Raw genomic sequence first — 72089 nt, forward strand, 5'->3', positions numbered from 1 at the left:
CCAATTGTTTTGTGTTAATTGAAAATAAATACCGGTAGGTGCCACTTTTTTCACAAATTACTGTAAATATAACTTTTACCTACCTAATACATCGTTTCCCATACTTCTGAATTCTTAGAAGCACCATTAGACTACTTGCATAAATCACTCCCCAGTGTTTTCAAGAAAATTTTTCGAGAAGGAAAGGGGGGAATTACACGATAAAATAGGTAATTATAGACACTACAAACATTCATTATACGAATAAAAACATCATCCCTTTTATGTGCAATATGTACAGAAAATAAGATATATATAACTTTGGAGGTCTGAGTCTGTTCCAGTAATGTCTATCAGTCGCAAGTCACTTGCAGTAGTCTGGAATATTGTCTGACGATTAGTAGCGTCGTGCGCTGTTCGTACAGTGTGTTAACTGTAAGACGGCAGAGTTGCGCGGGGAGTGCGGGGAGAGGAGGAAGCAAGCATTGGCTGGCGATGGGAGAGGAGCCGTGGCGGGGGGGGGGGGGGGGGGGGGGGGGGGGGGGGAATAGTTGCAGTGCTGGCACTACAAATCGCGCGTCATGCTTACACGAAAGCAGACGAAAGGCTTGGAAGTAAAACTCGCTTTAAATGTTGTTCGTAAACGAAACTGAAATCGTCATGTACATTAAAATATATATATATGTAAATGAATGTATGTATGTTTGTCTACTATGCGCTCACAAACCATTCATCCGATTACAATGAAACTTTGGTGAGTTGTTCTCCGAACCCCCGAAAAGCGTAATGGACAATATTTCAACATTTACAGCACTGTAACATGCGTAGCGCAATTGAATGCTTCTCCTAAACTCAAATATATTATGTAAAACACAACAAGCGCTCATGTGCAAAATACAGCCATTAAAAAAAAAAATTACGTAAAGGCTTGTCAAGCAGCGGACCCAGGTTCGAATCCCATTGTTCGCAATTTTTTTTAAATTTTATTTCATTCCCCGCAATGTTAAACTATTAATTATAAAATTTAGATATACTTAAACAGGTCATACAGTATAACGTAACCGTCAATCTCTATATATAAAAATGAATGTATGTACGTCTGCCCTCTGTGCGTTCCCAAACCATTCATCTGATTGCGATGAAATTTTGGTGATTTCTTCTCCGTACGCCCACGAAGGTTCCTAGCCGAAAAAAAAGAAATAAGACACATTCTTATGGAGATATGACGTCATAAACAGTGAGATGTCACCGCGGGAAAATGCCCAGATTTATGCATCCACTATTTGAGAATGAAAGCACTTAGCGACTAGCAACAAACGTTACATACAATTTCAAACCTTTACGAAAATTTTTCTCGCTGACACCCCCCTCAAAATAATGAAATGAAAAAAGGTTGTCGCTTACTACATTTTCTCAGTACATACCGTAAATCTGCCGCAGTAGGCATGACGTTTTAATGTATTATTTCGTTATAATTAACTCTAATGGCAACATATTACGCATACAGTATCCACATATATCAGTAAATGCGCCGGCAAATTTATGTCTCTTTACGACATATAATTCAGGAGGTATGACGTGGTAAACATCGAGATGCGTGAAAAAGTGCCGCGTCAGGCATGACGTTTTGTTCTATTATTTCTTCACTACTCGCAACACGTTTCGCAAACGTGTTAAAACAAAGTATATAAAACCACGGGTGTATTCCTAAAAAAATCCCGAGATGTGCCAGCAACTGCCTCTTCACTCATTTTGATAATGTTTAGCACAACTGCACAATAAAAACACGCAGAACAGTACAGCGCAAAACAATAACGAAGCAGACGACAATGGCTACCTTGTACAACACAGTCAGCTACGTAATGTTGGCAGCAGTCGAAACTGCGTGCCTACCGAAGCCTCCCGACGATTACCGACTTCTACCGATTCAGGACTAGGGAGAGGTCTTCCACCTAAAAGTTTACACACTGTAGTTGTCTCACTGCGAGTCTTCCGAGATCTGAGAGCGAACTCAGTAAGCGGCTTCTTAAGAAGACGCACGGGTGTAGATATTGAGTGCAGCGAATGGCACCAAAGGCAGGAACCTCTGGTGGCGTCCGTAGCACCATCCGTGCGAATATGGTGAACCCTGTAGGGTAGCGTGATTCGTGGTGGCGCCAGATGGGGTTCCATCTATGTGTCGCGTCTTCTGCCCAGATGTGGGGGTCGCGCCGTGTACAGACGGCATAGATACCACCGATATCGTAGGTGGCATTTGAAATCCGTTGTCTGTCGAATGCACAAGATATAGAGAGTCTCTGTGTCCATATTGTAAAAGGCTACAAAACCATGTGCACCAGGAAAAGTAATTCAAGACACACATGATACAGCGCCAAGTGGGGCGGTGAGAAACAGTCTGAAAAATCTTGTAATGGTGTTGGAGGGTAAGTTGTAATCAGGACTGAAGCTAACCAATGAGGCCCTTGTGTGCCCAAATTTAAGCGGCCCGCCAGATAAATTAGTGTCAGCTGTTCTCACAGCGTAGGCTGCTGATTCTTTGCGTCGAGTTCGATCCTTACTACGGTCCCACGTCCAATGTTTGTATCGCTCTCTTGTTCGGTTTTAAGAACCCAAATGATGAACACCTTTGGCAACACCGTCTCTGGTTGGTCGCTTGAATTTGCTCGTGCAGTGGCCTGACTGGCTATCTTCAGTACCAATGAAATTCGAAACGGCGCAACGTATCGAATTTTTTTCTTAACAATTATTTCGAAGAACAGACTACTCTGCAACACCCTTACAAGATTTTCAGACTGTTTCTAACCACCCAGTACGTATTAATGATAATGGAGGACATTTTGGATATTCCATGTAAAGAACAATGAGTTTAATGTTGTATGCCGGTACGTTTAGTTCTTTTGTGTTTCCCATGATTAGCATACTATGGCCAGATGTATAAAATGACCTCTAACAGGTAAACAAAGCGTTACTGGATGATAACTTCAATGTCTTTGTGTGTGTTGTAAGTAGTCTGAGCTTATCTTCGCTGTTCATACAGCGGCGATATGTAGGGAATTGTAATATTTTCCTAGATTCCTCAATACTGGTTCTTCAGACTTTGTAAGAAAGTTTTGCAGGATACCACTCTCCCGCATCGTCCCCTACGCTCCTCGGAGTATGGAACCTCATCATCAACATCATCATCACTACTATCGTATAAAGCAAGACCCCTGTGGTTACTTGTCTAAGACATGTTCGTTTTTCAGGTTAGATTCAGGATTAGGGCAAACTGTCGTGAAAGAAGTTTCAATGACAGAGAAATGCCACAATGTGATTAAGAATGCTCAGAAAAATAGTATTAGTTTATTTCATCAGAATATTAGAGGATTGAATAATGAGGTACACGATTTTCTCGTCTGTTTGGGAAGATGGACATCCTGTGCTCATCTGAATATCGCATAACCACAGGTTTACAGAAGGTTAACATTAATTATTGCTATGGCTACGAAGTCTTTCGCGACGTATTTCCTGAGTAAAAATTTCTCGGTGTACATGCCGCGTCAAATCAGGATAAATCTCCAAGCTTTCGACCACTACCTCCATGGTCGTCGTCAGGGCTAAAACTGACTGTCGTGAACTAGTGAGTATTGTGCAAGTATTGTGCAGTATTGTCCAAGAAAGTAATACACGATGCCGGCCACATACAAGAAGAGGACCAACACATAGCGCGGCTTCCTTTTTGCGGTGCTACAACGAGCAAGATAGCCAGAGTCCTGAAGCGGCAAGGAATAAAACCAGTTTTCCGACCTCCTAGGAAAATTAAGGAAATGTTGAGAGCAGTCAAAGATAGTCTCGGCTTAAGAGTGCCGGGAATTTATACTATTCCTTGCGAATGCGGCAAGAATTACGTGGGCCAGTCTGTAAGAACCGTTGCCGACCGCTGCATCGAGCACCAACGCTACCTGAAATACAGGTATTTGGAAAAATCAGCGGTGGCTGAACATAGCCTGCTTAACAAGCATAAGATTTTATTTGAAGAAACCAGAGTAATAGCCCACACGTCGAATTACTGGGACTCTGTGATCCGGGAAGCAGTCGAAATTAGACTTAGCGATAATAACTTTAATAGAGACAACGGCTATGCACTTAGCAACACTTGGAAGAGTGCACTGGATAAAGAAAAATCGCAGAGAAAAACTTCTCGCACTTTACCTCCTGATTTAAGGGATGGCGCTGCAAGCAACGCGGGATAGCAACTACATCTATGGAAGTAGAGGGCACCACTTCGCTACGCGCCATATCGCTGACGTATTCCAGCCAATAAGAAGCCGTCCTTTGCTTATAAAAGTGGGAACCTCGCTAGTTCACGACAGTCAGTTTTAGCCCTGACGACGACTATGGAGGTAGTGGTCGAAAGCTTGGAGATTTATCCTGATTTGACGCGGCATGTACACCGAGAAATTTTTACTCATTAATTATTGCTGTTTAGAATCTTATTTACGTGGAACTAACATAGCGAAAGGATGAGTTGTTACATATGTAAGGTTGTCCCAGAAATGTTGCGACAAACTTCGAGGGGTTGCAGAGGGTGTCTTGAGGAACAGATGGAGGGTAGGAACCTCTGCCCGGAAACGTCATCCTGCGGAGCTACAAAGCGTCGACGTTATAAGCACCACCAAATGCCGCTAGGCCAGTCCTTCAGCAGCAGAACTTACATTGTACGCTGACGTAGTTTTTCTTCTATCTACGGAAAAACATTGGAGACTGGAGAGCGTTTCAGGAGAAAAAACTGCAGATGGAAACCCATGTCCGAAACAGTCATCCACCGTGGCCACAGAGCACCACATTCATAGGAGACAAGGCCGGTCTACGTCGCAACTAGATCCGTCTTCTCCACTGGCAATAGTGACAATCAGTCGCGATCACTGAATTACAAACAACATTGTGAGACCTTTCCACATACGGTTCGCCAGCGTATCAAAAACGGTTCAAATGGCTCTAAACGCTATGGGACTAAACATCTGAGGTCATCAGTCCCCTAGAACTTAGAACTAATTAAACCTAACTAACCTAAGGACATCACACACATCCATGCCCGAGGCAGGATTCGAACCTGCGACCGTAGCAGCCGCGTGGTTCCGGACTGAAGCTCCTAGAACCGCTCGACCACAGCGGCCGGCTCGTCAGCGTATCATGTCACATTTTCTGCCGAGGGGGTGGACCAGCAGCAGGCGCCGGCGCCTAAAACTTCCATGTTCTGTAGCATCGTTAGATGACGGTTCTACATGCGGGTGCCTATCCTCGATTTGTTCCTCAAGACACCCTCTACATCCCCTCTAAGTTAATAGCAACATTTCTGGGCCACATCGTTTATATACAGAACACAATTTTAAAAAATGAACCAAGTAAACAAGTAGGTTTTATGGAGATCAGCTCCTAGAAGTAGGCGCTTGTGAAGTAATACTCAAAAATCTATGGGGATGTCAATGTAGATCCTGTAGTGTGTTCTCAGTAATAATTACGTCTTCAACACTGGTGGATAAAGACAGATCTCTGAGTAGTAAAGTTTTCATTGATGGCGCTCAAAGCAAGGCAATAACTGTGCCACCTAATAACAAATGCCCTCTCTGAAGCTGATGTGCTTGGATCCTTGACCGTAAATAATTGTTGAACTAAATTATGAGTTTCAGCTGCAGCGTTAGAAAGTCTGGAAACTCTTTGCTTTACTGCAGCTGTCGTTCTGTGCGCCATGAAATTCCGCTCCATCCGCAAGATGTAGTTCGTCCATTTTTCCTTCTTCTGATCACACTGACTGAATTCCGGCGGCGTTCTCGTAACTCGCTCTCGCCCCTGTTCTTTTTCACCGAGCTTGACTAGCAACCTTTCGTGCATGTCACTGAGAGATGGCAGCAGTTGCAGTATTTGCATCGTAATGTCAATTTGTTGCGCCATCTGAAAATGTACTCAATGCAGATTACTGTTCTTTAACTTTTCCTTTCTGAAAAAATGGTTCTACAGTGCAATTCCCTAACACACTAGAACTAACAATTTGGGAATTCAGTACAACAATTGGAGCAGTACTGCACAAATGCTGAATAGGTCACTTAGTAAAACGTCGCCAACTGGTGAATGAATGTCTTTAATATTACACGTTTCGGGATAACCCATCATCAGATGTCTGTGAAACAGAGGATACGTAGTCATATAATAACAACAACAGCAGTGAGATGGAGCATCACAAAAACATACAAGGAAAAGGCACATACCAGATACATCAAGTTGTACGAAAATCAAATGGCTCTGAGCACTATGGAACTTAACATTTGAGGTCATCAGTCCCCTAGACTTAGAACTACTTAAACCTAACTAACCTAAGGACATTACCACACATCCATGCCCGAGGCAGGATTCGAACATGCGACCGTAGCAGCAAAGCGGTTCCGAACTGAAGCGCCTAGAACCGCTCGGCCACAGCAGTGGTCTGAGTCGTACAGATGAACTGAAGTTACATGTTACGTACACAACTATCACAGGCGGGCTGACGGTTCTACAGTAATAACAGCAACAGGACACAAAATTCTACTGATGGGCGGCGATAGTATACCCTTAGTGACCCTACACAGCGTCAAGTGTCAACGCATCTTATGTGACACAATTTTTAAAAAATACATAAAGTGATATAACCAGAAAGGTCCAAACGACAATATGATACATATAGATAATTAATTGGTGAGTTATAAGTGCCAGAATGGCTACCCACGTCCACCAGGACCTTGCCTAGTACGGCGGCGCGGGTCTCCCGCATCGTTCCCCAAAGCTCTGTCAAAGAGTATGGGACTTCATCATCATCATAGCAGACTTAAAGATCTTGAGACAATTTTACATAATTAAAATAAGACTTTCTTTAAAGAAAATTTAAAACCATTTATAATGTCCTCGTTCCACAATGACAGACATTATGTCTGCTAATATCTGCACTAAACGTGTATGAAGGCACAAAAGAACTATAATCATTAAATTGTACTTTTAGTTCTTCTTGATCCCCCATTTTATAATGTCATATGTAAATGATTACTTTGTATATGTCTGTGCACTTATAACAAAAAATAATCCTTAGTGGCAACTTTAGTCATTGTGGAATGACAATGCAAATGCCTTATAAATTATGCGTCCTTTGGAAGTCAGATCTGAAAGCTGGAGAGATCTGGAGAGTTTGAATAAGGTTCTCTAGCCGTTTTTTCCACCAACCTGTAGTCTTTTAAAGTTGTGTCCCCAGCGCAGAAGGCAGCTCGTCGGTCGTGGGATCTTCTTCGGCGGAGGTTGCTACGCTGTTAACTTGACCTTTGAGTGCTTTTTTTTGTGGGATGCCACCTGCCCAGGTCAGTCTCTGTGTCTACGGAGGGCAAGATCCGTAGTACTGACAAAGATGGTAGGCGACACCTGTCATTAATGTATCCTGTTCGGTTATTACTTAAAATCCACACATTTTACACTCTCTTTTACAACACTCGACATAGCTTTCTTAATTGTACCGTAACGTCTGCATTCAACTTCCGATATGGAGTACGACATGTCCATCCCTCCAGAAGGACGAAACGGAGTTCGTGTCCGGCCCTTCTGAATGCCCCAACAGAGTGATTATCTCAGCCGAAGTACTTCGTCTCCCAGGCGCGCTAAAGCGACCCGAAGGTGTCTGAAGTACTTTGATTGCAGTATCGTTACTCTTATGTTTCTCAAAACTAATGAAATTTAACAAAACAAAAACGAAAGACTCGTACGGTAACCAGAAGGGATCGTCATACTAAATACCGGATTAAATATAATGAAAAGTATATAAATAATTAATAAAAGAAGTCAGGCGCTTTGGCGCCTAGCACTCGAATGTACTGACCAATCAGAAGCAAGTTCAGTACAATTGGCGGACTCTCCCACGGGACTGGTACATACTGTACAATCTGTCGCTTGCACCTCACTCCACTTTTGTACCTTATGCTACTTAAGTTCCATCAAGGCGAGCTTCTAGAAAAATAAAGTACTGGCGGTCACAGCCAGGAACATCACAGCCTGTATACTTTCTTTAAAAAAGTTTCTTATTTTAGTTTTTTATGTCTTTTATATTGGCACTTATAAGCCACCAATTAATTGCGTATATATTCCAATTGTCGGTTGGACCTTTCTGGTTATGTCACTACATATATTTTTTAATATTGTAGCAAGTTAACTATTAACTTGTCACATGACGCTATGTAGCGCCACTAAGGGTGCACTATTGTCTCATCCTGGTAGAATTTTGTTTCTGCTGCTGTTATGTACAGCTCGATGAATCTGGTATGTGTCTTTTACTTGTAATTTATGGATGTTTTTGTGATGCGGCGTGTCGATGCTGCTGCTGTTCTTACATCACTCTATATCCTCTGTTTCACAGATATCTGATGATGGTTTGTCACGAAACGCGTTGTGTTAAAGATAATCATTCACAAGTTGATGACGTGTCACTAAGTGACCTATTCAGCATTTATGCAGTACTTATAAAATAAATAAAATAAAATAAAATAAAATAAAATATTAATTATTTTTATCTGTATGATTGGCTCTCCTATGAGTCGTCAGGTTTTGATTATTCGGTATCAGACGCTTGACAATGGCTTTTTCGTAAAGGCAATGTTACTCGTAGTTGACCGTGAAATAAAACTGAAATAATCGGACTTCGTAATTAAATCGTTTCCAAAGACTGCTGCGGTAGGTGCGGACTCATAAACTAAATCTCAATATTACAATAATTTGCCAGCCATGCCAAAACGTCGTACAGAGGTGATTGTCTACTAAACAAAAAATTACACAGTTAGTTAAATCAGACATATTCAATGAATAAGCCTACAGTTCATAATCCTACTTACTTTTATAAATATAAATTCTTTACAGAATCGAGTGCCTAGTATGGTTGCAACTCGCAGTAATTTTCTATATCATGAAATATGGCAGTGTGCCAGACAATAAACTAAAATACGTGCTTCTCGCACCACTTCAACCAGGGCTCTCCTTTCTTTTTAATCAAACATACGAGTAACGTAAATGTACTTTTGTTTTATCAGCGACACAGCGCTGCAGTTGTGTGCCATAGGCTTTATTTATTTGTCACTGATTATTTATTTAATTAATATCTCGCGTTTCCGAGGAAACTCACGCTCGGCATGCAAATGTGCCTTTATATTGCCCCCTGAATTGCGAGGCGAAAGGACACACCTGCAGGCGAGCAATTCACCTAAAGGCACAAGAAAATCTAAGTTATCTACAACTATTTACGTGACTTACATTATACTGTATATTATATACAAAATTTGAATGACGCGCGTGCGCCGAAAAAGTTCTTATGTTGGCAAAACAGAGTGCGCGCATGCGCAGAAGCGTCTGTGTAACTACGGCACTGCCGTTATTTCGTAAATTTAGATCACGCGGCACAGTATTGCAGTTCATATTGTTCGGGTGCGCGCGCATTTCTTAGTCGTTGCACAAAGAAAATATTCCACCAAGATTACATATGAAGACTACATTCTATGACAGGTAACTTAGTTTTAAAATTACAATATTTGTTATAATACAGTACAACTTTAGATTGTTGAATGTTCTTAGTTACATAGCATTGCAATGAAATGCTTCAACGAAAAATGTTCTGTTGTTTCAGGTGCGTTGACCTATACACATGGTGTCGTTATCACAGTTCATATTCATCTGCTGCACAATAATTTTTTACAGGTTAGTATCGTCGTGGTAAAGTTTTTTGATCACAGTAACATCGTTGTATAACAACGTGATTAATACATAAGCGTGTCCATTTCCTATTTCCATTATAGTCGTTGTGATGCAGTTCGTTGTGACAAAAAGCATTGTTTATTACATATCAGACGTGACCCGTCGAGTAATTGGTCCACGTGCAGTTCGTTTTTTTTTTTTTTACATTCCGTGGAAGCTTGGTTGCAGAACCTCGGACGGCACATAGCTGGCGTCGATCCTTGGACAGTCCAGGTAAGAGTGTCCGTCACATTTCGAGAACATTTCATTCCCTGAAGTTCCAACCAAAACTCTTCCACCCGTCGTGTTGTTTTCTGGACAGGCACTTTGTGTCCATTTAATCCAGTTAACATCTTGAAGTTGGGTACTGTAGTAATGTCACTAGACGATGCACGAATTATTCACTTCACATTTTCAGTTTTTTGCTGAATATAGCTCACCTAAATGTTCGTTAATGTCCGTGAACAGAGGTTCACTATGCAATGTCTTTTTGGCACTCGTTATCGTTCAAATTTTCACACAGTAACAGTTACATTATACATCAGTTTAAAAAAAAATAAGTAATAATACATACACACGTCACATATTTTCTTAGCATAAACATAATACAGTTGCACATAAACATGTTTACATCATCATTACATAGCTATAGGTTATTACATTGTGTCACATTTGATTACATGAATTGCATCCTCTTTAGCGGTTTTGCTGGGATATTATCGATGTTTTTTGTGATGTCATCTGAAATTAAGATAGGTTAGACACAACATTCATTACATCAGTAGGCAAGACCAGGCGTTTTCGCTACTCAATAAATATTCAAAATAGTAAGAGAGAGAAAATGTTCGATTCCTCGCGTTTTGTGCGTGTGTGTAGAGTGTCTGTGTGGCCTTGACTACTGATAGATGCTTTTCGTGTTGAGAGATGTGCGTCTAATCTATTTCTCAAAGTAAAAGATCGCTTCACAGATGACGTCTGTCAGTTCGTCAGGTGTCATACCAGGTCAGTGGTACCTACAGTCACAAATGTTCCGTGAAAAATTTATATATCATTCACTGCTACGTAATCATAAATTTTACTTTAATATTCAGTCTTCTCGGTGGAGCCGCGGCGTTGAAAGAAAAGTTCTTCTGTCTTCAACTGCGTCACTGGAACGCTGAAATGAAAATTCCTATACTACTTACAATCTATGTTGTAATTTGTTTTAGTTCTTGCCACACAGCAGGTCGTTGAGATAACGGTACGTTATATGTCTTATGGTAGAAGATCTTGTGAGGCTTAACTTCAATCTTGTACACATACGTGTTGATAACACCTAATCGTTTGGTAAAAACTTGTAAATATTTGGATAACACTTCCTGTAGTTTTATACGTTCATGTACACTGAGAGCTGTAGCTTCACTTATCTTATGATCAAGCAATGTTTTCAAGTCCATTAGCTCTGTGTCAGATGAGTGTGTTTGCATGTCTTGAATGTCATTGTCAAGTACTAACTGAACCTTGTACCCTGTACAGTGTTTGTCATGCTTTAGAGTTCTCCTGTCCAAATCAATAATAATTACCCTGCTTTTATCATTTAAAATACATTTACCTTTGGAGAAGTCTATAATGCAGTCCTTCTCTCTCATAATATCTATTCCTAATATGCAATTAGTCACAAGGTTTTGTACAACCAGGAATGGCCATTGTACGGTTCCATTACCTATTTTAACGTTTACAAAAACTTGCTTCGTAACCCTACATGACTTATTACCTAGTGCAGTAGTTATTTTACAGTTTTGGGCAGGAAACTCAGGCACAGGTTCCAATTCACACATCTTTTTATAAAAATTAAAAGATAAAACGCTCACAGCTGCACCTGTATCTAGGATAATAGTAGTTGGAATCCCACCTACTACACCAGTAGTGGATGCTAAAACAATTTCATTTGTGTTTAAACGACATTGTGTACTGTCTTGTAAAAGTTCATCTGATATATTGTTATTGTGGTTGTATCTTATAAATAAAACAGGTAGTTTTTGTTTAGAATTACTCGGCATATCATTATTCTGTTGTTCAAGTGTGGTGTCAAATAACTGATTAACATTGAAGCCGCCCCCCAAGGATTCTTCAGCCACGACCTGGGGCAAAGTAGTGACTGTTTCTAGTTTGTTGGATTATCATTTGTACTAGGTACTGACACAGATTGGGGTTGTGCATCAGGTGTCATTTCTATTATATTCACATTCGGATATTGCCTATTATGATCTCCAAACTTTTGCGGTTGTTGTTGCTGTTGCGCATTATAACTTACCTGTCGGTCGTAAGGTATGCTCCAATTTTGTCCTGGTGGCTGCTGTGGTAAAGCAGTATTTGAATGAAAGTATTGATCGCTACGAGTCCAGCCTTGATGCTGTCTTGGCTCGTAGTTATTATTATTTCTATTTCTGTTTGTGTTTTTGTTGTTACATTTGTATCCGTTGTTACCGTTGTTGTTATTACCGCGGTGCCTTTTGTATGGATTGCCGCATGAAGTGTTATTACTGTTGTAATTGTTGTTTGTATTGGAATACGCGTGTTGATTTTGATTTCCGTATTGAGACGGCATGTGAGTTTGCTGTTTTTGCTGTACGCGTATCCAACTGTGGGCGCGCCAGAATTGTGTTGGCAAGCCTGCATGTTTTGCATACCACTAGTGTAAACATTGTGGCTGCTGTTTTGCCGCGCGAAGCGCTGATCTTCAAGTAACATGTCAACCGAATCTAAAGCTGTTAAAAAATAATCTGAATCGTCATCCGGGATATGTAGAAGTTTTTCCTTAATGTTGAAAGGCAATTTGGCCTTCAACGCTCGGAGTATATCACGTGTTGCGACTGGTTCGTCTAAAAAATGTCCCATGTTCAAGTATTTTTCAAAATATCTGCGTAAGTTACCATTTTTACTGTTAAAAGTTTCAGGTTCTAAGATTTGTCTTCTGAGTCGCTCCTGGACGGATTGCGACCAGAATTTGTTCAGAAAAGCACGCTCAAACTCACTGTACGTGGTACATACGTCAGCTTGACTGTATGCCCAGACAGCTGCATCGCCTTGGATGTAACCGACAATATATGAAATCTTTTTCCGGTCACTCCAAGTGCGTGGAAATGCGTTACTAAAAGATTTGAGAAAAATCACCGGATGAATGGTTCGTTTTTCTGGGATAAAAATCTGAAATTGCCTGTGTTTCATTAAGCTTTCTTCTTCCTTTGCATTATGATATGGATTTGTACCACTGTAATTACTGCAATGCTCAGCTGGCGAGTAATTACGATAATGTTGCTGTGGTTTACCATGATAATACCTTGTGTTTGTGTTTGCACGTTGTGGTATGTGTTGTTGTCGTGGTGCGTTTTGTTCTTGTGTGTATGTTGTGTGCGGTATGTGTGCGTCATACTCGAATGTATATTGATTTCTGAACTGTACATTTTGACTGATATTTTCGTTACATTCAGACTGTGGTTGATCGGTGAATTGTCTCATGGGTGCAGTGACGGATTGTACTGCGTCACTAATCAGCTGTTTGTTATTAGTGATGTATTCCGCTACGGAGTCGTGCACAATTGTTGGTAAATTTTCACGTATGCATCTATCAAAATGTTTGTCTTTGTTCTCTACCCAATCATGAAATTCTTTATTAATATTTTGAAAATGAGCTGTGGCATCAGATTGTAAGATGTCAGTCAGGTGTTGTTCAACATCGTCAAATTTATTCTGCACGTCAGTAATTCGTTTTTCAAGGTTGTCGTGTACTGAAGGATATGTTTGAATTTGTTCAGTAAGAGCTTCACACGTGACATTAAGGTTTTTTAATTGTGTCTGTAAAAGTGCTACGTCATTTGTAGTCTTTTCTTGTCTCGTATTAAGCTTGGAAAATTTCGTACTGAGTTCAGTCATCTGTTTGGTCAGTGTGGCGTCTATAAGTTCCACACGCTTACATAAAGTGTCATTAGCTGTCTTGAGTGCTATGAGATCAGATTTGATTCCATCATTTTGTGTCTTTAACTGTTCATTTTGCATCTGTAAGGTTGCCATGTTTTCGGCGTTTTGCTTCATTAGCACTTGTAACATGTCGGCAATGTTTACCGTTTGCAAGGTCTCTGCCCCCGCCGCGTCATTAGACGTGACGTCATGCATTAACATGGGCTCTGATTGAGACTTTGAAATTTTTGTGGTGGAAGGCCTATTGTCAAAATTTTCGTCAACACTCGCGTCAATGTTTGATGAATCGTCACTACCGGTTGCTGTCGTAAAGTCATTTTCTAACATTTGTCTCTCGTCCGAGTCGGATTGCGTCTGAATAGTACGTCTTTGCTGTTCCATTTTTGCGTATTGTTTTCTAGTTATTACCATGCCACACGTGATATATGTTTCAAGAAAATATTTGACACTGATTTTAAAATAAAATACAGTTGAGTATGAATCGGTCGTAGCAACAATGGCTGTCTGTTAATTTAAAAATATAAACTGAATTTGAGATTATTGGTAATGGCTGCTGGCCATGTTACATGATATCGTACAGAAGTCGGCCATATTGTACACTCGTGTATTGGTATTATTGCATACGTTATTGTTTAAGGAAAAATACTGAGAATGGAATTTATCACTGAAACTGTTATGCGGAAAAGAAACACTACAGAATTTTACTGAAAAGCTAATACACTGAATTATACGTCTGGTCAAGCCTGCTAATGCAAAGATGCTGCGTCTTACCTTATTTTGCTGGAAGCTTCTTTGCGTCTTCCCGCAAAATTTTATAATTGGCAAATATCTTCTGATTTTTTTTTATTTCTCATATAGTCAAGTCCAGGACCAGAAGGTTGATTTTTCACATGAAACAAAGAGAACAATGTAACAAATGACAAAATAACAAGTCCTGTCACGGTCGCCAATATAAAATAAATAAAATAAAATAAAATATTAATTATTTTTATCTGTATGATTGGCTCTCCTATGAGTCGTCAGGTTTTGATTATTCGGTATCAGACGCTTGACAATGGCTTTTTCGTAAAGGCAATGTTACTCGTAGTTGACCGTGAAATAAAACTGAAATAATCGGACTTCGTAATTAAATCGTTTCCAAAGACTGCTGCGGTAGGTGCGGACTCATAAACTAAATCTCAATATTACAATAATTTGCCAGCCATGCCAAAACGTCGTACAGAGGTGATTGTCTACTAAACAAAAAATTACACAGTTAGTTAAATCAGATATATTCAATGAATAAGCCTACAGTTCATAATCCTACTTACTTTTATAAATATAAATTCTTTACAGAATCGAGTGCCTAGTATGGTTGCAACTCGCAGTAATTTTCTATATCATGAAATATGGCGGTGTGCCAGACAATAAACTAAAATACGTGCTTCTCGCACCACTTCAACCAGGGCTCTCCTTTCTTTTTAATCAAACATACGAGTAACGTAAATGTACTTTTGTTTTATCAGCGACACAGCGCTGCAGTTGTGTGCCATAGGCTTTATTTATTTGTCACTGATTATTTATTTAATTAATATCTCGCGTTTCCGAGGAAACTCACGCTCGGCATGCAAATGTGCCTTTATATACTGTTCCAATTATACAGGGTGGTTCATTGATAGTGACCCAGCCAAATATATCGCGAAATAAGCATCAAACTAAAAAATTACAAAGAACGAAACACTTCTAGCTTGAAGGGGGGGAAACCAGATGGCGCTATGGTTGGCCCGCTAGATGGCGCTGCCATAGGTCAAACGGGTATCAACTGCGTTTTTTTTTAAGGTAGGAACCCCCATTTTTTATTACATATTCGTATAGTACGTAATAAAATATGAATGTTTTAGTTGGACCACTTTTTTCGCTTTGCGATAGATGGCACTGTAATAGTCACAAACGTATAAGTACGTGGTATCACGTAACATTCCGCCAGTGCGGACGGTATTTGCTTCGTGATACATTACCCGGTTTAAAATGGACTGTTTACCAATTGCGGAAAAGGTCGATATCGTATTGATGTGTGACTATTGTGATCAAAATGCCCATCGGGCGTGTGCTTTGTAAGCTGCTTGGTATCCTGGACGACATCATCCAAGTGTCCGGACCGTTCGCCGGGTAGTTACGTTATTTAAGGTTCAAAAAATGGATCTGAGCACTATGGGACTTAACTTCTTAGGTCATCAGTCCCCTAGAACATAGAACTACTTAAACCTAACTAACCTAAGGACATCACACATATCCATGCCCGAGGCAGGATTCGAACCTGCGACAGTAGCGGTCGCGCGATTCCAGACTGTAGCGCCTAGAACCGCTTTTTTTTTTTGATCGCTTTTGTTCGTTGCATCTGCTCGGGGCGGATGTCGTAAGACATCCGTTTAAGTTCGTTGGTTGATCGATTAACTCAGTTTTTTTTATTACAGAGGGGGGACCGCTCGGCCACACGGCCGGCCGTTATTTAAGAAAACAGGAAGTGTTCAACCACATTTGAAACGTCAACCACGACCTGCAACAAATGATGATGCCCTAGTAGGTGTTTTAGCTGCTGTCGCGGCTAATCCGCACATCAGTAGCAGATAAATTGCGCGAGAATCGGGAATCTCAAAAACGTCGGTGTTGAGAATGCTACATCAACATCGATTGCACCCGTACCATATTTCTATGCACCAGGAATTGCATGGCGACGACTTTGAACGTCTTGTACAGTTCTGCCACTGGGCACAAAAGAAATTACGGGACGATGACAGATTTTTTGCGCGCGTTCTAATTAGCGTCATTCACCAACAGTGGTAACGTAAACCGGCATAATATGCACTATTGGGCAACGGAAAATCCACGATGGCTGCGACAAGTGGAACATCAGCGACCTTGGCGGGTTAATGTACGGTGCGGCATTATGGGAGGAAGGATAATTGGCCCCCATTTTATCGATGGCAATCTATATGGTGCAATGTATGCTGATTTCCTACGTAATGTTCTACCGATGTTACTACAGATGTTTCACTGCATGACAGAATGGAGATGTACTTCCAACATGATGGATGTCCGGCACATAGCTCGCGTGCGGTTGAAGCGGTATTGAATGACATATTTCATGACAGGTGGATTGGTCGTCGAAGCACCATACCATGGCCCGCACGTCCACCGGATCTGACGTCCCCGTATTTCTTTCTGTGGAGAAAGTTGAAGGATATTTGCTATCGTGATCCACCGACAGCACCTGACAACATGCGTTAGCGCATTGTTCAAATGTTTAAATGTGTGTGAAATCTTATGGGACTTAACTGCTACGGTCATCAGTCCCTAAGCTTACACACTACTTAACCTAAATTATCCTAAGGACAGACACAAACACCCATGCCCGAGGGAGGACTCGAACCTCCGCCGGGACCAGCCGCACAGTCCATGACTGCAGCGCCTGAGACCGCTCGGCTAATCCCGCGCGGCGTCAGCGCATTGCCAATGCATGTGCGAACATTACGGAAGGCGAACTACTCGCTGTTGAGAGGAATGTCGTTACACGTATTGCCAAATGCAATGAGGTTGACGGACATCATTTTGAGCATTTATTGCATTAATGTGGTATTTACAGGTAATCACGCTATAAGAGCACGCGTTCTCAGAAATGATAAGTTCACAAAGGTACATGTATCACATTGGAACAACCGAAATAAAATGTTCAAACGTACCTACGTTCTATATTTTAATTTAAAAAACCTACCTGTTACCAACTGTTCGTCTAAAATTGTGAGCCACATGTTTGTGACTATTACTGCGCCATCTATCACAAAGTGAAAAAGTTGTCCAACTAAAACATTCATATTTTTTTACGTACTACATGAGTATGTAAAAAAAATGGGGGTTCCTATTAAAAAAAAACACGCAGTTGATATCCGTTTGACTTATGGCAGCCTCATCTAGCGGGCCAACCATAGCGCCAACTGGTTTCCCCCTTCAAGCTGGACAAGTTTCGTCTTTGTAGTTTTTTCGTTTGACGCTTATTTCGTGAGATATTTGGCCCGGTCACGATCACTAGACTACCCTGTATAATAAGGTCACATGCTTTCTGTACGACGTCTTGTCGCACCTCCAATATTTAAAATTTTCCAACTATGTTTAATTTTCTTGATATTGTGGTGTTCTAGATCACTCCATGAGAGTTTTTCACAGACATAATAGCATTAAGTCCGTTGTATAGTGCACATATCCTCGTCACCAATATCGAGGATGTTACACTTGCCCGTATGTCCTCGTCACCAAAACGTGGATCTTGTAATTTTACTTGTAACTCGACAACTAACCCCGAGGTGCCACTGATATGTCAATGCGAGCAGGGGCGCTATTTCGAACAAACAGCAGCAGACACGCATACATACACTGACGGAAAAATATCGCAACACCAAATGATGATTAATACAGATCAATGAAATTTCGGGAATACATTTGTCTACGTACCATATTTAAGTGATTAAGACTGAAAGATCACAAGTTAATGTAAGTGACAGGTAACCCATTGCAAATGTGGACTGTTCGTACATTAATAAGTGGGATAACCGCCGTAATGTTGAATGCGAGCTTGAAAACGTGCTTGCATTGTGTTGTATAGGTGCCAGATGTCAATTTGTGGGATGCAGGTCAATGCCTGTTGCACTTGCTTGGTCAATACAGGGGCGGTTAACGCCGATTGTGAATGACGCTACCGCGCGGGATTAGCCGAGCGGTCTGGGCGCTGCAGTCATGGACTGTGCGGCTGGTCCCGGCGGAGGTTCGAGTCCTCCCTCGGGCATGGGTGTGTGTGTTTGTCCTTAGGATAATTTAGGTTAAGTAGTGCGTAAGCTTAGGGACTGATGACCTTAGCAGTTAAGTCCCGTAAGATTTCACACACATTTTAATATCTTTTGAATGACGCTGGAGTTGTCGTCCGCTGATGTCCCATATGCGCTCGACTGGATTTGGTGATCGAGCAGGCCAAGGCAACATGTCGACACTCTGTAGGCCATGTTGGGTTACAACAGCAGTATGTGTGCGAGAGTTATCCTGTTAGAAAAACCCCTCGAATGCTTTTCATCGATGGAAGCACAACAGGTCAAACTACGAGACTGACATACATATTTGTAGCCAAGACGCGTGATATAACCACGAGAGTGCTCCTGCTGTCATACGAAATTGCTCCTCAGACCATAACTGCAGGTGTAGGTCCATTGTTTCTGGCATGCAGACAGGTTGGCTGCAGGTTCTCAACTTGTCTCCTTCTAACCAACATACGGCCATCACTGGCACCGAAGCGGAACCAGCTTTCATCAGCAGACAAAAGAGACCTCCATCTTGTCTTCCAATGAGCTCTCGCTTGACAACACTGAAGTCGCAAATGGCAGCGGAATGCACACTGCAGGGCGTCTGGCTCGGAGCTCTTCTTGAGGTAAGGAGTTACATCAGTTCGTTGTGTCGCTACGGTGTCAACTTCCGCTCATTTTGCTGCTGCAGATTGCAGTACGATGCGCCAGAGCCATTTGCGGGACACGATTGTCTTCCCTCTCGATAATGTGACATGTCTGTCCGGATCATCTTGCGACTGTACATTCTCGTGACCGCCGCTACCGGCAAAGATCTACAGTGGATTCTTTTCTGTCAAGTCTTTCTGCAGCATCGCAGAGGGAATACCCAGCTTCTCGCAGCCCTATTACACGACTTCGTTCAAACTCAGTGAGGTGCTGATAATGGCGACTTTGTCACCTTAAAGGCATTCTTGACTAACATCAGCTCACCGCATCCAATATCAAAGGTAACTACCGCTCACGACCGTTACAGTGTGTAACCTGATTCGCACCCTCATAGCGACGCTACTAGCGTCACTCTTATGCAATTGATACGAAATTTGAATAGCCACCACCTTTCAGATGTAAAAGCGCGTCTACCAACTTTCGTATATATTGCACTACTCCTTCCTGGTGTTGCGATTCTTTTTCCGTCAGCGTATTGAGCACAGCTACAAAAATGGCTACAAATTCTATTTCCAAAACAATAACAGAAATAGTCAGTTGACTATTGACAGGATATCGTTGTACAATAGTCCTAGCCTGTGCAACTCATCTTCTGAGACTAACAAGAACTGGCATTCGTCTGCTCTGATACAGTCGAAACTTGGCTGGGTGATAGAACGTGGAAAATAAAGGAACACGTATTTTGACTTAGATACCGAGAAACTGACGCTCGAAGTTTCGACGGAATTTCATAAGGCTACTCGCGTGTCGTAGAACCGGTTGCGTTGTAAGCGCGGTGGATAAGAGCACAGTTTCGAAATCTTACGCCTCGTGTTCAAAACCAATTTTCTTTTTTTCTTTTTCTGTCCCGAACATATGTGATATTAACGTTTTTTGCGACTGAAGCATTGAAAAAAGAAATAAGCATATCTAATCTGTTTAAAAATAGATTGCATTGTCACAAAACTTATATAATCTTACGTAATTAACAAGAACTGAAAATTAAACACAAAAATTCTGGTATTTCAATTATGACTTTTATTTTTACTTTAATGGTTCAGGAGAACCAGTGCACCCATAAAAACATTCAGAGCATAAAAATTCGGAGCACCAATATACCACGAACACAATTTTTTTTTGTGAATTATACTTAGGAAAACAACCTCGCGTTCTGGCGATAATTTCGCGATAAACCATGCATACCGAAGCATTTTCGCGATGGCTTGAGGCTGCAGTTGATTATGGATCAAGATGTGTATTTTAATTGCAGCGCTTCTTCTTGTGATTTCCCTTTGCTGTGCGATGGGAATAGGGCACACCTGTAATTGGAGAATTTATAATATTCCTCACCTGTCAGTAAAAGTATACTTCTCAGGGTTTACATAACGGCATATACTTTGGCGGAATTACATTTAATGAAGATGTCGGTAATACGAATACATCGGCAAACAGCCCATCCTACAAGGAGGCATCGTTTTGTTCACCCCACGATAAGTATTGTACAGGAACGTAACGTATTGTACATAACGTTGCAAAACTTTGCCCAGAAACTGATGATATTTTTCTTTTGCAAGATTTACAGATTTCGTGGTTTCAGAAAATATCGTTCTTGTGAAACACAACTAGCTCTTTATACTCATGAAGTAATAAGTGCTATCGACAGGGGATGTCAAATTAATTCCATGTTTTTAGATTTCCAGAAGGCTTTAGACACCGTTCCTCACAAGCGTCTTCTAACCAAACTGCGTGCCTACGGAGTATCGCCTCAGTTGTGCGTCTGGATTCGTGATTTCCTGTCAGAAAGGTCACAGTTCGTAGTAATAGACGGAAAGTAAAGTAGAAGTAATATCCGGCGTTCCCCAAGGAAGTGTTATAGGCCCTCTACTGTTCCTGCTCTATATTAACGACAACCTGAGCAGCCGTCTTAGATTGTTTGCAGATGATGCTGTCATTTACCGTTCTTGTAAAGTCATCAGATGATCAAAACGACTTGCAAAATGATTTATATAAGATATCTGTATGGTACGAAATGTGGCAATTGACCCTAAATAAGGAAAAGTGTGAAGTTATTCACATGAGTACTAAAAGAAATCAGCTAAATTTCGATTACTCGTTGAGTCACAAAAATCTGAAGGCTGTAAATTCAACTAAATACTTAGGGAGTACAATTACAAATAACCTAAACTGGAACGATCACATAGATAATATTGTGGGAACAGCAAACCAAAGACTACAATTCATTGGCAGAACACTTAGAAGGTGCAACAGGTCTACTAAAGAGACAGCTTACACCGCGCTTGTCCGCCTTATTCTGGAGTATTGCTATGCAGTGTGGGATCCGCATCAGATGGGGCTGATGGATGACATCGAAAAAGTACAAGAAGGGCAGCTCGTTTTGTATTATCGTGAAATAGGGGAGATAGTGTCACAGACATGATACGTGAATTGGAGTGGCAACCATTAAAACAAAGGCGTTTTTCGTTGCGACGGGATCTTCTCATGAAATTTCAATCACCAGTTTTCTCTGCGATTGCGAAAACATTCTGTTGGTACCCACCTGCATAGGGAGAAATGATCATCACGATAAAATAAGAGAAATCAGGGCTCGCAAAGAAAAAAAATAAGTGCTCGTTTTTCTCGCGTGCTGTTCGAGAATGGAACGGTAGAGAGACAGCTTGGAGGTGGTTCATTGAACCCTCTGCCGGACACTTTATTGTGAATAGCAGAGTAATCACGTAGATGTAGATGTTGTGTGCACATTCTGATGTCATTCTATTAATTGGTTTTCGTCCTGATGGACTCGAGGACCAAATTTGACACTAACTTCTTAGAGACAAACGAAAACTGTTGGCGGCAGCTTTCCGGAAAGTGTTAATCCATATGAACTGAGAAGACTGATGAAGTCGCATTGAAAGTTTGACTTTTTCTCGAAACCTTTTGATTGTTGCTACGTAACTCGAAATAGGTGTCACTTTATTTTTCACCCTTCTTTCACACTTTCAGGTTTCGACTGTGTCAGAGAGGAACCTACGGTGCGTTCCTCTTGTAAGTCCAGTCAGTGAACACTACTGACATTTTTCCGCCGTAGACACTGTCGCGGTGGTCTCGTGCGTTGCCGAAGAGCGGCGGATTCTTCTTTGGACGGGTGAGCTGCAATGAACTGTAACTGTAACTCCGATTGGCTGTCGCTGATACTCTGTGTTAAGCCACGGAGCACGGGTTATATCATGGTACGCAGTGACACTAAGCTGCTCACTATTAGTTTCATGTGACCCTTGACATGAAACGTACACTACTGGCCATTAAAATTGCTACACCGTGAAGAAATTTAACCGACAGGAAGAAGATGGTGATATGCAAATGATAGCTTTTCAGAGCATTCACACAAGGTTGGCGCCGGTGGCGACACCTACAACGTGCTAAGATGAGGAAAGTTTCCAACCGATTTCTCGTACACAAACAGGAGTTGACCGGCGTTGCCTGGTGAAACGTTGTGATGCCTCGTGTAAGGAGGAGAAATGCGTACCATCACGTTTCCGACTTTGATAAAGGTGGGATTGTAGCCTATCGCGAATGCGGTTTTATGGAATCGGTGGGTTCAGGAGGGTAACACGGAATGGCGTGCTGGATCCCAACGGCCTCGTATCACTAGCAGTCGAGATGACAGGCATCTTATCCGAATGGCTGTAACGGATCGTGCAGCCACGTCTCGATCTCTGAGTCAACAGTTGGGGACGTTTGCAAGACAACAACCATCTGCACGAACAGTTTGACGACATTTGCAGCAGCATGGACTATCAGCTCGGAGACCATGGCTGCGGTTACCCTTGACGCTGCATCACAGACGGGAGCGCCTGCGATGGTGTACTCAACGACGAACCTGGGTGCACGAATGGCAAAACGTCATTTTTTCGGATGAATCCAGGTGCTGTTTACAGCATCATGATGGTCTCATCCGTGTTTGGCGACATCGCGGTGAACGCACATTGGAAGCGTGTATTCGTCATCGCCATACTGGCGTATCACGCCTTTGGTTACACGTCTCGGTCACCTCTTGTTCGCACTGACGGCACTTTGAACAGTGGACGTTACATTTCAGATGTGTTACGACCCGTGGCTCTACCCTTCATTCGATACCTGCGAAACCTTACATTTCAGCAGGATAATTTACAACCACATGCTGCAGGTCCTGTACGGGCGTTTCTGGATACAGAAAATGTTCGACTGCTTCCCTGGCCAGCACATTCTCCAGATCTCTCACCAATTGAAAACGTCTGGTCAATGGTGGCCGAGCAACTACTCTTGATGAACTGTGGTATCGTGTTGAAACTGCATGGGTAGCTGTACCTGTACAAGCCATCCAAGCTGTGTTCGACTCAATGCCCAGGCGTATCAAGGCCGTTATTACGGCCAGAGGTGGTTATTCTGGGTACTGATTTCTCAGGATTATGCACCCAAATTGCGTGAAAATGTAATCACATGTCAGTTATAGTATAATATATTTGTCCAATGAATACCCGTTTATCATCTGCATTTCTTCTTGGTGTAGCAATTTTAGTGGTCAGTAGTGTAGTTCCTGTTCTGCTAGAGACCTCTGTACCAAACCTCTCGAGTTTCCTGGCGGACTCGCTTCGCCTGAAGAGTAGGCTGTGCCGTCCAACCTTCGTTGCTGGAGGGAGGTCTAGCTTGCCAGATTTGAGACTTGATATTGGAATCCGTAATTATCACAGCTACCTGAGAGGTTTTTTCTGTAAAATGGTTCCTTATACACACTCCAGTCACAGTAATGTAACTACTTGACAGAAGTCTGAGTAACCACCTTTTGCAACATAGAAATGCAGGAAGAGTGTCAACGAGGTTCTGGAAGTACCAAACGGGATAGGGAGCCATGTGCCGTGGCCAGCTGCGCTAGGTTTCTTCGTTGAGGATCCATGGCGCGAACAGTCCAGTCGAGGTGGTCCCACACACTCTCGACTGGATTCATATCCGGGAGTTTGGTGGCCAGGATATTACAGTAAACTCATTCCGGTGGTCTATAAACCACGCACCTACGCTGCGAGCTGTGTGACATGTTGTGTTGTCATGTTGGTAGATACCATCGGTCCCAGGGAAAAAAAAGCGCTATGTATAGGGGTGGACATGGGCGACAAGAATGCGTGCATACTTGTGTTGACCCATTGTGACTTCCAGAACGACGAGAACACCCAGGGAATTACACGAAAACATCCCTCAGAACATAATGTTCCTTCCTGTAGTCTGGACCTTCCGACGATTGTTACAAGGTGTTTGCTTTCAGTCTGATGGAGCATAAAACGTGATTCATCTGAAAAGGCCATCCATCGCCACTCCGTGGACGTCCAATTGCAGTATTGGTGTGCAAATTCCAGCCTTTGTTGCCGATAAGCAGCTGTCAACATGGGTGTACGAACCAGATGACTGCCCCTTGGTTTATCTGTGTAGTCAGTTGTTCAACAGTCGAACACCTCTTCGGCTGTCCACATCACTGCAATCGTGATTCACCACTTTCATCTATGGCCCATGGTGTCCAAAAGTTGTGTGGGGGCTGGTTTTAGATAGCTTCATTCTGTCATGCACGGTATACTTGAACCGCAGCAGCACGCTAACGGTTTATGAATTTAATTGTATTAACAGAATCGTCCGTCGGTTCTTGGTAGAACAACATTATAATAAATGAAAAGCACCAGTTTGCTTTTGTTCTACAATATTAAAGGGCTATTACAAATGATTGAAGCGATTTATAAATTCACTGTAGCTCCATTCATTGACATATGGTCACGACACAGTACAGATACGTAGAAAAACTCATAAAGTTTTGTTCGGCTGAAGCCGCACTTCAGGTTTCTGCCGCCAGAACGCTCGAGAGTGCAGTGAGACAAAATGGCGACAGGAGACGAGAAAGTGTATGTCGTGCTTGAAATGCACTCACATCAGTCAGTCATAACAGTGCAACGACACTTCAGGACGAAGTTCAACAAAGATCCACCAACTGCTAACTCCATTCGGCGATGGTATGCGCAGTTTAAAGCTTCTGGATGCCTCTGTAAGGGGAAATCAACGGGTCGGCCTGCAGTGAGCGAAGAAACGGTTGAACGCGTGCGGGCAAGTTTCACGCGTAGCCCGCGGAAGTCGACGAATAAAGCAAGCAGAGAGCTAAACGTACCACAGCCGACGGTTTGGAAAATCTTACGGAAAAGGCTAAAGCAGAAGCCTTACCGTTTCGAACTCATTGATGGGGACATGCTGCGCCGAGTGTGGGAGGAACTTTATTATCGGCTTGATGTCTGCCGAGTCACTAAAGGGGCACATATCGAACATTTGTGAATGCCTAAAAAAACTTTTTGAGTTTTTGTATGTGTGTGCAAAGCATTGTGAAAATATCTCAAATGATAAAACCCTGTACTTTTATTGCTAACCGGTTTTCGGCTTACAAGGCCATCTTCAGACATTTACTGAGTATTATCACCAAAGAAGTTAAATGTTAGCAGACAACATTGTTACGGAAATGCTTCCATTCTTTGTCCAAAAGCCAATGCTCATACCATTTTGACTGTTAGATAAATCGTTCCTTTCCACATTACGACAACGGCTACACTTTGTTAAGTATCCTACCCGACACGCTTTATATACTCTTCACTGCTAGTGCTGCCATCTGTAGTGGTTACTGCACGTTGACGTCGAACAGAAGCGGTGGTCACATTAATGTGACTGGACCTTGTATGTGTTCAAGAAATCTTCAAGGGCATTGAGGAAGAGATTTGGAAAGACCGAGCTAACGACATAATGGAATATCAGCACTTGAGATCTACATCTAAATCTATAAAATGCAAACCATAGTGAAGCGCATAGCAGAGAGTACTTAGCATTCTGCTACATACTCGCGTATGGAGCACAGAAATAATGACTGAGGAATGTTTCAGTGTGCACTGTAATTAATCTAGTCTTCGTGATCCCTACACTAACGATACTTCTGGGTTTGTAGGATGTTTCTAGCTTCCTCACTTAAAACCAGTTGGTGCAACTTTAAAGGCACGCTTTCGCGTGAATAGTCGCCATCTATCTTCAAGCGTCTGGCAGTTCATATTTTTCAGCATCTCAGTGAGGCTCTTCCGCCGGTCAACAAATCTGTGTCCATTCGTGCTATTTTTTTATCGTGCTATGTTTCATATGAGGAATTTGAAGTGTCGGTGTGTTTTGGCATGTGAGCAGCTGTAATTAACAATTTTTGGAAGTACCTGCATAGCATGTGGGTACTGAAAAATCCTGTTTGGCTTTGGTCACACACACTTAAGCAATATCGTAAGGAAATAAATGGCACTTTTAGACATTTTACATAAATACGTTTTTGCTTCCACCCACCTCAATTTCAAAATGGGATATAGTAATCTTCTTTACATATTAGAAATGTAGGAATGTTTTAGTATCAATGTCTTTCAGAAACAAACTAAATTTGTTATGAAAACAAAATAAACTCTGCGTTAAAATAGAAATAAGTATTCCATTCCTCTGTAATAATATGTTTAGCTTTTGCAAATGCTGAAGAACATCTATAATAAAAGTTACGAAAAACATGTCTGTTCCCCTGGCACCATGTTGCTATTGGTGTCTCGGTGTCCCGATGGCTACACCTCTGGTGGCGCCTGAGTATAACCGTAGTGTTTCAGATCAATTGTCAGTTCGCTGGTGAGCAAATTAAACCCCTCACTCCCCTCTCCCCCCCCCCCCCCCCCCTGACATCGATACTTTTGGCGAAACTGACCTGGCTGATGCCTGTGGTGCTGGGGCCGGGTCAGCGGAACAGTAGCACTCTAAGCCAGCGGATCTAAGACTATCAGCTCAGGCCTGATCCCAGCAGGAGTTCCGCTCAAGGGCTGCAGGGCCGGTGGAGGTCTCGATGTGCCCATGGCATGAGGCAGTTCCGGTGCCACTGGGGTAAGAGACGGTTGGTACATAGATTCCCAAATCGTGATCCCCTCACCCATCCACATGCGAGTGGAGGTGCTTGGGTGGAGGTCATATTGTGGCACAGGAGGTGCAGAGAGAGAGTGAGAGACCTGTCTGGAGACAAGGACAGGGGTGTCCATTGAGACTGCGGACATAGCTGGACCTGGCTGCAGTGGCAGGTCTGGTGGACATGCTTGGCCTCAATGTTGAACAGCTGATGCTCCTGTGGTATATAATGACCCCTTCGGTCCACCCCATACGCTGGTTGCATGAGTGAGTCCAGACACAGGTGCCTTGCACATAGATGGGCATGGGCTTGGTGCATGCGATGCAGGAAGTCTATCAATGTGCGATGCTTGTGCCCATGCAGGATTTTGTCTGGTCTGACCCCATCGACTGGGATGGACTGATACGTTGTGAGATTGTTGTGCAATACATTCCCAGTCGACGACATTTGCAAGTCCTTCCACACCTCAGTCGCCGGCACGGTAACTCAAAGTTAATGGATCAACGACGAACTGAAACGGGTGTCTTGCGACGTCCGCCCCGAGCAGATGCAACGAACAAAATGAGATTTTTAAGCTCAATGTGCGATGCTTGTGCCCATGCAGGATTTTGTCTGGTCTGACCCCATCGACTGGGATGGACTGATACGTTGTGAGATTGTTGTGCAATACATTCCCAGTCGACGACATTTGCAAGTCCTTCCACACCTCAGTCGCCGGCACGGTAACTCAAAGTTAATGGATCAACGACGAACTGAAACGGGTGTCTTGCGACGTCCGCCCCGAGCAGATGCAACGAACAAAATGAGATTTTTAAAAAAAGTCTTGAAGCTGTAGACCATCTGGTCACCGTCCATGTTGGTGTAAAAGGCGCAGTGGTCAGACGGCCTATGCTGTTGTGATGATAGAAGGCACTGCATTGAAACAGCTTAAATTAGGGCCCGTTGTCTGATACCAGGGTGCGAGGTACCACCTCAATGGCGAAAATCCTCTCAGAGGGACATTTGATAGCAGGAATGGTGGTGGATGGCATGTGTGCCACAAATGGAAAGTTGGTGTATATCCTCTCCCATGGGTGACGAGGATGGGACCATGGTGAAAAATGTTGAGCTGGGGACATCTGATTGAGGGAGCCAACCCCGCAGGAGCATGACGCACATTCAATGTCGACATTGATGCCAGACCAATGAACATGCTGCCTGGCCAACGCCATCATGCAAGTCAGATCCAGATCTAATGCATGAAACAGGTGGCAAATGCAGAGTCGATGTGGGGGCAGAATTATGACCTGGCAGTCATCTAACAGGGCCTTTGTGGCGATAAACCATTAGCACAATGTGGAATAAATGCAGAAGTCCACCTGGTGGAAAACACTTTCTGGCCACCTCTTCTGGATCGCCGACAAAGCCTTGTGCAGTAGTGGGTCGGAGGACGGCGTCGAGGCGACCTTGCGCGCCGTCAGCAGGATGTCATCGAAGTTTCTTTACAGCTTTAGATGCAGGGTAAGACAAACAGTTTACTGATGATCGAGGACTCCAAGAGAGAGGTGAAACAGGGCTCTCCATTGGCGTATTGGGTGGTGGGGCAAAATTGTATTTCGTAATTGCACCCTCTTAAAAACAATGCCCAGCGCTGCAGACGCTGCGTCATATTATCCGGGATACCGAAACAAGGAAAACAAATGTTTGCGATTAGTCAACGGGTGGAATTTTCTGCCATAAAAACAAAACGCTAAAGAAATCTTCTCTGTTTGGGAGTAGTGGAACTGCAGTGCGGGCGCATTGCATCAACTGTTCTAACTACTTTTGGAAAATGGCGGACGCACCTTGAGTTATTGTTCTAAATACTTTTGGAGGTGAAGACAGTAGGTCGCTCAGAACCATCCGACAACTTGTAATACAAAACTGACACAATGCCATACTGGGATGCATACATCTCTGGTGTTAATGGCAGTTCAGGCATCAGACACAGCGCTGCTTTAAGACCGTCCTTCCGGCGCTGAAAAGCCTATTGACAGACGGCCAACCACACAAATTTGGCACCGTTCCTGCGTAGCTGATTGAGGGGTGTCACATTTCATTTCATCCCATTTCATTCATTGCATATTTAAAGAGCTGTGCCTGGTATTTTAAATACAGATCATACGTTATAAAATTTTACATGTAGTAGTACATTGTTCGTCATAGCAACCGTTGCTTTTAATAATAAAACAAGGGTAATAATAATGAGTTACAAAGAAAATTAAATTAGCTGTGGGAAACGGAATGTTAAAATAACAAATATTATTAATTTAGAAGAAAATAATAGAAAGGTGGAAAAGGACGACATGATGATGTGAAAGGGTGTACGATCTTCGCCACTTGGGGGATAAACTTGGCATAGTAAGTGATTTTATCCAGAACCACTGCAACTGTTTCAGATTAAATGTTTACGACTGCGTGGTCGCGCATATGGGTGATTCTTTCTTTTTTATTCGTATCAGAGGTACACTAAAATGAACACATATACAATACGTACAAAGAAAACTATACAATATTCATCCAGAATTGGGCAACTTTGATGCCATTGCGTGCTGCAGACGTTAAATCCTTCATGCTACAGCTGGTTGGGCATAAGTTACATTTGAAGACATGCCGGGTGGTCTGCAATTCACCGCATTCGCACAGTGTTGTGTTGGCATTTGGCGGTTGGAAGTTCCATTTAAGGAGATTGTCCCTCGACCTTGCGACTTCGGTCCGTAGCCTGTTCAAGGACTTCCAGATGACCCACCTCTCCATGTGTCCAGGCGGCAGGGATTCTTGTGGTGTCATCCAGTTAGACAAATGTTGGCACCTTTCTTTCCACTTGGTGAGTCGGGTATCCGCAGATGATCTTTCTAAGGGCTGTGAAGTTGTTAGGAAACTCTTCCTGGACCTCAGTCTTGGCTTGGCAGGTTGATGTCCAAAGTGTGGATGTGAGGTCACTGTATTTGATTTATGTCTCTCGATGTTAGCGGTGACCGCTCTTCTGATGTCACATGGAGCAGTCCCAGCGAGACATTGAACTTTGTCCATGGGATTTGGCCTTAGGCAGCCTGTAACAATCCTACAGCTGTCATTTAAAGCTACATCAACCTGCTTTGCATGAACTGAATTGTACCAAACTGGGCTAGCGTACTCTCCTGCAGAATAGCATAAGGCAAGAGCTGTTATTCTTAATGTTTTTGGATGTGTGCCCCAGTTCGATCCCGCCAATTTCCGAAGAAGACAGTATCTGGAGGATACTTTCTGCTTCTGCTTCAGACAATGTTCCTTGTAGGTTAGTGTACGGTCGAGAGTGACACCCAAATACCTGGGATGAGAACAATATTCTAGTGCAACTCTGTTCCAGAATATTTCAAGTTTCCTGTCAGCTTGTTTATGTTTTAGATGGAATGAACACACTTGCCTTTTCTTAGGGTTGGGTGCGAGTTGATTCTTTTCATAGTAATTACCAAGCTGATGTAGACCGCGTATAAGCATTATGTCTACATCTTCAAACCGATTGCCCTGGGCAGCAAGAGCAAGGTCATCAGCTTATATGAAACTTTTGCATCCTTGAGACTGTGGTTGATCGTCAGTGTACACATTAAATAAAATAGGTGACAGTACACTTCCTTGAGAGAGACCGTTCTTTTGAGTTCTCCATCGGCTGTGTTTTCCTCGGAAGTCCACGAAAAAACGTCGATTCTATAGGAGTGTTGCAATTACCCTCGTCAGCGCGTAGTCGTTAGTCAGGTTGTAGATTTTGTGCAGTAACACTCTGTGGTTTACGGTGTCAAAGGCCGCCGAAAGGTTAACAAAAGCTACACCTGTTATCTTTCTATGGTCAAAGCCATCTTCTATGAACTGAGAAAGATAAAGGATTTGTGAGGTGCGATTCTTGCCTGGTCTAAAGCCAGCTTCCTGCGGGATAACATTGTTCCTTAAACTCTAATTTGAAGTCCGATTTTTTATAGGAGATCTTGGTTTAGCATTCTCAAGAATCTGTGTAGCAATTTCATTTGGAGTGATGTTAGCGTGATTGACATGTTTGATGGATCGTTATTTAGTTTTATCAGCAGTTTCCAGGCCTTCTGGCTACTAGTTGAAAGATCTGTTTCCTCCATAAGTTTAATCCATCTTTCTCTTTTGTTTTATGCTATGGAAGACATTACTTCTTGACCAGCCAAGATGGGTTGCTCATTGAATGGATTTTGTTCAAACAGCGATAGGTATTTATTCATTAGGGCTGCCGACTGGGTTGTTAATACGTAGAGGTGTTGTGTTCTGCAGCCTCGTGGCATAGATGGCCGTGATACCTTCTTCACTCCATCCACAAACTTATCGTAGTTTTCTGGTATTGCCTGGAGATCAGTTACAATTTTATCCAGGTGGGTACTAAAAAGCTCCCAGTTAGCCTTAAGGAAGTTGTATCTTCTGCGGAATGGAATGATTCTCTGTTGGGATACTGCAGTAACTTGGCACATTACAGGGCGGTGTTGAGAACTTTTTTTTATTTAATAAAATTGCAGCTAAATAGCCATGTACAGTTACTTTGCTTAACATTTTACATTTACATTTTACATTTTTGCGTATTCATTTATCGATTTCACTCTTTTACTGCACAGTTCTATGTGATATAGTTCACAGGCTTCGTTACACAGTTCACATACACATGCTGTGGTTGGGTCGTGATAAGTTTTGTTTTTGCAGATTAGATGATGAAAGCCGTGAATAGAAAGTCTAGTTACGACATGTCGCTGTTCGAAGTTTGGTGCTGTCCATGAGCGGTTCGCCATTGCTTCGCTGCCATAGAACTCCGGCCATATTTTTTCTCGTTTGACCTCCATGATCTTCAGTTGCTTTCTGGAAGCCCTGGTGTGTGGCGTCATATATTGAAGTCTGATGTCTTCAATTAGGAATGTCTCTCTCGCTAGCAGGTACACTAGTCTAGATCTTGTTGTCTTTGAGAGACCTAGTGCTCTTTTTAGATAGGTCGATTTTACCTTTTCTAGTGTTTCTAGATTTTTTTCTGTCAGGTGGTCTCATATAACCTCCATCCCATAGGCCAGGATTGGCAAAATTTTTGTGTTGAATAATTTCATGGCTGTTTCTAGACTGAGTAGGCGGATGTTTTTGATGTCCTGTACTGCTATTATTGCTTGGGCTGCACGTTCTGTTGTATGTTTTGTGAAGCATTTGGTTGTTGGTTGCAATGTCACTCCTAGGTATTTAAAGTCAGATGAGATTTTTATTTTTTGTCCTCTGATGCCGATTTCCGCATTCTTGGATGTTTTGCCTCCTTTACTGAAAATTACCATTTCTGTCTTTGTTATGTTTATGTGTAGTTTGTGTTCACTGCACCATCTGTCTATTTTCTCAATGATTCTCTGCAGCTTCTGTATATCAGTTGAACCTACGGCTATGTCGTCAGTGTATAAATACGTATCTTCTTCATTTTCTCCAATTCGGAGTACTTCTTCAGTGGCAAGAATGTACAGCAAAGGGCTCATTGGGTCACCCTGTAAGACTCCGTTTGATTGCAGAATGGGGTTCGAAAAAGATATGTTGTCTGATATTGTAATTAAGTTGCATTCGAGGACTGACTTGATTATTCTTGCCCATACGCAATCTTCTCCCATTGTGTTTTCCAGTTTTCGGGCTATGAGATCTCTTTCCGGTAGGTCAAAGGCTTTGGTAAAGTCTATGAACACTGTGTAGAACATTTGTTTCTTTTGTAGCGCTTCATCGATGTTGTTTAGAAGAAGCCTGACTTGATTATTCTTGCCCATACGCTATCTTCTCCCATTGTGTTTTCCAGTTTTCGGGCTATGAGATCTCTTTCCGGTAGGTCAAAGGCTTTGGTAAAGTCTATAAACACTGTGTAGAACATTTGTTTCTTTTGTAGCGCTTCATCGATGTTGTTTAGAAGAAGCCTGACTGCCGTAAGTGTTGCTCTTCCAGATCTGAAACCTATTTGTCGTTCTGGGAGATGACTGTCCACAGAGGCTTGGATTTTTTGTGTTATTATCTTTGAAAACATCTTGAATTGAGTATTTTCCAGGGCTATGCCTCTGTACTTGTTTGGGTCCATTGGGTCTCCTCTACCTTTGTAGAGAACTTTTATTGACGAGTGTCTCCATTGTGTCGGAATTCTTCCAAGTTCCAGGCATTTGTTAAACAGTTTGCTCCATATGTGTTGGAGGGCCTCTTTTGCATCTTTTATATGTTCATTATATATATTATCGGGTCCTGCTGCTTTCTTGTTCTTCAGTGCTTTTATTACTTCTTTCACGTCTTCTTCATTTAGAGGTTCCCATATATTGTTTTTTTCCTTAGTTTGATTGTTTCTCTTTCTTTGGGGGTGTTTTGATTCCTCGTTTGTTCAGTATCTTACTGAAGTGGTCTTCCCATTCCTTCAGGTCTATACTTGGTGTATGACCCATTTTTCTTGGTCTTGCTGCTATGTATGGGTCTTTCTCTGCTTCATCCGCTTCTCTTTTTGCCTCTCTTTCTATGTATTCTATTTTCTTCTCTTCTATTAGTTTTTTGTAGATTCTCTTCTCTTCTGCGTACAATTTGTATGTTTCCTCGTCATGCTGGTTTCTTAGTCTACGGAGGGTTCTTAGAACAGTGTTCCTTTTGCTGTAACATTCAGCGTCGAACCATCTTTTGGCCGTCCTTGTTTTGGGGATTGTTTGTATCACTGAATTTTTTAGGAGGTCTTCTATTTGGTCTGTTGCTTTTTCAATGTCTCCTTCCTCTATGAAAGTTTCTGTTTGTGTTAATTGTTCTTGCTGGTTTATTAATTTTTCTATATCAATTTTTCTTTGTGTGATTTGGTGGGTCTTTCTTGCGGCCGGTGACGTGACGACATTTATTTTTATTTTCATTGGAATGTGCTTTCGTATAGGAGTAATGGAGTCATGCCATATTGGTTGAATACTTCCTTCTATGTCTCCTCTTGTTAATGCGATCTCAATGGTGCTTTTCCCATTGTGGCGTATGTATGTAGGTATCTGTCTATCGTTGAGTAGGGTGAAACCATCTTCTTCTAGGGTTTCAACGACTAGTTTTGTTTTACAGTTTTCTGTGTCTATTCTGCAGTTGAGATCGCCTGTAATAATGGTGGGTTTGCTGTCGCATTGTTTTATGAGTGTGACTATTTCGTCAATTATTTCTACAGCATTTGTGTGCGGTTCAAAATAGGCTGCAATTATATTTATGTTTGGCGCTTCTACTAGCATACTACTTTCTTGTTTTATGATTTTTTTGGTGGGCGTCATCCAGGGTTTCAGTAGGATAGATATTCCTCCCATGGGTCGTCCTCTTTCTCCCTTCTTTGCCATTAAGTGATAATTATAGAAATCTTTATGTTGCCAGCTGTCTATCAGGAAGGTTTCTGTTAGAATTGCAAGATCCGAGTTTTGCAGAATGTCTGTTGGTGTTAGGTTAAAAGCACTTTTTACTCCCTCTGTATTCCACAAGACTGCTTTTATTTCTTGCTCTTCTGGTTTTCTTCTTAGTTTATTTGAGCTCTGCTCCCATTTCCATTGATCGTTTTGGGAAACGAAATCGACGGTGTTGAGAACTGGGTACAGGGTGGCAAACTGTCTTAACACACTGTTGGCCTATGAGCTCAATTGTGAGTATTAGATCTGGGTTATATCCACGTTTCCAACGTCCACTGTTGAAATATGTGGGGAGTTTACTATCGTGGATGAGATTTAGTTGGAAGGTGTCAGACAATTTCAGCACTTCTTCCCCGTTGTCCACATCTTGTGAGTAGCCCCAAACTGTACTGTGACTGTCGAAGTTTCCAACTACAAACTTGGTTTGGTGTTTGTTGAAGTTCTCAGGGGTTACAAAAGAGAACTTCGTATTAGGTGGTTTGTAGATAGACGATACGATGCAGTTATCAAGTTCTACAGTGAGTACTTCAATATCGTTGTGTTCAGAGACGGATGTAGACAGAATGTGGATGTCGGGTAGTACAGATAAGGCACTTCCATATTGTTTATGAGGTCTTTCAGCAACAAATCTCGTTCCATATGGGTGATGCCTTTGTGACTCAGTATGTGCCCCAGGCTTTTAATGCTGGTTACAAAAAATTGCACTTTCCCAACTGACAACATAAATCGTTTTTCTCGAGCCATTTAAAAAGAGATTCTAGATTATTGCGATGTTCTGCACGTGCCGACACCATAACAATAATTTCATATAAATAATAACTGACGCAGTGAGGATACCTTGAATCAAGTGTTCTAAATACTTTTGGGAAATGGCGGATGCACCTTGAATTAATTGTTCTAATAATTTTGGAAAATGGCGAGTGCATTCACAACCCGAAATGGTAAACGATTGTGCTGATATAAGCCGTATGGCGTATTTAAAACCACCAACTGATGTGAAGAATCATCCAGCGGCAGTTGAAGTTACGCAGCCCTTAAATCTATCTTCGAACAACAGTGGTCCCCAATCAGTTTAGTCAACAACTCCTTTAGGCGAGGTAGTGGCTACGATCAGCGTTAACCTGGGAATCACCACAGATACACTATGTGATGAAAAGTATCCGGACACCTGGCTGAAAATGACTTACAAGTTTGTGGCGCCCTCCGTTGGTAATGCTGGAATTCAATACGGTGTTGGCCCACCCTTGGCCTTTATGACACATTCCACTCTCTCAGGCATATGTCCAATCAGGTGCTGGAAGTTTTCTTGGGGAATGGCAGCCCATTCTTCAAGCGTGCTGCACTGAAGAGAGGTATCGATGTCGGTCGGTGAGGCCTGGCACGATGTCGGCGTTCCAAAACATCCCAAAAGTGTTCTATAGGATTCAGGTCAGGACTCTGTGCAGACCAGTCCATTACAGGGATGTTATTGTCGTGTAACAACTCCGCCACAGGCCGTGCATTAAGAACAGGCGCTCGATCGTGTTGAAAAATGCAATCGCCATCCCCGAATTGCTCTTCAACAGTGGGAAGCAAGAAGGTGCTTAATACATAAATGTAGGCCTGTGCTGTGATAGTGCCACGCGAAACAACAAGGGCTGCAAACTCCCTCCATGAAAAACACGACCACACCATAACACCACCGCCTCCGAATTTCACTGTTGGCACTACATACGCTGGAAGATGACGTTCACCGGGCATTCGCCATACCTACACCCTGCCATCGGATCGCCACATTGTGTACCCTGATTCGTCAATCCACACAACGTTTTTTCACTGTTCAATCGTCCAATGTTTACGCTCCTTACACCAAGCGAGGCGTTGTTTGGCATTTACCGGCGTGATGTGTGGCTTATGGGAGGCCGCTCGACAATGAAATCCAAGTTTTCTCATCTCCCGCCTAACTGTCGCAGTACTTCCAGTTGATCCTGATGCAGTTTGGAATTCCTGTGTGATGGTCTGGAAAGATGTCTGCCTATTACACATTTCGACCCTCTTCAACTATTGGTGGTCTCTGTGAGTCAACAGACGAGTTCGGCCTGTACTCTTTTGTGCTGTACGTGTCCCTCACGTTTCCACTTCACTGTCAAATAGGAAATAGTGGACCTAGGGATGTTTAGGAGTGTGGAAATTTCGCGTGCAGACGTATGACACAAGTGACACCCAATCACTTGACCATGTTCGAAGTCCGTGAGTTCCGCGGAGCGGAGTGGGAGAATAGAATTAGTCTCCCACGATGTCTAATGACTACTGAGATCTCTGATTCGCAGTAGCTGGTAGCAGGCGGCAGCACAGTTCACCCGATACGAAAAACGTATGTTTTTGGGGTATCCGGATACTATGGATCACCTATTGTATGTAATGGCCCGCTCGGTTGTTTAATGACCATCGTAGACCTTGCCCACTGGTTGGTGCAAACCGGGGAAATAATATATTATTCCTGAAGTCATGCGAGTTCCCACCTGAACAGTCTCATTAACGGTAAACAGAAGCGGGTGAGCTTGTAAAAATTTCGGCACCACAGAGGGCTTCGTAGAGATGATAATGATAAAGTTGCGTGCACATCTAAGTGTTAGTTCAAAATTGTCGTTGCATGGCGTGCACAGGGCGTCAGTATCAGAAAAAGGTAACGTGGTAGACACTAAATTAGCTTGGCCCTCCACTGTGAATCCAAAACTGGTTAAGTCATCTAAAATGTTAGAACAGTAGGGGAGGGCACGTCTGTGAAGGTTAACGCGCGTTAGTACTTAGCCTCCAGTGACGGTTCTTCGAGGAGAGGGATGACCCTGCAACAATAAGACAGGACCCGGCGCTAGGTCTGTCACACTGGAGATGAAGCTAGCCGGCGGTAGGTGTCTGCGTCTACATCATACTCCGCAAGCCACCTAATGGTGTGTGGCGGAGGGTACTTCTGGTACCATCAAATGATCCCCCTTACCCTGTTCCACTCACGAACGGCGCATGGGAAGAATCATTGTCGGTAAGGCTCTGTATTGGCTCTAATTTCTTGAATTTTCTCGACATGGTCATTACGAGAGATATATTTTGGAGGAAGTAATATGTTGCCCGACTCTTCCCGAAAAGTGCTGCGTCTGCCAGTGGAGTTTTTTGAGCATCTAGATGACGCTCTCGCGCCGACTGAACGTTCCCGTTATGAAATGCACCGCTCTTCGTTGGATCTTCTCTGTCTCTTTTATCAGTCGGATATGGTAAGGATCCCATATTGATGAACAATAGTCATTCCACTTAACTCTGGATAGTTAGTCCTAGAACTTTACGGTAGGTGTTGCTTCCAGGAGTTTGCCACCAATAGTGGAGTTGTATAGTAGTGGATTTCGTTTCCTATATATTTGTAATATGTTACATCTATTTACGTTCGGGGTTCAACTGCCATACTCTGCACCACTCATTAATCTTCTGCTGGCTTTTCTGCAAATCGATACTGTCTTCTGGCGTCGTTACTTTGTTATAGACAGTAACATTATCTGCGAACCGTGTTAAAGAGCATCCGGCGTCTTCTACTAGATCATTTATACACATTGAAAACAGTGAAGAACCAATCACACTTCCTTGGGGTACTCCGGAAATCATCTTTACATCTTTCGATTTTGCTCCGTTAAGAGCGACGTGTTGAGTTCTGTCCGCAAGAATGTCCTGAATCCAGTAGCCAATTACTCGATAAGCTCGTATTTTTTCTGTAGAGGGCAGTGCGGGACGGTATCAAATGACTTGCTGAAGTCAAGGAACACGGCATCAACCTGAGCGCCATTGTCAAAAGTGCTGTGAATCTCATGGAGGATCAGTTGAGTTTCGCAAGATATATATATATATATATATATATATATATATATATATATATATATATATATATATATATATTAATGGGTTCGTACATAAATTCATACCGTTTTTCCGTAAGTATAATAAACACAACAGATGCACATAACAGACACTTTACTCACCAATAATATATTCTCCTCCTCTATTTACAAGTCTGCTAACGCCAGGGTAACTTTTTGATTCAACGACTAGAAATCATTTGGTTTTGAGGCGAAGAAGTCGTCGAGCCATGTTCGGTGAGCATTTTCATCTGTAAAGGAAGTTACTTGAAGGTTGTTCGACAGAGAACGGAAAAGGTGAAAATCTGGGGGCGCAAGATCAGGTGAATATGATGGGTGCGGAATGAATTCCGAACCCAACTCCTGTGTAGTGTATTTTGGCAGTCTTGCACAATGTGGGCGGGAGTTATCATGGATTAGCCTCACTTCACCCACTCTTCCTGATCGTTTTCTTGGACTGCCTCTTCAAGACGTCTCAGCTGTTGACGATAAATTTTAGCACTATACCCACCACTACTATCATGGATACACCTGCGGGAAGCAATTCGTAGTACACCATACCATCGCTGTTCCACCAGAAGCATAACATTATCTTTTGTGGACGCGCGGAGGTCTTTGTATGAGGTGTCAGTCATTCCTTTCCTTTCCTTATGCTAGCATAAATAAACCATTTGTCGTCACCATTAACGATGCAGTATAGATATGTTGGGTGTCGTTCACGAGCTATTGATGACGAACAGACAGAGATATACAAATGGCCACCCGCTGATTTTTGTGATTTTGGCTTAGAGCATGTGGTACTCGTACACCCAATTTTGAACATTCCCAATCGCATGCAAATTTTCAATCTCGTTTTCCAGTTTTCTAGTACACTGACGTGGATCATCATGGATTAATGCGTCTAGACGATGTTCATCAAACTCCGAAGGCCTTCTTGAACGTGGAGAGTCACTAATGTCAAAACGCTCCTGCTTAAAACGACAAAACATTATGCTTACCGTGTTATCTCCATACACGGCGCAGATGCTTCTGGCTGCCTCCGCTGCTGTCACAAACAGAGGAATATTTCGAAAATGTTCCGATTTCTCCACTTTTCATTCCATTTTCTAACGTCCACACCTCCACTCACTATCTCCAGATGAGACAATGAAATTACGGGAACTCAAATACCAACAGTGACCTACAAATGAAAAATGACAATTGATAAACAAACCCATAGCAATCGGAATACTAATTTGCAAAACAAAAACGGTTTGAACTTATGCCCTAACCTAATATAGTGTTTGCTGTTAACTGAAACGTCAAACTTTCCACCAAGCGAGGCGGCACAGACGTAAGACGCTCGACCCACGTTCGGGTAAACGACGGTTCCAAGCCCTCAAACCATCCAGATTTAAGTTTCCCGTGATTCCCCTAGATCGACTAAGGCAAATTCCGGGATGGTTCTTTTAGAAAGGAGACGGCCGTTTTCCTTCCTTATCATTTCCCAAACCAAGCTTGAGGTGGAAGGACCTCGCCGTCGACGGGTCGTCAAATCCTAATTTTCCTTCAAACTTTCCGCAGTTGAAGAACTTATCTATAAAGAAGTGTTTATCGAAACCAGGCATTCGATATCCATTGCCGTGCAAAGACTTACTGCGAACCTCTCCACGCATGTTGCTCCTAATGCTTTCTACTCACCTTCCATCATGTCGTCGTCTCGGTCTTTTAATATCTCTCGGAATCTACATCTACATTTATACTCCGTAAGCCACCCAACAGTGAGTGGCAGAGGGCACTTTACGTGCCATTGTCATTACCTCCCTTTCCTGTTCCAGTCGCGTATGGTTCGCGGGAAGAACGACTGCCGGAAAGCCTCCGTGCGCGCTCGAACTTTCTAATTTTACATTCGTGATCTCCTCGAGAGGTATAAGTAGGAGGAAGTAATATATTCGATACCTCATCCAGAAACGCACCCTCTCGAAACCTGGACAGCAAGCTACACCGCGATGCAGAGCGCCTCCCTTGCAGAGTCTGCCACTTGAGTTTGCTAAACATCTCCGTAACACTATCACGCTTACCAAATAATCCTGTGACTAAACGCGGTGCTCTTCTTTGGATCTTCTCTATCTCCTATGTCAACCCGATCTGGTACGGATCCCACACTGATGAGCAAAACTCAAGTATAGGTCGAACGAGTGTTTTGTAAGCCACCTCCTTTGTTGATGGACTACATTTTCTAAGGACTCTCCCAATGAATCTCAACCTGGCATCCGCCTTACCAACAATTAATTTTATATGATCATTCCACTTCAGATCGTTCCTTACGCATACTCCCAGATATTTTACAGAAGTAACTGCTACCAGTGTTTGCTCCGCTATCATATAATCATACAATAAAGGATCCTTCTTTCTATGTATTCGCAATACATTACATTTGTCTATGTTAAGGGTCAGTTGCCACTTCCTGCACCAAGTGCCTATCCGCTGCAGATCTTCCTGCATTTCGCTGCAATTTTCTAATCTTGCAGCTTCTCTGTGTACTACAGCATCACCCGCGAAAAGCCGCAAGGTTCTTCCGACACCATCTACTAGCAGAGAACATGACTGCTCCATCTACTAACAATTTATTAGGCGACACCCTGCACATATCCATTTTCTTGTCATTACAGTCGTAATTACGACTTCCACTTCAATTCGTTCCATGGTCCACCTGCTTGTTTTCTTGTGCAATAATTTCTAGAATGCTTCTTCAGAAGTCTATGTTTCACAGCCAACGTCCCGTTTCAAATATTTCGTAGTTTTTAAAACCCTGTTTACTTGACTCAAAGCAGTCCCCGCCAATTTTACTCTTCCAGTTATTTCCTTTGCAGACCATCCAGTCTACTTGCCGACCTCTGGATTGCCTTGGCTGCCTGTAAGACTGGTGTTACGTCATTCAGTTACTGGAAGAAATGCGGTATTAAACGTGCTGCACTTCGATGCTGCTCTCAACTTACTGCTCTGGGGTCTTCCGTGTTGAGTTAAATTAACACAATTATCTGTCAGTTTCTTCTGGCTGGGCACAACAGCCTTGATGGAAGTGAATAAAGACATCGTTCCACCAGACTGTATTTTAAAATTGGGCGTTATTAAGCACTATTGGTTTCGAACATGGCTCATTTTCAAGTGCATGTATAACAGATGCTTGATTGTGCATAGCATAGTCATCAAAGTGCATGATCTCCTTATGCTCCGCCCCTAACAATATCTACGCACTCCTGTTTATGGCACTGTCACACGCGCTTAATATACATACCTGTCAGTAGCTTTTCTCACACGACGCGTTTCGTAGGCTTACATCCACATTGTCAGCGGGATCTGTAGCATACATTACAATTTCATTTGTCGTTTGTAGGCTGTAGCCAATTGTCTACTTTGAAATTCATTTCACTATAAATAAAGTATAACAGAAGTAAGGCTTTGGAGACTCCATAATACTTTGATCTTCGCGTATAGAGCTGACTACACGCAGTGGCATGGCTCGCTAACATGCAGGCACAATAACATCATACATGACCTTGAATGTGTGACGTCATCCGAATGACGAATGGCTCGAAATTTAAAACTACAAAATAACGGATGGCCGAAAAAAATTATAATCAAAGACGAATAAAAAAATTTAAAACTCCAAGATGGCGAAACTAGCCCAGTTGTGCTTTTTAACACACCCCTTCCCCTTCTGCTCCCCTCCACTCTCCACCAAAAAGAAACTAATACGGTGCAATGGAATAGCCAATCGTAATGTAGCAGTCTTTCATGTGTTCAAAATGTACTGAACGTTGTGAATTTTTCGCACCATATTCAAACGTATTTATACAAAAATAATGTAAAGGGTTTAAATTGCAGTATCTCGAGGTACTTTGCAGAATACGTCTAAGTATCCAAAGGATTATGAATAAACAATAATGTTGGCTACAGCAATATCTCTTTCGGACTCCATTATTAATCCTTTCATGACCTAATCGTTTAAAGTTTCGCATATTACTGTAAAAATTAAATTTTCCCGTGATTGTGCATTGCCCTCAAGATGTGTTTTAGCAAATTTAATTTTTGCCTCTTCCGACATTCCTCACACAAAACCATCTATACATACACTAAGAAAATCAACTGGATGGTGTTTTCCATAATCTGCAAAATACTTTGTCGTTCTTGCATTAGTCCACGGAACACGTAAGAATTTAAGTCTGTCCTCACGTCTTTAAACTGCTAGTCATGCTGCACAGCTTCTTTAGTTACACAGCTTCAAAATGATCCCTATTTTTAAGCAACTCCTTTTCACATTCTGTTACTCTACCCGACAAATTGTTAACAGATTTATTGGTCACATCCTCAAGCGCATTTTGTCTCTGCACACAAATGTTCACTTCGCCGCCCAGTTCGTCCTGTATCTTCCATAACTCGTCCCAAAAATCTTTTTCCACTGGGCCGACTTTGGTGTTAACCAGGCCAACCTCAGAAATTTCGGATGCATCTGCCCTTATAGCTTCTAGTTTTGGATGAATCATCCCTTCTATATCCGATTTAATTGTCTTCACTGCAGCTTTTACACTTTCTGCTACACTTGTCTCTACTGAACCTACCTCTGTCTTTACTGGACCTACACTACTGGCCATTAAAATTGCTACATCAGGAAGATGACGTGCTACAGACGCGAAAATTAACCGACAGGAAGAAGATGCTGTTGATATGCAAATGATTAGTTTTTCAGAGCATTCACACAATGTTGGCGCCGGTGGCGACACCTACAACGTGCTGACACGAGGAAAGTTTCCAACCGATTTCTCATACACAAACAGCAATTGACCGGCGTTGCCTGGTAAAACGTTGTTGTGATGCCTCGTGTAAGGAGGAGAAATGCGTACCATCACGTTTCCGACTTTGATAAAGGTCGGATTGTAGCCTATCGCGATTGCGGTTTATCGTATCGCGACATTGCTGCTCGCGTTGGTCGAGATACAATGACTGTTAGCAGAATATGGAATCAGTGGGTTCACAAGGTTAATACGGAAAGTCGTGCTGGGTGTCATCGGCCTCGTATCACTAGCAATCGAGATGACAGGTATCTTATCCGCATGGCTGTAACGGATCGTGCAGCCACGTCTCGATCCCTGAGTCAACAGATGTGGACGTTTGCAAGACAACAACCATCTGCACGAACAGCTCGACGTTTGCAGCAGCATGAACTATCAGCTGGGAGACCATGGCTGCGGTTACCCTTGACGCTGCATCACAGACAGGAGCGCCTGCGATGGTCTACTGAACGACGAACCTGGATGCACGAATGGCAAAACGTCATTTTTTCGGATGAATCCAGGTTCTGTTTACAGCATCATGATGGTCGCATCCGTGTTTGGCGACATCGCGGTGAACGCACATTGGAAGCGTGTGTTCGTCATCGCCATACTGGCGTATCACCCGGCGTGATGGTATGGGGTGCCATTGGTTACACGTCTCCGTTACCTCTTGTTCGCATTGACGGCACTTTGAACAGTGGACGTTATATTTCAGATGTGAAACCACCCGAAGCTCTACTCGTCATTTGATCCATGCGAAACCCTACATTTCATCAGGATAATGCACGACTTCATGTTGCAGGTCCTGTACGGGCCTTTCTGGATACAGAAAGTGTTCGACTGCTGCCCTGGCCAGCACATTCTCCAGATATCTCGCCAATTGAAAACGTCTGGTCAATGGTGGCCGAGCAACTGGCTCGTCACAATACGCCAGTCACTACTCTTGATGGACTGTGGTATCGTGTTGGAGCTGCATGGGCAGCTGTACCTGTACACGCCATCCAAGCTCTGTTTGGCTCAATGCCCAGGCGTATCAAGGCCGTTATTACGGCCAGAAGTGGTTGTTCTGGGTACTGATTTCTCAGGATCTATGCACCCAAATTGCGTGAAAATGTAATCACATGTCAGTTCTACTATAATATATTTGTCCAATGAATACCCGTTTATCATCTGCATTTCTTCTTGGTGTAGCAATTGTAATGGCCAGTAGTGTAACTTTCCTCATTTTAGAGATCAAATTTGTTAGAATTTCCCTTTATCACGCCAGCCAAGTGTCGATGCCGACGATCTCGAAGTCACCACCGGTAATCCGCGTTCCCGTGGGCTCCACTGCCGCTGCGCCGTCGTCGACGTTTCCACTGCTGGCGGCCGCTGCAGAGTCGAACTCAACAAGTCTCTGTGTAGCCCTCTTCTTCTTTCTTGAAGTTCCGCGGCTAACGTCCCTACATCTAGCTTTTTCTACCAGTTCTCAATGACGCAACTGCTGCAAAATCCTGTATCTGGAGCCCCCACGCAAAGTGCCTGTCATGCAGTAGATTTGGGACGTGGATCACAGAGTATTGTAACGTGTTAGAATTACAATAGCAGTTCTGAAGGAATTAGGTTCATGTTCCGGGTGATAAAACCCCACTGCGACTGTGCTATCAGTTACTGCTGAATAGTTGCACTTCCAAACTGCAGACCATGTGAACAAACCAGTTGCGCCTTTACCCGCAGTTACACGTAATTTAGGTCCTGGTGCTATGCACAGCTCTGCTTAAAAATAACAGCTCGATGTAGTAACAGGGTCAAGCACGTCTACTTTCATGCCCCACAGTTAATTCGCTGCAACTAATAACTTGTAGCTGTGATCCAGCAGTCCAATAGACTATGCATTGGCTACAATTGTGAGGTAATAACGTACACAGAAATATAAAATAAAAATTAAATGAATAGTTTAAAAACAAGGGTTCTGTTCTAATATTTGTAGCTCATGTAGGCGACAGAGAATTATATTGAATAATGTTTATTCAAGAAAGGACCTCTCAAATAAACTACCTCCTGAAAAGTGGTCGTACGATATTCAGTTAAAATGCAGATAGAAAATACCCTTATCAAATGCAGTAAAGTTACTTTGAGAGCATTGCAAGAATGGTAGCAAAATTCCCAAACCAAACAGTCATCAAAAACACGCGAAAACTAAGTCCATTTCATGATCACAATACATTAAACATTCGTCAGCTGAAAATAGTTCAGAGTTAGATATGATGATTTACAAATTAACACACAGTACGAAGAATAGTAACTCATGCTCTGTCTATTCTCAGTTCCGTAAATCAAGCGGAATAAGTTAAGAGTCCTGTTCTGGAGTACATTCAGATCTCTCAAAACATAAAGTCGCTTCAGAAGTTAAAGTATGGTAGTACCCCTTCACCGCCCACAATCAAACACCTATATGACTGAATCACACACGTTACTTCAGGCAGGTCTGCCTTCTTCAGGAACTCGACATAAAGTGCCCAGAATTGCTCCCTTGAGCTATTCGAAAAGTCCCAGTCTCAACTTGACTCTCATAGTGTTCCGCTACTGTCTGCTCTGTCTGCTTTTGCATTGGCTGAAGGCCATCCCCGTCAAACATACGTCATTCTTACGTGCTACAGACATGATTTGACCCATCTTGACCGCTTTCTCGCATTCAACTAACATATCACAGCGATTTTTAAATAAAATAAATGTTATGAACCATGGACCTTGCCGTTGGTGGGGAGGCTTGCGTACCGTAGGTGCAACCACAACGGAGGGGTATCTGTTGAGAGGCCAGACAAACGTGTGGTTCCTGAAGAGGGGCAGCAGCCTTTTCCGTAGTTGCAGGGGCAATAGTCTGGATGATTGACTGATCTGGCCTTGTAACACTAACCAAATCGGCCTTGCTGTGCTGGTACTGCGAACGGCCGAAAGCAAGGGGAAACTACAGCCGTAATTTTTCCCGATGGCATGCAGCTTTCCTGTATGGTTAAATGATGATGGCGTCCTCTTGGGTAAAATATTCCGGAGATAAAATAGTCCACCATTCGGATCTCCGGGCGGGGACTACTCAAGAGGACATCGTTATCAGGAGAAAGGAAAGTGGCATTCAACGGATCGGAGCGTGGAATGTCAGATCCCTTAATCGGGCAGGTAGGTTACAAAATTTGAAAAGGGAAATGGATAGGTTAAAGTTAGATATAGTGGGAATTAGTGAAGTTCGGTGGCAGGAGGAACAAGACTTCTGGTCAGGTGAATACAGGGTTATAAATACAAAGTCAAATAGGGGTAATGCAGGAGTAGGTTTAATAATGAATAAAAAAATAGGAGTGCGGGTAAGCTACTACAAACAGCATAGTGAACGTATTATAGTGGCCAAGATAGACACGAAGCACATGCCTACTACATTAGTACAAGTTTATATGCCAACTAGCTCTGCAGATGACGAAGAAATTGAAGAAATGTATGATGAGATAAAAGAGATTATTCAGGTAGTGAAGGGAGAAGAAAATTTAATAGTCATGGGTGACTGGAATTCGAGAATTGGAAATGGGAGAGAAGGAAACATAGTAGGTGAATATGGATTGGGGCTAAGAAATGAAAGAGGAAGCCGTCTGGTAGAATTTTGCACAGAGCATAACTTAATCATAGCTAACACTTGGTTCAAGAATCATAAAGAAGGTTGAATACATGGAAGAATCCTGGAGATACTAAAAGGTATCAGATAGATTATATAATGGTAAGACAGAGATTTAGGAACCAGGTTTTAAATTGTAGGACATTTCCAGGAGTAGATGTGGACTCTGACCACAATCTATTGGTTATGAACTGTAGATTAAAACTGAAGAAATTTCAAAAAGGTGGGAATTTAAGGAGATGGGACCTGGATAAACTGACTAAACCAGAGGTTGTACAGAGTTTCAGGGACAGTATATGGGAACGATTGACAAGAATGGGGGCAGGAAATATAGTAGATGAAGAATGGGTAGCTTTGAGACATGAAATAGTGAAGGCAGCAGAGGATCAAGTAGGTAAGAAGACGAGAGCTAGTAGAAATCCTTGGGTAACGGAAGATATACTTTCCCCTCTTTGCTTAGAACTGGGTTTCCATCTGAGCTCTTGATATTCATACAAGTGCCGCTCTTTTCTCGAAAGGTCTCTCTAATTTTCCTGTAGGCTGTATCTATCTTATTCCTAGTGATATATGCCTCTAAATCCTTACATTTGTCCTCCAGCCATCCCTGGTTAGCCATTTTGCGCTTCCTGTCGATCTCATTTCCTTTTTGCCTGCTTCATTTACTGCATTTTTATACTTCCTCCTTTCAACAGTTAAGTTCAATACAGTATTGAACTTAACTGTTGAAAGGAGGAAGTATAAAAATGCAGTAAATGAAGCAGGCAAAAAGGAAATGAGATCGACAGGAAGCGCAAAATGGCTAACCAGGGATGGCTGGAGGACAAATGTAAGGATTTAGAGGCATATATCACTAGGAATAAGATAGATACAGCCTACAGGAAAATTAGAGAGACCTTTCGAGAAAAGAGCGGCACTTGTATGAATATCAAGAGCTCAGATGGAAACCCAGTTCTAAGCAAAGAGGGGAAAGCAGAAAGGTGGAAGGAGTATATAGAGGGTCTATACAAGGGCGATGTGCTTGAGGACAATATTATTGAAATGGAAGAGGATATAGATGAAGATGAAATGGGAGATACGATACTGCGTGAAGAGTTTGACAGAGCACTGAAAGACCTGAGTTGAAACAAGGCCCCAGGAGTAGACAACATTCCATTAGAACTACTGACAACCTTGGGAGAGCCAGTCCCGACAAAACTCTACCATCTGGTGAGCAAGATGTACGAGATAGGCGAAATACCCTCAGACTTCAAGAAGAATATAATAATTCCAATCCCAAAGAAAGCAGGTGTTGACAGATGTGAAAATTAGCGAACTATCAGTTTAATAAGTCACAGTTGCAAAATACTAACGCGAATTCTTTACAGACGAATGGAAAAACTGGTAGAAGCCGACCTCGTGGAAGATCAGTTTGGATTCCGTAGAAATGTTGGAACACGTGAGGCAATACTGACCTTACGACTTATCTTAGAAGAAAGATTAAGGAAAGGCAAACCTACGTTTCTAGCAAGTGTAGACTTAGAGAAAGCTTTTGACAATATTAACTGGAACACTCTCTTTCAAATTCCAAAGGTAGCAGGGGTAAAATACAGGGAGCGAAAGGCTATTTACAATTTGTACAGAAACCAGATGGCAGTTATAAGAGTCGAGGGACACGAAAGGGAAGCAGTGGTTGGGAAGGGAGTGAGACAGGGTTGTAGCCTCTCCCCGATGTTATTCAATCTGTATATTGAGCAAGCAGTGAAGGAAACAAAATAAAAATTCGGAGTAGATATTAAAATCCGGGGAGAAGAAATAAAAACTTTGAGGTTCGCCGATGACACTGTAATTCTGTCAGAGACAGCAAAGGACTTGGAAGAGCAGTTGAACGGAATGGACAGTGTCTTGAAAGGAGGATATAAGATGAACATCAACAGAAGCAAATCGAGGATCATGGAATGTAGTCGAATTAAGTCGGGTGATGCTGAGGGAATTAGATTAGGAAATGAGACACTTAAAGTAGTAAAGGAGTTTTGCTATTTGGGAAGCAAAATAACTGATGATGGTCGAAGTAGAGAGGATATAAAATGTAGACTGGCAATGGCAAGGAAAGCGTTTCTGAAGAAGAGAAACTTGTTAACATCGAGTATAGATTTAAGTGTCAGGAAGTCGTTTCTGAAAGTATTTGTATGGAGTGTAGCCATGTATGGAAGTGAAACATGGACGATAAATAGTTTGGACAAGAAGAGAATAGAAGCTTTCGAAATGTGGTGCTACAGAAGAATGTTGAAGATTAGGTGATTAGATCACGTAACTAATGAGGAGGTATTGAATAGGATTGGGGAGAAGAGAAGTTTGTGGCACAACTTGACTAGAAGAAGGGATCGGTTCGTAGGACATGTCCTGAGGCATCAAGGGATCACAAATTTAGCATTGGAGGGTAAAAATCGTAGAGGGAGACCAAGAGATGAATACACTAAGCGGATTCAGAAGGATGTAGGTTGCAGTAGGTACTGGGAGATGAAGGAGCTTGCACAGGATAGATTAGCATGGAGAGCTGCATCAAACCAGTCTCAGGACTGAAGACCATAACAACAACAACAAATGTCATAAACTTTCGGTCACACTTCATTAATAAATAAGCCAGCATTCTTGCGCAAGTGCGCTCACGATAAATGGCAACAGATTGTCGTTAAATATTTTTAAACAATTATTTATGCCTTCTACACAGAAGCATCTTTTGGTTCTCTTTTCAGTCATGATGTCCACTAACATATGCGACTCACCACATTTACATTAGTACAGTTTTTATAGCGCTTGCAGTCAACATTTAATAAAATTACTAGCAAATTAGTAAACTGTTCATTAAATAAAAGCATAAGTATCAAAATATGACGTATTGATGCTGTGTTCATTTGCTGTGTAAATGCGGAGATACGCCGTTCTGAAAAACATTTGCATAATAAAAGGATACAAAAGTTGTCGAAAATCAATAAATAAAACAGCTACAGATCTGTAGCCTTCAGGGATAAAAACTATAGTACAGTGTCATCATCTGAGATATAGTTTGCTGAAACCGCATGGAGCGATTAAAAGTTGTTAATGAGAAGTTCATTGTGCAAATGTTTATTCACTGTGGAATATTAGCTTTTGTAGTTCTAAAGATATTGACATTTTGTTGTGTCACTGCATGCGCCTCATTTTTCTGGGTTCAACAGTATATTGAGATTTGCATTAATATTTTATTCTAAATTATTGCAAACTCGCAAAGAGTTGTAAGAAGCCATCCTTCAGCTTGTCTAACACTCTGCTAGTTCTTGGAGCATTGTCTGTCCTCTCAAGCGTCAAAATTCCCCGTACCGGAATTTTCCCGTTGCCGCTTGCGTGCTCCTTGTCTATACTCCTGAACTCGCCTGGACCGGTCACCTCGGACCTATCGCAGCGTATCCTGAGCCCTTGGACCCGCTAGCGTTCAACTGTTCCAACAAATTCGGCTTAGTTCGTAGCAATTCCAGGCGGCCGATGAGCCCCCCTACACACTCATAACGTTACAGTGCTAGGGAAAGGCTTAATTTTTTCACCGTCTCCCAAGCGTTTGCCAGTGGTTGATATTATTAGTTCTGCTGAACAGGCTTTTTTAAAACTGCCTCCTGATGCTTCAGAGGAGGCTAGTTGGGAGGTATGCGTATGCTGACTGGAGCCTGTCCGCCCAAGAGTAACATAGCAGCGGCTGAGAGTACTGTTTTACGTTCACTTAGAGTTGATCCGGATATCGTTATTTTACCTGCGGACAATGGCAATTTTGCCTACTCACACTGACTTGTATCTGCAGGCTGATAGTTGTCACCATACGGGTCAACGTGAAAGGGTACTTCGTTACGTTCAAAAGATGTAGTGTTTACTGTCTCACTCAGCGTACCGCAGGACTGGTGCTGATCCCACAAAAAGTATTGAGAGACAGACAAACAGCCTTCTGAAGAAAAGTTCCTTATCGCAGGAGACTATCAAGTCTCAATTTTTACTGTGATGTTTAGCCTAGGTTAAATGACCTACCTAGGTCCACAAGGAAGGGCTTCCTCGTCGTCCAATTGTGAGTAAGGTTGGAGCAATGACATATCGTATAGCAAAACACCTGGCTATTCTGTTGAGCCCTATAGTCGGTCGATATGAGCACCACATTAAGAACTCGGCGGATTTCTTACGTTGATCAGAGGGAATGTGTCTGAATGACTCTGATATTCTAGTAAGTTTTGATGTGGACTCTCTTTTCATTCATGTTTTTCTGTCTGACTCGTTACAGTTGACTGAGATTACGTTTGGTGCTGAATTAACAAACCTATTGTGTTGACTTCCACTTACTTTTTATTCAATGACCAGTGCTACGAGCAGATAGATGGAGTTGCGATAGGGAGCCCGTTGTCACCTACTATTACCAGTTTGTTTATGGAATACTTCGACGAACGTGCCCTGGAGTCGGCGGTATGAAACCTGCATGATTTTCACATCTGTAGACGATATTACTTCGTTAGGCCTCGCGGCAGTGAGAATTTGAACAACTTTTTAGAACACCTGAATTCAATAAACCCAAATATTCGTTCCGCAGTGAAGGTGGAAAAGGATGTGTGTCTTTCCTTCCTTGATGTGGATGTGTGGCCAGGATGAAGGTGGATAGTACGATTGGACACGCCGTTTATAGGAAGCCTACTCACACTGACTTATTTCTGCGGGCTGATAGTTGTCACCATCCGGTTCAACGTGAAGGGGTACTTCGTACCCTGGTTCACATGGCCCATGTCATCTCACACCCTAAGAATTTGTTAGCTGAGCTAGCCCAACTCGAAATCACCTCTCGTCGGAATGATTATAGAGAATGGCAGATTAGACGTGCGTTGCGCTATCGGCCAACTACGCACACGGTGAGTGATGATAATAACGAGGTGGCACCAAAGTCTATGGCCTTTTAGCATTATGCAGAATGCATTTCGAACAGGATTGGTCTTATTTTGCGAAAATATGATGTGAAGCGTATTTTTCGACCACCATCTAAGAGCCAGGCTCCTTTTAGGTTCCGTAAAGGATGATCTTGGTTTACGTAAGGCGGGTGTCTACCGTAATCCTTGCGTTTGTGGCACCTCATATACTGGTCAAGCTATCAGGACTGTGGAGGACCGGTGTAGTGAGCATACGTGGCACACGTGCTTACAACAGCCGAGGAAATCCACCACTGCAGAACATTGTCTTGGCATCGGTCGTCCCACAGACTATAACAACACGGAGATCCGGCTTGCACTTCCAACTTCTGGGGTAGTGTTACCAAGGCCGCTGTTGATATTAAATGAGCCAATAATCATGTAAACAGAGATGGCAATTTCGTTTAAATTCTGCATTGAAATCGAATCTCTCACTTGTCAAAAAACAGAACGACAGAGTTTGTGCTACTTCACCCGTAGATTATTAGTTGCAATATCGATAACTTTTGACGTCGGTTATCTTTGGTTTATTATAGCGCTAGTGTGACAATGTGTATGTGTGTGTGTGTGTGTGTGTGTGTGTGTGTGTGTGTGTGTGTGTGTGTGTGTTGTTTCTCTGAAAACCAAGGTTTTAAATTCGCTTGCACAACACTTATTTGCTGCAATCTTGATTTGGAAATGATAGGGTATGGTCCTGTCTATATATCAGCAGTTGTCGACGACATCACTCGGCTGCATTCCTGTAAAATATTTGAACGTTAGTGCCTTTGCTAACAGCACGACATCGCCCACACTGCCTCTTCTAGGCTTGTGACCATGTCGGTTGGCCGCTAGACGAGTGGAAAACCATGGCCCGATCAGATGAGTCCCGATTTCAGTTGCTAAGAGCTGATGGTAGGGTTTGAGTGTGGTGCAGACCCCAGGAAGCCATGGATTTAAGTAATTAACAAGGCACTGTGCAAGCTGGTAGTGGCCCCATAATGGTGTGGGCTGTGTGTACATGGAACCGACTGGGTCCTCTGGTCCAACTGAACCGACCATTGACTGGAAATGGTTACGTTCGGCTAGTTGGAGACCAAACAACGATGGATTTTTTTATGGATGATAACGTGTCACGTCACCGGGCCGCAGTTGTTCGCGATTTGTTTGAAGAACATTCTGGACATTCGAGCGAATGATTTGGCCACCTAAGTCGCCCGACATGTATTCCATAGAACATTGATGGGACATAATCGAGAGGTCATATTGTGCACAAAATTCTGCACCAGCAACACTTTCGCAATTATGGTTGCTGTACAGGCAGCTTTGTTAATATTTCTGCTGGGGACTTCCAACGACTTGTTGGGTCCATGCCACGTAGAGTTGCTGCACTACGCCAGGGAAAAGGAGATCCGACACGATGTTAGGAGATATGGTTCAAATGGCTCTGAGCACTATGGGACTCAACTGCTGTGGTCATAAGTCCCCTAGAACTTAGAACTACTTAAACCTAACTAACCTAAGGACATCACACACATCCATGCCCGGGGCAGGATTCGAACCTGCGACCGTAGCGGTCGTACGGTTCCAGACTGTAGCGCCTTTAACCGCTCGGCCACTCCGGCCGGCTGTTAGGAGATATCCTATGAATGTTGTCTCCTCAGTGTATTCCTCAGTCGGTCGTTCAAAAGATGGTGTTACAGATTTTTCAATAATACTGAAATTCCTGGTGAAGTGTAGCAGATGGCTGAGAAGTTAATTGAAGAGCTAAACTGGAGATGTCGCAGTATAGAGGGAAATTCAGTTTTCGCAGAAGCAAGTTTATTAAACCCCCACTTCAAATGATATGGATTTTCAGATAAAAAAAATCTGGCGAGAAAGTAAAATTAAACCTGATCTGACGCTGTGAAATATACTTGACGGACCAATCCACGGCTCCTGCAAAAAACCAGTTCCAGTCACCGAATCTACTTATTGAGTGTAGGTTGCAGAGTAACCCACACTTGAGAGCTGCTAAATACTGGGGGTGGACAAATATTTGCAAGAATCCTACAACAGAGGTAAGGCAATCCACTTCAGTCGTGATCCGGACGGTAGTCAGTGTATCACTCACTTCGAATTTTCAAGCAAGCGACTGTATGTTGTTGCAATCTCCGCACCGTGTGAAAGAGTGTTCTTGAAGGCAGGACACTTTATAACTGAAAAAATCACCTGAAAATGGGAGGAACAAATCAGATCTCTAAACGGAAATCTCTTAACATTTGCTTCAGTTGTGATACCAAGTCAGTTTATTTTTATTTACGTAAATATCTTTAATTTAATTAGGCTAATCCTCGAAGTGCCATTTTTTGGAATTATTTAACCCTACAGTAGTTGCACTGTTAGTCGCGTGGGTGACAGCTGTCACTCACCATTGTTTTCGATGGTATTTAAAAAAAATATAACATACACTTGCATAGTGATTTATTGTTCAGTTGCCGGCCGGTGTGGCCGTGTGGTTCTAGGCGCTTCAGTCTGGAACTGCGTGACCGCTACGGTCGCAGGTTCGAATCCTGCCTTGGGCATAGATGTGTGTGATGTCCTTAGGTTAGTTAGGTTTAAGTAGTTCTGAGTTCTAGGGGACTGATGATCACAGTTGTTAAGTCACCTAGTGCTCAGAGCCATTTGAACCATTTTTATTATTCAGTTTATTATTTAACTCCGCACCTAAATACATTATATTTTTACAGTATCAACACATAACCTATTTCAATGAAAGCAAACAAAAATGAACTTATATTGCAAAATGGTTCAAATGGCTCTGAGCACTATGGGTCTTAACATCTGAGGTCATCAGTCCCTTAGAACTTAGAACTACTTAAACCTAACTAACCTAAGAAGCATCAGACACATCCATGCCCGAGGCAGGATTCGAACCTGCGACCGTAGCAGTCGCGCGGTTCCGGACTGAAGCGCCTAGAACCGCTCTTCCACAGCGGGCGGCTTCTTATATTGCAGGACAAACGAATAAAGAGTGTAGTTTCTGACCATACACTGTAATAACTGTATGTGAGCCTCACTAATACAGCAAATCATATTTACAATATTAATTTCTGACACATTATTTCAGTCCGCACTTTCCAAACAATTAACACAAACTTCCTTCAAATCATCAGGGCAGGTCCACTTATCGCACCTATACCACCACTTCCTGGTTAATTTTTCTTGTGATCTACCACGCTCGTAATATCTTCCTCTTCCAGCATGTCTTTCCTTTCGTGGCGTGTTTACAGTCTCTCCCATTCCCAACAGTGAAAGTACATGCCTCCTGGTCTCCTTAGGAAACTACACTCCTGGAAATGGAAAAAAGAACACATTGACACCGGTGTGTCAGACCCACCATACTTGCTCCGGACACTGCGAGAGGGCTGTACAAGCAATGATCACACGCACGGCACAGCGGACACACCAGGAACCGCGGTGTTGGCCGTCGAATGGCGCTAGCTGCGCAGCATTTGTGCACCGCCGCCGTCAGTGTCAGCCAGTTTGCCGTGGCATACGGAGCTCCATCGCAGTCTTTAACACTGGTAGCATGCCGCGACAGCGTGGACGTGAACCGTATGTGCAGTTGACGGACTTTGAGCGAGGGCGTATAGTGGGCATGCGGGAGGCCGGGTGGACGTACCGCTGAATTGCTCAACACGTGGGGCGTGAGGTCTCCACAGTACATCGATGTTGTCGCCAGTGGTCGGCGGAAGGTGCACGTGCCCGTCGACCTGGGACCGGACCGTAGCGACGCACGGATGCACGCCAAGACCGTAGGTTCCCACGCAGTGCCGTAGGGGACCGCACCGCCACTTCCCAGCAAATTAGGGACACTGTTGCTCCTGGGGTATCGGCGAGGACCATTCGCAACCGTTTCCATGAAGCTGGGCTACGGTCCCGCACACCGTTAGGCCGTCTTCCGCTCACGCCCCAACATCGTGCAGCCCGCCTCCAGTGGTGTCGCGACAGGCGTGAATGGAGGGACGAATGGAGACGTGTCGTCTTCAGCGATGAGAGTCGCTTCTGCCTTGGTACCAATGATGGTCGTATGCGTGTTTGGCGCCGTGCAGGTGAGCGCCACAATCAGGACTGCATACGACCGAGGCACACAGGGCCAACACCCGGCATCATGGTGTGGGGAGCGATCTCCTACACTGGCCGTACACCACTGGTGATCGTCGAGGGGACACTGAATAGTGCACGGTACATCCAAACCGTCATCGAACCCATCGTTCTACCATTCCTAGACCGGCAAGGGAACTTGCTGTTCCAACAGGACAATGCACGTCCGCATGTATCCCGTGCCACCCAACGTGCTCTAGAAGGTGTAAGTCAACTACCCTGGCCAGCAAGATCTCCGGATCTGTCCCCCATTGAGCATGTTTGGGACTGGATGAAGCGTCGTCTCACGCGGTCTGCACGTCCAGCACGAACGCTGGTCCAACTGAGGCGCCAGGTGGAAATGGCATGGCAAGCCGTTCCACAGGACTACATCCAGCATCTCTACGATCGTCTCCATGGGAGAATAGCAGCCTGCATTGCTGCGAAAGGTGGATATACACTGTACTAGTGCCGACATTGTGCATGCTCTGTTGCCTGTGTCTATGTGCCTGTGGTTCTGTCAGTGTGATCATGTGATGTATCTGACTCCAGGAATGTGTCAATAAAGTTTCCCCTTCCTGGGACAATGAATTCACGGTGTTCTTATTTCAATTTCCAGGAGTGTAGATACTTGACATCTCCTTTCTATTTGGGGCTTTATGGGTTGCCAAGCAAGATTGGTTAGCAAAGTAGCCATCTTCAGTGCTTTGTCTTCATTTTTTGAGTTTATAAATGCAAAATGCATTTTGCAGTTAAGTTTAGTAGCCTACCATAGGCCAGTGCCTTTCATTTCGAGCCATTTAATTTTTTTTTAGACAGCTGGTCAAACAAGTCCAGTCCAATTTTGTCACGCTGTAAATTGTTATGATCTCAGGCTTTTTCGCATCCCCTGTATCGCTGTCAATAATATCATCATTGTGCATTGTAGAAATAACAAGGGTAGCTTTGTTCTTCTTGGGACAGCACGAAACAATGGTCTTGTCCTTTTGAAAGCCGAAAAATGAAGATTTCTCTGTTCTTTGTTTATTTGGAAGACAATCGAACGGCACTTCACTTTTACTATGGCAAAGCGTTTCCACGTAAGTAAGACCCTTATCTCTGAGACCTACAGTACGAGAATACGTCGGAAACTAGTTATCGGCGGTTGCATTTCTCATAGTGTCCGCAGTTGGTTTCACCGTTTCATATTACTACATCATGTGGCCTATTGCTTTTTTTTATAAGGTCCATCGGGCTGCGAATCAACAGAGTGTTCTAAATTTGCTGTCTTAGCATCAACTAAAGCAAATGTTTTCAGCCCATACTTAGTGGATTTTCTAGGTATGAACTGCCAGAAAGACCAGTTACCCCTTAGACCGAGCGAGGTGGCGCAGTGGTTAGCACACTGGGCCCGCATTCGGGAGGACGACGGTTCAATCCCGTCTCCGGCCATCCTGATTTAGGTTTTCCGTGATTTCCCTAAATCGCTTCAGGTAAATGCCGGGATGATTCCTTTGAAAGGGCACAGCCGATTTCCTTCCCCATCCTTCCCTTACCCGAGCTTGCGCTCCGTCTCTAATGACCTCTTTGTCGACGGGACGTTAAACACTAATCTCCTCCTCCTCCTCCAGTTACCCCTAAGCGTTAACAATGGTTCACCTACAGTAAGGTACTCTCTTGGCGAGAAGTATTTCTGAAAATTATATCTTATTATTTCAAACACTACTCTTACGGGAGGTAACCTATCAATTTTCTTTCTCAAGTGTCTGTATCTTACATCATCACAGTCTGGAACCGCACGACCGCTACGGTCTCAGGTTCGAATCCTGCCTCGGGCATGGATGTGCGTGATGTCCTTAGGTTAATTAGGTTTAAGTAGTTCTAAGTTCTAGGGGACAGATGACCTCAGAAGTTAAGTCCCATAGTGCTCAGAGCCTTACATCATCCACAGATTTCGCTTTGTCTTACGGTAAGCATCGTAAGAGAAAGCGAAATCTTTGCTCAGTGATTGATAAGTAACATGATTCTATGCCGTTGCCTTTGGAATTGTCCCACATTTGATGGGTATTTCTTCTGAATGGTCTCTTTGTACCCATAAGATACAGTAAACCCAACCATGCTCTGAATTCTGTTCCATCCGTGTTATAGGCATCTCAGTCACGGGAAAAATGTGACCTGACCGTTTATATGTAAATATTTCTACAACTGGTTATTGCTCTAATGACAATATCATCAAAGAGAAGCCGAAACAGACTAGGTTCAGAATTTATATCCCGGGCTCCGTTTCGTGGTCCAGGCAGATGTTTAATTACACTGTGTGCCTTAGTACATATGTTGATTGGAGCCTTCTGTTTTAACCATTTTGTAGTTTTATCTTTACCGAAGAAATACCTTTCATTTGTATCATCACATAAAATATACTCCTCTTCATCCTCTGACATCTTTTCCTCAGAAGCTGAATGGTGGACTCTGAGCACTACGTCGTCTTCCTCACCTTCGGGATCATAAGAGGAGAAGAAATCGTCCGATGTATAAGTTCGTGAAAGCAAGCCATCACTGTTGTTGGGTCCCAAGTTTCTTAACATTCCTCCTTTTATATGGTACCGACATTCCAATATTACCAGTAATCTTGACTGTAAATATTCACAGAAAAGGTAATAATGAATAGAAATATAAGTGGAATGTGAAGCATATTATACAATATTTAGTATAAACCCAATAATATAGGCATTAAACACCGGGAAATAAGTAACCTACCTATCGAAATAGGAACGGAAACGGTAATACCAACAGTCGCTTGCGTGACAATTGTCAGTCAGAGTAGACCATGTGGATAAGCTTATTTTTGTATTCTCTAACAATAATCATGTTCAAACAACAGTAATGAAATACTAACATTTAAAGTTAACTCGAAGCTACGCAAATTCACGTCTGTAGATAACCCGTATGGGCGCCAGTAGTAATGGGCCAACTCAGTTTTACGTCAAACCGAATTAACCGAATTGAAAGTTTGCACAAACCAATTTGAAACCGAGTTGTGACGAAGAAACTGAAATAACATTCAACGACATTCTTTCTTTCGCATCTGCGCAGATTAAGATTCATTTCAGCTAACCAAATTGAGTTTTCCCAATCGGTGGTTATACAGGGTGTACCTGGAATGAATGTAGAAAATGAGAGGCTGGTAGAGTGGGTCATAACAAGCATATTTCACACGACAACCCTTGTCCGCCTCCCTTAGCATACGGCGCTAGGCGTAGGCACACAACACGCCATCCGAGCCGTCTTTGTAGCAGGTCTGCAGGACGATTTCAATGTATTTATGACATCAAGGTAAAAGAGTCGTTGGGTTCAAGTTTTGTGATTTTTTTTTTTTTCAAAAGGTGTAGTCGACGTAGTTGTGGATATTCCAGAAGGGACAACACTACGGGTTTCCGCCTCTTACTGCAAAGTGGACGCATTGCTCTTGGCTGTGCAAATGCCTGTTTGGAAGATGTTGCATAGAGGGCAGCACCTGCACACATTGCGGAGTCTGGTTCGTACTGCGCCGCCCTGGTATCAAATGGGGACACACTCGTGTTTGTTACTTTGTGGAGCGGACAGGAAATGGAGCGCTGAAGAAAGGGCAGACATGCACTGTGCTTCCGGAGTGGAGGATGGTATGCTCACGCTGCCCTGTGTTTGCACGTTCGGCGGTTTCTGAATCATTGGGTGCCAGATCCACGCACATTTAATGCTATCCACAGGCTCATACGAGAGACAGGTTCACTTGAAGTACATTTTCTACTGGTACGTTCTCGTAATGGCACATGTGCATTTAAAGCCTAATTCGAAACCCGGTGGATTTATTTTGTGTTACGGGTGCGAAGACCTGACGGACGTGATCATCAGCGCACAGTGCGTACACCAGGGCTTGAAGAGAAGGCGTTAGCACTGCTAGCGTACAGCCGCTGTACGCTCGCGGCGCGTTGCACGGGAAATGGGTCTAAGCCATTCCACAATTTGGCATGTGTGGCATGAAGACGATTTGCACCTCCACCGCCTTCATAAGGTTCACGCCCTTAACCCAGACGATTTTCTACGTCGAGTTGAATTCTGCCAGTGGGTTTTGCAAAGGTATGCCATTCAATCGGACTTTCAGAACAGTGTGCTTTTTACAGATGAGGCATCCTTTACACGAAAGGGGTATATTCAACAGCCACAAACAACACGTGTGGGCACGAGAAAATCCGTACGCCGCCTTTGTTGGTCGTCACCATGATCGCTGTCATCGTATGGGCCGGCTTTGTAGGCGATAATCTGGTCCGTCCGTACATGTTCCGCTTGCGACTGAACACAAACAGATACTTAGTCTTTTTACGAGAAACTCGGCCAAAGTTGGCGGAACATGTTCCACTTAACGTACGACAATGTATGTGGTACTAATACGATGGTGCACCTGCGTACTTTACACATGCAGTGCGAGAGCATTTGGATGAAACCTTTGGTGGGAACTGGACAGCATGCGGTGGGGCAGTGGCAAGGCCTGAACGTCCCCACGACTTGACCCACATTGACTTTTTCTTTTGGGGCCACCTGAAACCTGTTGTCTATGAAACACGCTTTGAGATTGATGAAGAGCTGACAGCTCGCTTTATTGCAGCCTACGATGCAATTTCCACTTGTCAGGAATGTTTGAAAGAATGCGACGGCCACTCCAGCGTCGTTGTACTGCGTGCATTCAAGCAGGAGGGCGTAATTTCGAGAACTTTTTGTAACTGTTTTCAAGTAAAGGTTATAAAACTTCACCCCGACTTTTCATTTACCTTGATGTCACAAATACATCGAAAAGGTTGCCCTGCACACGTGCTACCATGGCGGCTCGGATGCCATGTTGTGCGGCTACCCTCTTGGCGGCGCGCGACGCTGTTCAACGACGCCCAGCGCCGTATGCTAAAGCCGTCGGCACACGAATCGTGCATCCGAACGTTGAGCGTGCCGAGTTTCTGACGTCACAGCGTGGAATAGCACGTTCGGGAGTCTTTCCGAACGTGCAGAGCAATATCTGCCATGTCAGTTATTCTGAGCGTGCGTCTGAGCGTTGACCAATTAGATGGCACAACGCCACCTACGTCACACGCACGCCGTCTCCCTTCAGTACAGAGTTGTGAGGTGCCATATTGGCATTCATTTCAAGCCTATATATATATATGCCGTTTCTGAGCACCAGCAAATTGAGAATCACTGGAAAACCCGTTGTTAGTTGTGTGATTTGTTCCAATAAATTAATGAGAAACATCATATTCATGGCAAAAGAATTATTGTAACGATCGTATTATAAGAGTAGGCTATTTGAAGGCAACGACACACTGAAGATCCACCCAAAATGCATGGTTCTTCGTGCAATTTGTTATAATTAAATTTCAATTAATAACATAATTATCTACGATTAACGTTTTTAGCAAGACGTAAAACAATATTTTTTTAAAAAGTAGTCTGGTGTTGGTTTAGTGTAATGAGTAGCCAGTCTTCGCTGGGCGATGGTTCGCATCCTAACACACGCAAATTTTTTTTCCCTAACATTCGTGTTTTTATTTAGTTCTGATACTTTATTATTAGTTTAATATAAGTATATGCTATAATATTTGATGTTATGTAAATATAAGTTCACCTTTCCTTGAGGGGTGACTTTGTTCGATTGGCTTAATTACAGGACAGCTTGCACTACTTGTATAAAGATATTTTGCTCCTTTTTCTTTTACGCTTCGTCCACGAAAAGGAAAGTACCATGTCCAATCAATAAGGACACAGGCTTATAAAAGTTCCATTACAAACAGTGCGGTACAAATTCGGGATACTTCTCCGTATAAGATAAACATTATTTCATCATTCCCAAATTTTAGTAAAACTCCAAGGTCAGTCTTACTTTATCACTATTCCTACCAAGTAGCAGAATCTTTGCAACATGTGAGTTCAACTCGATTTCTAAACTGAAGGAAACAAAAATGGCTCTGAGCACTATGGGACTTAACTGCTGAGGTCATCAGTCCCCTAGAACTTAGAACTACTTAAACCTAACTAACGTAAGGACATCACACACATCCATGCCCGAGGCAGGATTCGAACCTGCGACCGTAGCGGTCGCGCGGTTCCAGACTGTAGCGCCTAGAACCGCTCAGCCACTCCGGCCGGCCTGAAGGAAACACTTCACGGCATTCGCTTCAGAACTGCTATAAATTCATCCGCCGATAGACCACGCCGCTCGAACTGTTAACACAGCTGGCTCTGCTAAGAGTATCCTACGACTGCAACATCACTGGCAACGGGCTATACACAATGCTGGTGACTACTTTGAAGGTCAGTAAAACTTTCACACACATATCTATTTAGTACGAGCTGTAAATAAATAGTTGCCACTATTAAAGTTCCAATCCTCATAGTAATCAGCGTCATGGATACTACTTAGAGGCAATTTTTGGTGCTTCGACTATAAATTTTGATGATTGGCTTGTGAAGAACCTGAAACATGCTGCATAGATTTTGACGGCTATCGGACGATTGTAAGACAGCCAAATGGTTATTCGCAGTTATGACTGCATACCGCATTACAGGCCGCAGTATTGGGTCTCTTGGTTTGAAACTTTGAGAAGAGACTTGTGAAACATCTAAAATTTGCATTATAGATTTTGACAGCCATAGTAAGGTAGCCAAATGCCTGTTCACGGCCATAACTGCATACCGTGCTACAGAACACAATTTTGGGTCTATTGCTTCGAAATTCTGAAAATAGACTTGAGAAGCTATTGAAACTTACTGTAAAGATTTTAACAGCTCTGGGACGATCTTCAGATTTCCAAATGGAGCGTCACCGACATAAATGGATATCATGCTATAAATATGTTCCAAGATTTTTTAAATGTATTTTATTATGAAGAGAGAGACTCGTGAGACACTTGGAATTTACTGCATTTTTCTCACGAGAATGAATGGATTAAAGTTTTCGGTTAATCATTGCTTCTCACGGTTATTTTAGCACTCAAAATGAACTGCCTGAGGTGCCTGATCTGTATGTGGCAGTTCGCAAATTTCAGACCAAAAACCCAAAACTGCGGCTTGTAGCGCGGTATAAATGACATTTTTGTTTCAGCATTAGATGCATATTTGCCTCTCCAAACTCTGTTGATTTCCATACTTTTATGAAAATAAACAGCACCAGATGCTTCCCTTTGCGAGCTCAAAACTCGTTATTTATCACGGTTATTTTAGAACTCAAAATGAACTGCCTGAGGTGCCTGATGTGTATGTGGCAGTTCGTAAATTTCAGACCAAAAACCCAAAACTGCGGCTTGTAGCGCGGTATAAATGACATTTTGGTTTCAGCGTTAGATGCATATTTGCCTCTCCAAACTCTGTTGATTTCCATACTTTTATGAAAACAAACAGCACCAGATGCTTCCCTTTGCGAGCTCAAAACTCGCTATTTATCGCCAGCCTCGAATTGTACCACCATGTCATACAACCACAGATACATATATAAGTGAGACAAATGCTTATGTAACTCTGTTCACATGAATAAGTACTGAAGTTTTTATGAGATGCGACTGCTCTGAGTCCTACTGAATTTCGATTGTGAATGGTGTTAACTGAAGACGTACCTTTACAGCTTCAAGACGGTTTTAAACTTTTAAAGAAAAGCATCTGGCGCTTTTAATTTTCTTTAAAATATTTAATCTTAAAGATATTTATAAACTACCGACAGACAAATGAACAAATGTGATTCGAGTCGACAGTGGCAACCGCCGCGCACCACGTGAACACAATTCGAGTAATCTAACTCGGATTGGCTCCAAATTCCCTCGACCCGTGTTCACCCGGTCTGGTAACTCGAACTGACCCATCTCTCGACGACAACATAACAAAAAGAAAATCGCTGGGTGACATGTCACCCGCGCGACTACTCAAAGGTTAAGTAATGTGTATGATAGAAACATTCGTACAAGTAGGATCCTCTTCCGACCTTGGATTTTGCGCATACTTCATATCCAGACTTACGGGGTAAGCATTTTACTTGCATGCTGGCATGAAGTGAAGGGGAATGAGTGACGCAGCGCCGATATCGAAGGAAAAGCAAAGAGTGTGAGTGAGTGAGACACAGCCGAATGGAAAGAGTCGTGAATGTTTTGAAGTGTGAGAACTGTAGAGATTTTTAAATACCAGTTGACTGAAATTGAGTAGTTAATTCACATTTCACAGGCGTGAAGTGTTCATTTTTAACGAGTCATTCACGAGATACTCATCATTACAAATTTAACCCTTTCACTGTGTATTTAGACTGAGTGACGGTCTGCCTCGTGCGCATAATTTTCAAGTATACGACTCTAGCAGTCTATCGTCTTTATAGAGAAAAAAAATTGAGACACAGAATGCAGTATTACCGTGTTTCTTTTTTTAATCTTTATGGAGAAATTCTTCATCTCAGAGTAGCACTTGCAACCTACGTCCTCAATTATTTGCTTGACGTATTCCAATCTCTGCCTTCCTCTACAGTTTTTGCCCTCTACAGCTCCCTCTAGTACCATGGAAGTGATTCCCTCATGTCTTAGCAGATGTCCTATCATCCTGTCCCTTCTCCTTATCAGTGTTTCCCACATATTCCTTTCCTCTCCGATTCTGCGTAGAACCTCCTCATTCCTTACCTTATCAGTCCACCTAATTTTCAACATTCATTTATAGCACCACATCTCAAATGCTTCGATTCTCTTCTGTTCCGGTTTTCCCACAGTCCATGTTTCACTACCATACAATGCTGTACTCCAGACGTACATCCTCAGAAATTTCTTCCTCAAATTAAGGCCGGTATTTGATATTAGTAGACTTCTCTTGGCCAGAAATGCCTTTTTTGCCATAGCGAGTCTGCTTTTGATGTCCTCCTTGCTCCGTCCGTCATTGGTTGTTTTACTGCCTAGGTAGCAGAATTCCTTAACTTCATTGACTTCGTGACCATCAATCCTGATGTTAAGTTTCTCGCTGTTCTTATTTCTACTACTTCTCATTACCTTCGTCTTTCTCCGATTTACTCTCAAACCATACTGTGTACTCATTAGACTGTTCATTCCGTTCAGCAGATCATTTAATTCTTCTTCACTTTCACTCAGGATAGCAGTGTCATCAGCGAATCATCATTGATATCCTTTCACCTTGTATTTTAATTCCACTCCCGAACCTTTCTTTTATTTCCATCATTGCTTCCTCGATGTACAGATTGAAGAGTAGGGACGAAAGGCTCCAGCCTTGTCTTACACCCTTCTTAATACGAGCACTTCGTTCTTGATCGTCCACTCTTATTATTCCCTCTTGGTTGTTGTACATATTGTATATGACCCGTCTCTCCCTATAGCTTACCCCTACTTTTTTCAGAATCTGGAACAGCTTGCACCATTTTACATTGTCGAACGCTTTTTCCAGGTCGACAAATCCTATGAAAGTGTCTTGATTTTTCTTTAGCCTTGCTTCCATTATTAGCCGTAACATCATAATTGCCTCTCTCGTCCCTTTACTTTTCCTTAAGCCAAACTGATCGTCACCTAGTGCATTCTCAATTTTCTTTTCCATTCTTCTGTATATTATTCTTGTAAGCAGCTTCGATGCATGAGCTGTTAAGCTGATTGTGCGATAATTCTCGTACTTGTCAGCTCTTGCCATCTTCGGAATTGTGTGGATGATGCTTTTCCGAAAGTCAGATGGTGTGTCGCCAGACTCATATATTCTACACACCAACGTGAATAGTCGTTTTGTTGCCACTTCCCCCAATGATTTTAGAAATTCTGATGGAATGTTATCTATCCCTTCTGCCTTATTTGGCGTAAGTCCTCCAAAGCTCTTTTAAATTCCGATTCTAATACTGGATCCCCTATCTCTTCTAAATCGACTCCTGTTTCTTCTTCTATCACATCAGACAAATCTTCACCCTCATAGAGGCTTTCAATGTATTCTTTCCACCTATCTGCTCTCTCCTCTGCGTTTAACAGAGGAATTCCCGTTGCACTCTTAATGTTACCACCGTTGCTTTTAATGTCACCAAAGGTTGTTTTGATTTTTCTGTATGCTGCGTCTGGCCTTCCGACAATCATATCTTTTTCGATGTCTTCACATTTTTCCTGCAGCCATTTCGTCTTAGCTTCCCTGCACTTCCTATTTATTTCATTCCCCAGCGACTTGTATTTCTGTATTCCTGATTTTCCCGGAACATGTTTGTACTTCCTCCTTTCATCAATCAACTGAAGTATTTCTTCTGTTACCCATGGTTTCTTCGCAGCTACCTTCTTTGTACCTATGTTTTCCTTCCCAACTTCTGTGATGGCCCTTTTTAGAGATGTCCATTCCTCTTCAACTGTACTGCCTACTGCGCTATTCCTTATTGCTGTATCTATAGCGTTAGAGAACTTCAAACGTATCTTGTCATTCCTTAGTACTTCCGTATCCCACTTCTTTGCGTATTGATTCTTCCTGACTAATGTCTTGAACTTCAGCCTACTCTTCCTCACTACTATATTGTGATCTGAGTCTATATCTGCTCCTGGGTACGTCTTAGAATCCAGTATCTGATTTTGGAATCTCTGTCTGACCATGATGTAATCATGCTTATTTCTTTCAAAAAGGTACTTTATTAGGAGAATATATATACAAGATGATTACAATTAATGTTAAAGTTTCAGACCGCTATAGAAATAACACCACTGTTCAGAATGACGTAAAATTGCAAAATTATCGGGGAAGGGGGAAAACTATGGCAGAAGAAAAATAAATAGCTACAGAATCTAGAAATAGATCACAATTTAATAGTGGTCGACTACAAATGACAAATGAATCATACAACAATGCCTGACGTGTACGTTTGACGTTAAACAAATTGTACTACTCAGTGTGCATGGGTGTACAGGTGTGATAGTGTTAGTTGCGAAAGCCCATCCACCACGGCGAGGTCATATAACATCGGATAGGAAAAATCGGTTTTTAATAGTTCTGAGGCCAAAAACCGCATAAAAAGCATGTTCTGAGGCAAAAAAACCGCAAAAAAGCATCAGTCACATCGGTTTTTAATTGTCCTGAGGCCAAAAACCGCAAAAAAGCATCAATCACATCGGGTTTTAATTGTCCTGAAGCCAAAAACCGCATAAAAAGCATCAATCAAAATCAAATCAGATTATCAATTTCCGTGAGACTGGCGCAAAACATGTTCAATATGCTGTCCACCGTTTTCTGCAATAAGTTGAAATCGAGAAACAGCATGTTCCACAACTGATCAAAATGTTTCCGGGGTCACGTCCGGAATGTGTTGCGCAATGCTTGCCTTGAATGCAGCTTTCGCAATCGGAACACTGAACACATCTTTTAGGTAGCCCCACAGCCGTAAGTCACACGGACTGAAATCAGGTGACCTGGACGGCCAGGCTGTAGGGAAATGGCGGCTGATAATTCTAGCATTTCCGAAATGGCGCTTCAGCAGCTGCTTAACTCGATTTGCAATGGGTGGAGGTGCGCCATCTTGCATAAAAATGATCCCATCCACACATCCACGCTGTTGGAGAGCTGGAATGACGTGGTTGCGCAAAAGACACTCATAGGGCTTACCAGTGACGGTACAGGTAACAGGACCGGAAGCACCTGTCTCTTCGAAAAAATATGGTTCTATAGTAAATGATGACGTAAATCCGCACCACACAGTGACCTTTTCAGGATGAAGTGGTACTGGTTGATTTGAAAGTGGATTTTCCGTTGCTCATATTCGACAATTCTGTGTATTGACATAGCCTGTCAGATGGAAGTGGCCTTCGCCTGTTCACAAAATCTTCCATGGCCAATCATTATCCATTTCCATGCAAGCGAGGAATTCTAAAGCAGAGGTCTCTCTTGCTGGCAGGTCAACAGGAAGTAGCTCGTGCGCATGGGTAATTTTGAATAGATAGCAAAGAAGGATGTTTCGTAGGATTTTACCCGCCGTGCTCACGGGTACGTCCAATGTTCGGGCAATTCTCCGTGCGCTACACGTTTGCTCACCACCACTCGTCTTTTCCTGTATTGCTGTGGCCACTGTTTCCACTGACATCAAATCAATTCGTTTCCTCCCTCTACCCGGTTGCACACCAAAAGAACCCGTCTTTCCGAATCATTTTCTCTAGACACACGGCAGTCATCGGACCAGCTCCTTTTTTTGAACCCTTCAGTGACCGGAACTTCAGCAGAGCGACGTGTTCAGTCATCACTGTTGTAATAACAGCTTTACCCAGAACGCGATCCTGCATTGAGAGAATTCTGGCGAACGTCGCAGATGCGAAACGAGGAAAAGCCGTGTACCCGGCGTGTTTATACCAACTTCAGTGGTTCAAATGGTTTAAATGGCTCTGAGCACTACGGGACTTAACTTCTGAGGTCATCAGTCCCCTAGAACTTAGAACTACTTAAACCTAACTAACCAAAGGACATCACACACACCCATGCCCGAGGCAGGATTCGAACCTGCGACCGTAGCGGTAGCGCGGTTCCAGACTGTATCGCCTAGAACCGCTCGGCCACCCCGGAACTTCAGTGGGTCGTGCGCGTGACAGTTGTTTTCAGTTAACTATTCTGACACATACAGCGACATCTACTGATCAATTTTCACACTATTTTTTTTCCTTCTGACGTACGTTTTCCCCCTTCTCTGCTAATATTCCGTTGCAGTTTCACGTCATTCAAACCAGTGATGTTATTTCTACAGCGTTTTCGAAACACAAATTCAAACATTAAGCCGCATTACATTTTATACAAATGGGCTCTGGGATCTCCTTGATGAGCTTCTGCAAAGAATCGGATGATGAAATATTTCTTCTCCTTTGAGTTTTACATAACGCATGTATGCTCAGCAGAGAGAGATCCACCAAATTAAAAAATACGTTTTTATATCATTTGAGAGTTTTCCGTACACATTCTAATGAAAGTAGCGTCGTGTCACTCCTGTCAACGACCGCCATGTTTTCAGTACAGCTCATGATGCGAGTTGGTTTTCTTTTTGCTTCATATGTGCTTCTTTCAATTTTGCCAGTCGCTGTAATTTTGCTTTTAAGGAGAGTTGAAAACATCCTCACTTCCCGCTTCTCTTGCTACTTGAGAGCAAGAAATTTATCTGTTGCTGTAAACTCAATCTCGTCTATTTTATGTTTTTTTTATAAACCATACATACCTTTACAGTTTTTCCCTTGTTTTTCGTTACAGTTCCACAAGCATTAGCCACTCTGTCATGCACATAAGAAAATAACGGCTGGCTAGTGTCCCAACTGTGAACATGCAGCACCAAAATCAGCTTCTTTTTTTTTACGTCTGTTGCAGCACCCACGTAAGTAATGAAGTCAAGAACTTATCCAGTTTCACAATCACACAACACAAAAAAGCTTTACGCCAAATATATGGCCTTGCGTGGAGTGTACTGTCTGAAGAAGACGCGGCCTTTGTAAAGAACTAAACTTCCGTCAATGCACTAACTTTTAAAAGGATGGAAAGCATCTGGAAGTGGTTTTCTTAGATGATCCACAATTTTCCAAATTTTCCAGATTTTGTCATTTCCAGCGTCCCCATTGATATCAACAGTGTGACATTCTTAGTCTTATTAACGTTTCAAAATTAACTAATACTGAATTAAATATGTTTTGTACTTTCAAATGGAAGTTAACGGAGGTTTTGTGTTCAGGCAAAGGAAGTTAACTGCCGCTACAGTTTTACTAATTTTAGATTTACGCCCGTAGGGCGCGAAGTTAATAATATTACCTTGCATGTAGTGGAAATCCGTTACCGACAGCATCACTAAACACACGCAACGTCGTAGTGAAATAGAATCCCTTTTCAATTATCACAATCAGTTATGCACAACATAGCTACACACATGAATGAACTTAGCCATGGAATAAGATTTCAACCTATGACATGATTTGTGCAAACACTGGGGTGGACAGTAACTGAGCATTTCATTTTTTCTCGCATGAGCCATAAGAAAATATATGCCAAGGAAACAATTAATTTCGTCGCCGTTTGTATTTTTCCGAAGTCGTAGTCTTTATTTTCACTGGCGTCGTTGCAAAGGTGCTAATAATGTAAATTAATTTGCTTAACTATATAGTTTACAATTTCTTGGTTAAAAAAAGCTTGGAAGCAGTAATATAAAGTGGCTGAATCATTTAAATTAACGATTTTGCAACCAGAGTGAGTGTTATCGAAATTATACACTTTGAGGTCCAAATCAGAGTCTTTCCATCTAAAATTATGTTTTTTTGTCTATTAGCAAATTTATCAGGCCTATTCTCTGGTTGTTCATCGGAGTCCGAGAAAGAAGCGATGGTAACCACAAAATCTTGATCTGCATTTACTGGTCCTGCATTTGCTGGCTCACTAATATTTTGAACATTCGTGGTGACAGATTCACGTATAGTGTCACCGGCTTCAGTGCGTGTCTATTCAACCACACTCAGCTGGATTGCTCGTCGTCGCTTTGATTTGGAGGACTAGCAGCTCGTCTTCTGTGAACGGACGGTAGCGTCCTGTCATTTTATTCGGTAACACGGAAAGAGCAGCACACAAACTAGGTACTGTTGCCATATCAGTGACCTGTAGAGAATTCAGCATTCAATAAGTCGTTCGGGTAATTCCCTGTATTCCAATAATCAGACCGCACACTTGTGCAACAATCTTCTCCGACTCGCTGGCCGAAGAGTAGATAAACAAAATATAATTATCAGAGTACTTAAAGCGTTCATAACGGCAAAGGCAATGATATTACAATTTACAAAAAATATTATGTATAACATTACTATTATTATAAATATTGTTGTTGTGGTCTTCAGTCCTGAGACTGGTTTGATGCAGCTCTCCATGCTACTCTATCCTGTGCAAGCTTCTTCATCTCCCAGTATTTACTGCAACCTACATCCTTCTAAATCTGCATAGTGTATTCATCTCTTGGTCTCCCTCTATGATTTTTACCCTCCACACTGCCCTCCAATGCTAAATTTGTGATCCCTTGATGCCTCAGAACATGTCCTACCAACCGGTCCCCTCTTCTTGTCAAGTTGTGCCACAAACTCCTCTTCTCCCCAATTCTATTCAATACCTCCTCATTAGTTATGTCATCTACCCATCTAATCTTCAGCATTCTTCTGTAGCACCACATTTCGAAAGCTTCTATTCTCTTCTTGTCCAAACTATTTATCGTCCATGTTTCACTTCCATACATGGCTACACTCCATACAAATACTTTCAGAAACGACTTCCTGACACTTAAATCTATACTCGATGTTAACAAATTTCTCTTCTTCAGAAACGCTTTTCTAGCCATTGCCAGTCTACATTTTATATCCTCTCTACTTCGACCATTATCGGTTATTTTGCTCCGCAAATAGCAAAACTACTTTACTACTTTAAGTGTCTCATTTCCTAATCTAATTCCCTCAGCATCACCCGACTTAATTAGACTACATTCCATTAGCCTTGTTTTGCTTTTGTTGATGTTCATCTTATATCCTCCTTTCAAGACACTGTCCATTCCGTTCAGCTGCTCTTCCAAGTCCTTTGCTGTCTCTGACAGAATTACAATGTCATTGGCGAACCTCAAAGTTTTTATTTCTTCTCCATGAATTTTAATACCTACTCCGAATTTTTCTTTTGTTTCCTTTACTGCTTGCTCAATATACAGATTGAACAACATCGGGGAGAGGCTACAACCCTGTCTTACTCCCTTCCCAACCACTGCTTCTCTTTCATGTCCCTCGACTCTTATAACTGCCATCTGGTTTCTGTACAAATTGTAAATAGCCTCTCGCTCCCTGTATTTTACCCCTGCCACCTTTAGAATTTGAAAGAGAGTTTTGCAGTCAACATTATAAATAGAAACACCAAAACAATTATCATGTTATGTAACTCATAAAACTGTCTGTCATTGGACATATTTTTCTGAAGAATAAATTTTCTTCAGAAGTTTCTCATTCTACTTCAAGTAATTGAAAAACTAAATGCAGCTATATTTGAAATTTATTTTCGTAAGCAACAATGCTTTCAGCGTCTTAATTTGCAATTGTGTTTTTCTTGATGGCCACATTTTGTTCATGCTTACAAAAACTCTCCCTACAGGTGCA

Source organism: Schistocerca americana, chromosome 2 (assembly GCF_021461395.2).
Source record: "Schistocerca americana isolate TAMUIC-IGC-003095 chromosome 2, iqSchAmer2.1, whole genome shotgun sequence".
Taxonomy (NCBI): Eukaryota; Metazoa; Arthropoda; class Insecta; order Orthoptera; family Acrididae; genus Schistocerca; species Schistocerca americana.